The sequence below is a fragment of the Cervus elaphus genome, chromosome 11, assembly GCF_910594005.1.
Source record: "Cervus elaphus chromosome 11, mCerEla1.1, whole genome shotgun sequence".
In the NCBI taxonomy this organism is placed as follows: Eukaryota; Metazoa; Chordata; class Mammalia; order Artiodactyla; family Cervidae; genus Cervus; species Cervus elaphus.
The window spans coordinates 81361924-81434012 of NC_057825.1; the positions used below are offsets into that span (position 1 = coordinate 81361924).

The following is a 72089-nucleotide window of genomic DNA, read 5'->3' on the forward strand; positions in this document are numbered from 1 at the left end:
ACTCCCGGAGTTTACTCAAACTCATGTCCATCCAGTCAGTGATGCCATCCAGCCATCTCATCCTCTCATCCCCTTCTCCTCCTGCCCCCAATCCCTCCCAGCATCAGGGTCTTTTCCAATGAGTCAACTCTTTGCATGAGGTGGCCAAAGTACTGGAGTTTCAGCTTCAGCATCAGTCCTCCCAATGAACACCCAGGACTGATCTCCATTAGGATGGACTGGTTGGATCTCCTTGCAGTCCAAGGGACTCTCAAGAGTCTTCTCCAACACCACAGTTCAGAAGCATCAATTTTTCAGCACTCAGCTTTCTTCACAGTCCAACTCTCACATCCATACATGACCACTGGAAAAACCATAGCTTTAACTAGTCGGACCTTTGTTGACAAAGTGATGTCTCTGCTTTTTAATATGCTGTCTAGATTGGTCATAACTTTCCTTCCAAGGAGTAAGCATCTTTTAATTTCATGGCTGCAGTCACCATCTGCAGTAATTTTGGAGCCCCAAAAATAAAGTCTGACACTGTTTCCACTGTTTCCCCATCTATTTGCCGTGAGGTGATGGGACCAGATGCCATGATCTTAGTTTTCTGAATGTTAAGTTTTAAGCCAACTTTTTCAGTCTCCTCTTTCACTTTCATCAAGAGGCTTTTTAGTTCCTCTTCACTTTCTGCCATAAGGGTGGTGTCATCTGCATATCTGAGGTTACTAATATCTCCCTTAGGAGAGACTAATTCCTAAACCTGTCTCTCTCCCCCTCTTTGCATTTCGGACTGGTGGGGTTTCTCTAGGCATTCACAAAATTGCTCTTATATCAACCAAAGTGAGGTGGCCAGCAGAGAATAACAAGAGTGACACCTGTCACAGATCAGAAAGAAGGCCCACGACTGACTGCATCCCTTCCCTTTTTTCAAACAGAGCAACATGTCGCCATCAGAATGTCCTTCTATGTCCAATCTTATTCCTTTCATTTGTGGCTAGCAAGTATAGATTTTACTAGCCCTCTGCAGAGTTCACATTAGTTACAGTACATACTCAGAAAATGAATCTAGTACTTAAGGTTAATTTCACTCTCTAAAATGATGCTTTTCTCTGAATATTTAAAGGTATATCATGTCAAAAGTAAAAACATTGAGATTTGCCTTCACCTGATTTAAAACTGAAAGCCTTCTCTTTCCTGCTCTCCTAGCCCTTCTTCAGCTGTTCTATTTTTTCATAGCACTTTTCACCTTCACTTTTCATAGCACTTTGAAGGTTGCTTCACCTTCAAAGCAACAGTTAGAACTGGACATGGAACAACAGATTGGTTCCAAATCGGAAAAGGAGTACCTCAAGGCTGTATATTGACAACCTGCTTATTTAAGTGATGTGCAAAGTACATCATGTGAAATGCTGAGCTGGATGAAGCACAAGCTGGAATCAAGATTGCTGGGAGAAATATTAATAACCTCACATATGCAGATGACACCATCCTTATGGCAGAAAGCAAAGAACCAGAGTTTCTTGATGAAAGTGAAAGAGGAGAGTGAAAAAGTTGGCTTAAAACTCAAAATTCAAAAAACTAAAATTATGGCATCTGGTCCCATCACTTCATGGCAAATAGATGGGGAAACAATAGATGGGGAAATAAAGTGACAGACTTTATTTTTCTGGGCTCCAAAATCACTGCAGATGGTGACTGCAGCCATGAAATTAAAAGACGCTTGCTCCTTGGAAGAAAAGCTATGACCACCCTAGACAGCATATTAAAAAGCAGAGACATTACTTTGCCAACAAAGATCTGTCTAGTCAAAGCTATGGTTTTTCCTGTAGTCAAGCATAGATGTGAGAGTTCGACTATAAACCAAGCTGAGCACTGAAGAATTGATACTTTTTGAACTGTGGTGTTGGAAAGACTCTTGAGAGTCCCTTGGACTGCAAGGAGATCCAGCCAGTCCATCCTAAAGGAAATCAGTCCTGAATATTCATTGGAAGGACTGATGCTGAAGCTGAAACTCTTAATACTTTGGCAACCTGATGTGAAGAACTGACTCATTTGAAAAGACCCTGATGCTGGGAAAGATTGAAGGCAGGAGGAGAAGGGATGACAGAGGATGAAATGGTTGGATGGCATCACCGACTTGATGGACATGAGTTTGAGCAAGCTCCCGGAGTTGGTGATGGACAGGGAAGCCTGGTGTGCTGCAGTCTATGGAGTCGCAGAGTCAGACATGACTGAGCAACCGAACTGAACTTTCACCTTCTAACACATCACATATCTTACTTATTATAAAGATGGCTCCTTTGCTTGCCCTCTGCAGCCCCCAGCTAGAATGTAAGCGCCATAGGGATATTTTTAAAAACAAGAGTGATTTGTTTCACTCACTAATGTTTCCTGTATGTTTACCTAAAATTATGCCTGGCAGAGTTTACATTGAGTAAACATTTGTACAATGAATAAATTTTATTTTTTATTTAATACTATTCTACCCTGCTGACATTAATTACTGAAAATATAAAAAACCTAAATGCAAAATTGAGTAAGAATTATACCCAACCGTGGTCTGTTTTTGATAGCCATGTCAGAGAGTGTTTTACAGGAAATATCACAAACCTTTGTAATAACAGTTATACATTTAGGCAAATAGTTTTAGAGTTTTAGATAGTTTTTCTGATAAACATTTCATTCTGGGATTTATCTGCATCCAGTTTGGGTACTGTCTATGATAACCTTTGTTTCAGCTCAGGATACTTTTGTAAGCAGGTAATGACAGAAGAATCCACCTGCAATGCAAGAGACCCTGGTTTGATTCCTGGGTCAGAAAGATCTGCTGGAGAAGGGATAGGCTACCCACTCTGGTATTCTTGGGCTTCCCTGGTGGCTCAGATGGTAAAGAATCTGCCTGCAGTGCAGGAAACCTGGGTTCGATCCCTGGCTTGAGAAGAACCCCTGGAGAAGAGAATGGCTACCCACTCCGGTATTCTGGCCTGGAGAATTCCATAGACAGAGGAGCCTGGCAGGCTATATAGTCCATGGGGTCACAAAGAATCAGACATGACTGAGAGACTTTCACTTCACTTCAATGACAGAAGAGCCACTGTTAGGGAGGTTAAACCATAATGAAATAAGCACCCTCAGAGTTCAACAATGTTATTAAAGACCCAGGTTCTTTCCAACTTTCTGCTTCCCCATTAACTTGGATTTTTTTTTTTTTTTTTTTTTGGAACTTGGATTTTTTTTATCATAATGCTTGTTGCCTCATGGTTGCAAGAGGGCTACCTGCATTCAAGACAGAAAAAAAGGAGGAAAATGCCATACCATTGAGTTCTCTGGTATCTGTCTCTTTTATTAGGAAAGCAAAAGAAGTTCTAGAACGTACAGCAGAGATTCATTGGCCAGAACTAAATCACATGGCCAACCACAGAGATTAAAAAGCCAGGAAAAGCAAAGATTTGGCAAAGAACAGGATTGCCTGACAATGGTTTTCTAAAATAGCAAGAGATTTTTTTAATGCTAATGCCTAGGTCCCATTTCAAACCAGTTAAATTGGAATCATGGAAGGAAAGCAGGAATCATATTTTTATTTTTTAAAGAATTTCTTTTTTTCATGGCATTCTCTCCTGTTCTGTATTTTGTTTGTTTTTATATTATAGTTGAACAATATTATGTTAGTTTCACATATACAGCAAAGTGATTCATTTATACATATTCGGGTATCTATTTTTTTTTTCAAATAGGTATTTTAAAAGCAACATTGGTGATTGTCATGCGCAGCAAGGATGAGAATCACAGACTGGACCATTGAAGAGTTATTGACAGAATCAACCACATCCATGGCCATTGTGAATGAAATAATCTGGCTTTTGTTTAAAAAAAAAAAAAAAGGATTAAGGAAAGGGAATGGGTTGGGAAAGCAAATAGCATCAGTCACATTTGTTAACTTAATGTTGTTATCATACCTCTACTTGAAAGGACTCACTTTGTTGTTCATTCCCTCATTCTTTCAGAAGACATTTATTAAATACCCACTAAATGGAAAAGACCCCGATGCTGGGAGGGATTGGGGGCAGGAGGAGAAGGGGACGACAGAGGATGAGATGGCTGGATGGCATCACCAACTCAATGGACATGAGTTTGAGTGGACTCGGGGAGTTGGTGATAGACAGGGAGGCCTGGCGTGCTGAGATTCATGGGGTCGCAAAGAGTCGGACACGACTGAGCGACTGAACTGAACTGAACTGAAATGTAAGGCACTGGGGACAAAAGATGATTAAGTTCTTAGAGACTAATGAGGGACATAAATATGTAGGGAAAAAAATCCATTAAAATCCAATATCCCTGACTTCTCTAGTGGTCCAGTGCTTAAGACTGTGTGCTTCCACAGCAGTGGGTGTGAGTTCAATCCCTGGCCAGGGCAAGGAGGGACTCAGGAAAAAAAATATCCAATGTGCCAAAGTCTGGGGAGAGGAGGAAAACAGAGGCTGCTCAGTTTTACAAGATGAAAAAGTTCTACAGATTAGTTGTATAACAATATGAATATAGTTACTACCGAAATATGTATTTAAAAATGGTTAAGATGATAAAATTTTATGTTATGCGGTGTTTACCACAATTTTTCAAATGAAAGCAAAACAAAATGAAAAACAATATGGTGGATCCTAATAGAGGAATAAGGCTAAAGAGCTTATGAGAGAACACAGGATTATTTTTTCACTTTCAAAGTTTTTGAAAGTGAATAATCACCTAATTATCCTTTTCAGTAACCATCTGTCTCTACTCACCAGTTTCATCCTTTATGACCTGATCTTGGGATGACCTGTTGTTGTTCAGTCACTAAGTTATGTCCAACTCTTTGCGACCTCATGGATTGATTGCAGCACGCCAGGCTTCCCTGTCTTCCACTATCTCCTGGAGTTTTCTCAAGTTCATGTCCATTGAGTGGGTGACGATATCTAACCATCTCCTCTGCCACCCTCTTCCCCTTCTCCTTGGGACACTTTCTTGCTTAGAATGTGATGAACAAATTATAAGGTAAGGGAGTTAGAGAAGGCGAGGTTCAGAAAAAGAACGAGACCGGCACTTTACAGGAACAGATCACCTTTAATGAGGTGAGAAGGGGCAGCAGTCAGATTAGCGAGCTCCTGCACTTATCCAAGAAAAGAGTTAGATAGGCATGTATGTGGAAAGTTACTGTCTTAAGGGGGCCTGTTCTTCACCAAGGTTGTTCAGAATAGTTACCTCTTAAATGGCTAGGGCAAGGAATTTTGGAGACAGACCTGAGTCTGGACCAGCTGGGAGCTGGTCGTAATCGACCTTAATGTCCATTTTTTTCCTCGGGTAACAGAGTTCTTTGTTTTGCTAGAATGGTGGGGAGGACCTGGAGGGGAGTTTTAACTCCAGGCTATTTTGAGCCATGTAACTTTCCTTCACAAATTGATATAGATTGTGGTCAATTTGGGGTCCACTTTCAGTGTTTAGGCTTGTAAACAGCTAAATTTGGATTAAACTTATATCTAGTCAGTCTTTCCTCATTTTTTTCCTTGCATTTGCCCCCATGAGATTTAGCTTATTATCGAGATTTTTGTCTCAAGTTTTTGAATATCTCTTTGACAGCATCTGGGTAGAGAGCCAATTCTAATTTGAAGAAGAGCAAGGAATTTCCAAATCAAGTTATCACCTAACACTGTTTTCAATAAGTTATGTATATGAATGTTTTAAATTCTATGTATACCCATTCTGAAATAGCAAATAGCATTACTTACCATATATGAGCCATACATTTAAAACATATGAGTGCCAAGTTTACCTGCAATTGTTTGGATTATCAGTGGTCTCCAATATTTGTTATAGGGCCCTGTCTTCCAGTTGCCCTCACTGGGCACTCAGTATCAAAGTCACCTTCAAGGAAATCAAACTCTCAGAACTGTGACTGCTATTCTCAGGCCAAAACAAAGAGCCTCAGGGTTTGTAACAGCATTCCCTCCCTCCCCCAACACACATATACACTCTTTCACAACTTTAGAAACTTGCTTTTTAAAGAACCCAAGTTCATCATCACATCATTAAATTGGAAGGATGTTCCCAATTTAAAGAGCATGTGTACCCCCAAAGTCTTAAAAAGTCTGGAACATCTGCACAGTACTCTACATCCAATGTAGACAGCCAATACAATATCCACTGCAAACTACATACAATACCAGATAGCAAATTTGAGCAATTCTGATTCATGTGATTAATCCATGTTCAAAGCTAGTACTAGTTTAAATAATAATAATAAAACTATAAGAAAGTGACTATCTAAAAATATAAAATTGAGGATGTTGAGCCCAACCTCTGATTCTAATCCCCATTACTTTATCTGCCCTGGGACACTCCCAAATTACAACACCTACACCTGTCAAGAATAAGAAATAAGCACTTAGGGATTAGACACTGGTTTATATAAAATTTATTGCTTCAGGTAAGAGAGAAATTCAGACACAGGTTTTTCCTATGGACTCTACTCTGAGTTCTGACTTCTGCTGAATTTACTCAAAAGATATCCGCAATCCACGTAGAGGGTACCACCCCCTTCCCACATCAAAACACACTACTATATATAAAATAGATAACAAGGACCTACTGTATAGCACAGGGAACAATACTCAATATTTTGTAACAACCTATAAAAAGAATCTTAAAAGCTTATATAAAAACTGCATATATCTGAATCACTTTGTTGTATACCTGAAACTAACACAACATGGTAAATCAACTGTATTTTAATTTAACAAAGACCAATACCATGATAACTTTGAATCTTAAAATACCTGAGGCAAATAGCTATTTCTATTTGTTTTACTAAAAGTTTGGGCTACTTGAGAGGGTCTAACAGGGCAATACCAGAAACAAATTTAATTGAGTATTAAAGATCCTTCTTAGAAGTCCTTCAGCAACCACACCACAGGCAGCCTCTCTCTGGCTACTTTTCCCCTCTGACCTCATCTTCCCCCACTGCTTCCCAAACCTCCTTTCCTTTCCTGAGCTTCCCCCTCACCATATTCCTACCTCCCCTTGACTTTTTAAGCAGCACAGTTTAATTATTAATATCTCTAGATTTCTCTAGTTGAAGCCTCACTGAACTTCATCAAGGAATTTTCTTAAAGACTCATATGTACGTACCTAAGATGAATTCTGAAGCTACTTTTAAGATTATTTTTCTCAGCCTGGCTACATTTAGATTTTGAATTTTGTGAGGCAGAAGATCTGTGTCACCTAAGCTGATCCAAGTGACAGAGAAATAGAGCAACACACATATAGTGATTAAAGATACAAATATCTTTATCTATCTGGGATCTAGAAGTTCACACAGTACCAAATAATTTCCAACATTATGTCCTGTTCTGAAGGTATTTTATGAAAGCCTCAAACGATTGCCTAAGTTAGTGCTACAGGTTGCAGCCTTTATTTTGTATCTGTATTGCTTTTCTGTTAAGCCAAGTAATTAATACTGTAATTAAAAATTATAGCATTAAATGTAAATAGACTATTCCTAGTTATTAAAATTGCAGGTGGCACTAGTGGTAAAACCTGCCTGCCAAAACAGGAGACATAAGAGACTCAGGCTTGATCCCTGGGTTGGGAACATCCCTTGGAGGAGGAGAGATCAACTCGCTGCAGCATTCTTGCCTGGAGACTCCCATGGACACAGGAGCCTGGTGGGCCACGGCCCATGGGGTCGCAAAGAGTCAGACGTGACTGAAGCGACTTAGCACAGGACAGAAATTTTTTACAGAAAATTGTTGGAAGACAAGGTTGATTATGTGTGGATATGTATCAGAAAGAATTTTCCAAGAGTGCTAAAAAAAAAAATCTGTTTTTCAAAGCAGCACAAAATCTCTGTGGGCAGCAAAGAATTATCACCCTTCAACAAAAAGAAAAACAGAAAGATATGAATACATAATAAAGTAAGTTTGCTTGCTACACACTCCACTCTCAACATTTCGTGCCAACAATGGGAGAAAAGTGACTGAATCAAGCCAACATTCTAATAAAATCTCCAGATTCTATTCTGCCAAATACCATTTAAAACAGAGTGTTTTTTCTGTACTTTTGAAGAAATAAAATCTGTCCTTTGGTTGCTTTTGTTTACTTGTAGTTCATGTCTGCTTGAGTTTTAAGGTGATTTTTTTTTTTAATGACCGCTGATAAACCAGGCAAAATAAATGGCCGTCTACTAGAAAGCAGTATGAGGAGAAAATGAAAGGGGGAAAATATAAAAATATGGGTGTCCTAGGTAGTTTGGGAAATTTCTAGGGCTTTCTTTGGACTAGGAAATAGAAAGAGGTAAGAGCAAACCTCTCAAGGAAAACAGTTCACAGTAAACATACACACAAATGCAGCACAAGGAAAGGAATATTAAAACACCAGCCTGAGTAAAGTGAGTATAACTGCAAGAATAAAGTGGCTTTATTTTATCTAGGCAATACAGCCCATTAAAGTAAATTGAAGAAAATTGTATATTCAGTCATTCTTTCAGTCAGCAAATATATCGAAGAAATAATTTCCAAACTCTCTTCTAACTGGGACACTATAAAGGTCTATCAAACATAAATATGGTTTTATGGGCTCAAAATACATTTAAACAAATAAAATCACATCAAATACCCTAGTGTTTTGAAACATGCATTAAACACTCGGCATGCCTTTCGGAAAAAAGCACTGAATATACTAGGCTTTATTTGTACATCAAAAGAATTTCATGTACTGCATAACTAGAGAAAGATAATATCTATAAAAGAATTGTCTCTCTAGATCAAGCATGGCAGTTGCATCTTTTGAATTTTGATGCTACACTAAAACTACAGAGATATAAACACTAATGAATAAATAATGCTTTTAAAGGCAGTATTTACATACATAATGCAATAATTTTCTGCTAAATTTTCTTTTTTTGACTGTACATTCAGGATGATTACTGTGTGCATGTAAATGGTTTAAATGATCAGTATGTGGCCAAGAGCTTTTTTCCAAAGTGCTTTTGCCATTGCAAACATAAAAATATATTTATTCTTTCACAGCTGCATTGACTTGGTTGGAATGCGTGTATCCAGCAGACCTCTGCATCTAAGCTTTTACCACAATGCCACAATTCAACTGAACTCTAAAAATATTTATAAAATACTACTCTTTGTAAGTTACTACACTGGCCTGTGTGAACAAGAGTTCATCATACCTCCACAGTGCCAAACCCCTGCATATCTACGTTAGGGAGGTGGGCTTCCAAAGGCAGAGAATGTCCTGACTTGGCAAAGATGCTCAGAAGTTGCTGAGAAGCCACAAATAGGACAAATGCTCACTCAACTTCAGAATAAGTTCATTCATTCAATCTTATCTACAAAGTGCCTACTATATGTCAGGCCCAGTTGCTTTCCTTTCCTTCCCATATGTCATATTTTATATATCATCCTTTATATGTCTCTCTGGGCAATCCAACACCATCACATTGCTTCCCATTAAACTGACAGGTTCTCAAAGGCTGGGACCTTATCATACCAACTGACACATTGCCATGGAATCAATAAATATTTACAAATGAATAAATAAATGATAAAAACATAATTTTATGTAGTAAAGGCAAGGAAAGAGAGTCATAGAAGATGTGGTATTCTAGCTTAGGCTTAAAGAGAAGAAAAGGAAGCAGGTTCTAGACAAAGGGAACAGTGTAAGTGAAGACCTGAGAAGGGAAAAGAGTGGGCACTTGGGGAAAGTTGGCAGTTGAATTGGTTGGTATATAGCTCTGGTTCCCTCCTGGGGAGAAGAGCTTTGGCTCACCACCAACCCCACTCAACTGTACCAGAATACAGGGGATGACATATTGAAGCCTGATGTATTGAAACAACTCCCTACGTCATTCTGAGGAATATTCCTCGTTAAGAAATGTTACTTATAAAGTGTGTAGAAGGGATGATGAGCAAAGGAGAAATAGTAGGCAAAGTTGCAAATTATCAGGACTTCCCTGGTGGTCCAGTGGTTGGAAATCCATCTGCCAATGCAGGGGACAGGGGTTTGATCTCTAGTCTAGGAAAATCCTACATGCCAAGGAGCAACTGGGCCCATGGGTCACAACTACTGCAGCTCAAACTCCTAGAGCCTGTGCTCTGCAAGTAGAAAAAGCCACCACAATGAGAACCTGGGCATCACAATGAAGAGTAGCCCCTGCTTGCAGCAACTAGAGAAAGCCTGTGAGAAGTCAAAAATTATTATTTTTTTAATGTTTCAAACAGATCATTCAGTTCAGTTCAGTCACTCAGTTGTGTCCCACTCTTTGTGACCCCATGGACTGCAGCACACCAGGCCTCCCTGTCCATCACCAACTCCTGGAGTTTACCTAAACTCATGTCCATCAAATCAGTGATGCCATCCAACCATCTCATCCTCTGTCATCCCCTTCTCCTCCTGCCTTCAATCTTTCCCAGCATCAGGGTCTTTTCAAATGAGCCAGTTCTTTGCATCAGGTGGCCAAAGTATTGGAGTTTCAGCTTCAGCATCAGTCCTTCCAGTGAATATTCAGGACTGATTTCCTTCAGTATGGACTGGTTATATCTCCTTGCAGTCCAAGGGACTCTCAAGAGTCTTCTCCAACACCACAGTGCAAAAGCATCAATTCTTCAGCACTCAGCTTTCTTTGTAGTCCAACTCTCACATCCATACATGACTACTGGAAAAACCGTAGCTTTGACGAGGTGGACATTTGTTGGCAAAGTAATGTCTCTGCTTTTTAATATGCTATCTAGGTTGGTCATAACTTTTCTTCCAAGGAGCAAGTGCCTTTAAATTTCATGGCTGCAGTCACCATCTGCAGTGATTTTGGAGCCCCCCAAAATAAAGTCTCTGTTTCCACTGTTTCCCCATCTATTTGCCATGAAGTGATAGGACCAGATGCCATGATCTTAGTTTTCTGAATGTTGAGTTTTAAGCCAACTTTTTCACTCTCCTTTTCACTTTCATCAAGAGGCTCTTTAGTTCATCTTCACTTTCTGCCATAAGGGTGGTGTCACCTGCATATCTGAGGTTATTAATATTTCTCCCAGCATTCTTGACTCCAGCTTGTGCTTCATCCAGCCCAGAGTTTCTCATGATGTACTCTGCATAGAAGTTAAATAAACAGGGTGACAGTATGCAGCCTTGGTGTACTCCTTCCCCTATTTGCAACTAGTCTGTTGTTCCATGTCCAGTTCTGTTTCTTCCTGACCTGCATATAGATTTCTCAAGAGGCACGTCTGGTGGTCTGGTATTCCCATCACTTTCAGAATTTTCCACAATTCGTGGTGGTCCACACAGTCAAAGGCTTTGGCATAGTCAATAAAGCAGAAATAGATGTTTTACTGGAACTCTCTTGCTTTTTGATGATCCAGCTGATGTTGGAAATTTGATCTCTGGTTCCTCTGCCTTTTCTAAATCCAGCTTGAACATCTGGAGGTTCACGATTCACATATTGCTGAAGCCTGGCTTGAAGAATTTTGAGCATTACATTCCTAGCGTGTGAGATTAGTGCAATTGTGTGGCAGTTTGAGCATTCTTTGGCATTGCCTTTCTTAGGGACTAGAATAAAAACTAACCTTTTCCGGTCCTGTGACCACTGCTAAATTTTTCAAATTTGCTGGCATATTGAGTGTAGCACTTTCACAGCATCATCTTTTAGGATTTGAAATAGCCTCAACTGGAATTCCATCACCTCCACTAGCTTTGTTCCTAGTGATGCTTCCTAAGGCCCACTTGATTTCGCATTCCAAGATGTCTGGCTCTAGGTGAGTGATCACACCATCGTGATTATCTGGCTCGTGAAGATCTTTTTTGTATAGTTCTTCTGTGTATTCTTGCCACCTCTTCTTAATATCTTCTGCTTCTGTTAGGTCCATACCATTTCTGTCCTTTGTTGTGCCCATCTTTGCATGAAATGTTCCCTTGGTATCTCTAATTTTCTTGAAGAGATCTCTAGACTTACCCATTCTATTGTTTTCCTCTATTTCTTTGCACTGATCACTGAGGAAGGCTTTCTTATCTCTTCTTGCTATTCTTTGAAACTCTGCATTCAAATGGGTATATCTTTCCTTTCTTCTTTGCCTTTCGATTCTCTTCTATCACAGCTATTTGTAAGGCCTCCTCAACCATTTAGCCTTTTTGCATTTCTTTTCCTTGGGGATGGTCCTGAAACCTGCTTCCATCCATAGTTTGTGACCTCCATCCATAGTTCTTCAGGCCCTCTGTTTATCAGAACATTAAACATTAAAAAATTGCAAATTATTGGAGCATAAATTATATGCGTTGATATCAAGAGATAGAGAGATCAGTAGGGGCCATGTCATGGTACTGCTGCTCAAGGCAGAAGACACAACTCCTCCAGCCTCAGGCTGGCCAGCAATGTATTCTCCTGGATAGAACCACGGCTGAGCCAAGGCTGCAGAGTTTTAGGACTGAAGTTTGGAAAGCTCATGTAACCTGACTCCATAAGAATTTTCACAATATGTCCTAGTGGACCATGAGCTGGGTAGGGGGCAGGGCAGAGTGGAGGAATATCCATTTACTGAACTTGATATCCTATTATGAAGAACAGGAGACACATTTGATAGAGATTCACATTTAGTAGTTTCTGTATATCTGATTTATATAACTACAGAGCTAATTTGCTGTTTATTAAATAATATGAATTCTAGTCTTCAAGTGATGTATTCATTGTCAATTTAAAATTCAGAGTTTAAAAAAACACCTCTTCAAATACTGTTAAGAGAGTCAATCAAATCAGGTGGCCCAGACTGGATAGTTAATTTAGTGCAGAAATGTTACCTGTTTTATGGATATAAAGACATTTTGTTGGAGCATGGAAATATCTGCTCTCGGGCCTAGGAATTCCCAGTTTTGGCCCAATGCTTGCAGAAGACAGAGCCTGGCTCCTTATTTTAGGAGAGCAGTGGGGAAGGATGGAGATGAGGGGAGGGAGTTGGTAGGAATGGAACAAAGCTCAGTATGTACAGTATAAATCAAGACTTGGGTTCTAGCCTGAGCTGTGTCCCTTACTCAATGTCCCTGAGCCTCTCTAAGCATCAATTTCCTCTATCTGAAAATACGCAGATGAGTGACATGATAGTATATCCCCTTTTTAAAAAATACTTCACACCTTTATTTTTAAAAGTTATGTCAGAGATATAGTTTGTTTTAAAGTTATGCTAATGCGTGCGAGCCTGCTAAGTCACTTCAGTCTGTGTCTGACTCTTTGTGATCCTAAGCACTGTAAGATGCCAGGCTCCTCTGTCCATAGGATTCTCTAGGCAAGAACACTGGAGTGGATTGCCATGCCCTCCTCCAGGGGATCTTTCCCACCCAGGGATCAAACCCACCTCTCTTATGTCTCCTGCATTGGCAGGTGGGTTCTTTACAACTAGTACCACCTGGGAAGCCCACACTAATGCATATCATATTTTTTATTGCCTGTTATATTATTATAGTCAAAGATTAAAAATAAGAGTACACTATTTACACTCTTACTTGCCTTCTTATCCACCTTCCAACTTCTTATCCAAGTTCCCACTTATTGTTTTCGCCAAGGTACAACAAAAGGAGCTATTACTGAGGTATCTTCCTTTGTTACAGTCATTTAAAGAGTAGCAGTTACAGATGTTATAGGGAAATCATTTTTAAGGCTTCCTTTTCCTGCCTTAAAAAATATTCATTTGAAAATATTATTCATTTATTTTATACACCAACAATCAATCAGTTGGAATAGGATGTCTCATCATTAGCACAAACCAGTAATCTTATTCCCTATCTCACTACCGGGGAAGAACTGGGGTAAAATCTAATGGCTATTTTAAGCAACGCCATCAGTTATTCCCTCCAGTCTTTCACATTTTATGTTGCTTTTCTATAGTCATCATTCATTCCTTTAGCACAGCGAAGTCATGATATCAGAGGCAAAGATGTGCCATGATAGCATCTGCTAAGGATCTAACAGATGAATGACAGTCTTTATTATTTCTGAAATGAACTCTGCCACCGTCTATGTACATATAACCCAGTTATATATCCCAATCACATCCCTTCCACCTGTGATTCTAAATAATTCCAGATGTCTAATCAACCAGGTTCCAATCAGTTAACCTAGGAGACCCACAGGGCCCCTCCCAGCCGATCAGACCTTCCTGGGACCTTCGGCCTTCCTGGGACCTCCGGCCTGGCTCGCCCTTGGCAACACGCGGCCCTTCGGCCCCTGCGCGCCGCCTCCGGGACCTTGGGGCCGCGCTGCGCGCACCCGAGGCCACGTGACCCCGAGCTGCCATGGCGGTGGTTCCCGGAGGTCCCCGCTCCGGGCCTGCAGCGGGCGCCCACTTTTTCTGCACCGCGGGCCGCGGCCTGGAGCCCTTCCTGATGCGGGAGGTGCGGGAGCGGCTGGCTGCCACCCAGGTGAGTCGGCCTCGCAGCGAGCCGGGGCGGGAAGCGGGGCGGCCCAGGCCCCGCCCCTGCCCGCGGTCCCTCCCCACTGGGGTCGGTCCTCGACCCGCGAAAGCGACGCGAACGCCGCGTTGTCTGCCCGCGAGCCCACAGAGGCGACGGCCGGGCCCGCGGAGGTCTGCTGGCAGGTCCTTTAATTACTGCCAGAAAGACCCGCCAGCCGTTTCCCCCTGCACATCTGTCACTGTCACAGCTGAAGTTTTTTTTTTAAAAGAGAGACTGCTGCGAGTTACTTCCTAGATTCTTTAAAAGAAAAATGTTTGACAGTGCCTATAATTAGAATTAGACCTGTAAGAATTCTTTCTTCAGCTTTTAAATGCAAATATAATCGTCAGGTTCAGCTATTTCTGTCAGTTTCCTGACACTGTGTTTATCTCATAGGGCTGTTGGGAGGATTCAATGATAAAGGTTTTGTAAAGTACAGCGTAAATCCGCAGTAAATAGTAGCTAGAAAAATAATCTGGGATGCCTCAGAGAAGGAAGTTAGCAGTTGCTGGTATTATTACGCTGTTAATTTCGATGAAATGAAGAAAGTTGTAAACATCAGTTTACGTTCTAGTACATGCTGAGCCTGTTTCTTGAAAACAGGGAAAGGATGTAATAGAAAAAGGTTCCAGTGTCTTGATGGGATTGTATATGACAGTGTGAATGATGTATTTTTGGAAAATGAAAGCTTATTGAAAGAAATTGACCACTCCACTCCCAGGACTCCTGAAGTGTTGAAAGCTCACAAAAGGAGTTTCTGTGATGATGATTGGGGAGAGGAGGATAAGAGAGGATCATGAAGAATGACATCAGTCTTATTAGACTAACTGCCGTTTGTGGTTTTAGTCACCAAACGTCATAGAGTGTTGAATGTAACTAGTCTAAAAAAGCAACAATATAATAGCAACTGCTGACATGGGTTAAGCATTTAATATGTCAGACACTTAATTTTCACAACAACCCTATCTTTTGAGGTAAGCTCCACATTTAACAGAAATGGAAAATGAAGCACAAGTAAGTCCAATAAAATATTCACGTCATGGAACCAGAAAATGGCAGAGCTGGGATTCAAACCCAAGCTATCTGTGAAATCAGGCATGCTATCATGTTCAACCCAGGCAAGCTGGCACCCGGTTCCAGTTCCTTAAACACGGCGAAGTCCTGACATCATGCACTGATTTTTTTTTTTTTTTAATGTTCACTTAGAGTTCTTGGTGTGAAAAACAGAAGGCTTGACCCAATCCGCGTATGCTTCACTATTAGAAAGCTGGTCCTCTCTGCTTGTTCACAGTGTTCGCCATTTGCACCTCCATGGTGTAGTTTCGCATGTTCCTCTATTTTCTGTATTTCCTATAAATTGGAGTCCTATAAGTTATAGCTGGCACTTGGTCACGTTCAGGTTTGATTTTTTTCCTCCGGTGTTGGGTCAAGCCTGTTTATAGGTTCCTGGGTATTTTTAAATATTTAATTTATAGCATATAAATATATACTCTAGTATGCAGTGTATAGCATTCCTTAAAGAAATGTATTGGGTAAAATTAAGCTTTGTAATTCTGTTTAATGTGTTAAATACTGTTATTATAAAAATAAAAGTAGAAACAGTAATTTTGAAGATAAAATTCACTGTAGTAGAAGTGTCTGCAATGCCAGCGAGCCAGGAGGCCCGGTCAGTTGATTAATCAGCCTTTATAAACCCACATAGCAGAACAGTTAGCCCACATAGTAGGGTTAAGCAGATAGTCACGTTATTTCAGTTATTTCATTCGATGGGATGATTGCATAAGGTTCTCCAAAGATTCTGTGCATTCCCTGTAGATTGGATACTTTTTAAAAAATTAAGTAAAATAAATATTTTTAATTCTGTCTTCTAAAATGAAACACAAAAGCTCACACACCACCTCAGTCCTTCACCTAGCACTTTAAAATCAATTCCAAAATTAAATGGCATCTGTAGAATTAGGAAAACTTTGGTATCTCGTTGTTACTGTACCTTACCTTTTTGCCTTGGCAAAAAGATCATTAGATCTGACTCCCTAAATTTTAAAAGAAAGGCAAAAATACTAACTGCTTAGATATTCTAGCTGACAACAGAGCTGTTTTTTCTTTTAATAAAGGCTGTTATTTCATCTTCTGAAGTGTTAGACATAAAACCAGTTGGTTTTAGACACTTTTAATGATTTAATTCCAAATGGAAAAAGCAGATTGGATATATAAATAAATTTTCAAGTAACAAATACTAGTGTGAAATATTCTAAAATGCCACAGTCCTCCCTAATTATTGTAATTGAATATGATCAGTTACAAACAATAAACTAAAGAAAATGAAGGTGGGAGGGGGGATCAGGATGGGGAATACATGTAAATCCATGGCTGATTCATATCAGCGTATGACAAAAACCACTACAATATTGTAAAGTAATTAGCCTCCAACTAATAAAAATAAATGAAAAAAAAAAAGAAAATGAGTAACAGTAGCTTCAGCAGTGTTTGAAAATCATAAACACCAAAACTCATTTTTCTCCTAGTTTGAGATACAGTACTTTACAAAAGGTGAACTATTAAAGCACTTTCATACATGTGATTGATTCTCACAGTGGCTGTTTTACCATTTCATAAACTACTTCTGATTACATGCTCATTTCTTATAAAAGGAATGTAGGCCTAATGTAAATTTTTTTAAATAAACAGAATAAACCAGTGTTGGTGTTGATTTTTAGAATGTATTTAACATTTTAAGTGGCTAAACACATATTATTCTTATGATTGAGCACCCCAGTAGATTAAAGGACCTTTTAGGTCCTCTTAATTAACTTGATTTTTCAGTCAAAAAATTTTTTTTGTTCTCCACACCCCCTCCAATAAAATATTTTTAGAAGTTCATTATATAAATTGTCTCCCTTGGTACTCAAGTAAATGAGAAAAGATAAGATCTTTGTACTATTAAATAACTAATTTAATGTCTAGACTACTTAGGTTAAAATCACTGGTCTAGATGTTTGTATCAGTTTGTTTATAAGACTTGAATCTTAGAACTATACATTTACAGTAAAATATTTATTTCAGTTCCCCCAGAATCTTAACCTGCTATTTCATGTGATGGCTTAATATCAACTATACTTTTAGATCAAGTAACAAAATTTAAACTTCAAAAAAATTTACCTTTTAAAACTTTGTTTCCAAGTTCTAAGCATTTTGAGGTATATATTCAATTTTAACTTTAGTGGGAAAATGTCACCTTTGTAATGAGAAAGAAGTAAACTGTAAAAACCAGAAGTCCTTGTTTTAGTTACTTCATTGTCCCCTTAAATATTGATTCCTAAACATTCTTTTCATTCCTTACTTCTCCGTCTGTCTTAGGTACATTACTAGTACCTAACGTCTTTGGGAGTTTTTTAATTTATTTGTTTTTCCAGCTCTATTTAGATATAATAGACATAATACGACTTCCCTTAGTGGCTCAGATGGTAAAGCATCTGCCTACAATGCGGGAGACCCAGGTTCAATCCCTGGGTTGGGAAGATCTCCTGGAGAAGGAAATGGCAAACCACTCCAGTATTCTTGCCTGGAAAATCCCATGGAAGGAGGAGCCTGGTAGGCTACAGTCCAGGGGGTCACAAAGAGTCAGACAGGACTGAGGGACTTCACACTCACACTCAGACATAATACATAATAGCATTATGTAAGTTTAAGGTGATTTGGTACATTTATATGTTGCAAAATGATGACCACCATACCATTAGCTGACACCTCCATCCCATCATGTAATCAGCATTACTTTTTTGATGTGAACATTTAAGATCTACTCTTTTAGCAACTTTCAGCTAGATAATACAGAATCATTAGCCAAAATCACCGTGCTATACATCAGAATCCCAGAACTTGTTAATCTTGTAACTATAGAAGTATTGGGATTTTAATTGTCATCAACTTAGGGCTTCCCCAGCAGAGATTCTTCTCCATCAAGCTAGCATGTAACTTTAGAAATTACCATCCTAAAAGCTTAATTAGAACAGGTCAGATCAAACATACCATCCACTTGGAGTTCAAGTTCCCACTGAGTGGGAGCTGCCTATACACATGGAACACCCCTGATTCCATGGTTGCCTCAGTCCTAGGAGATGACTTAAAACCATGTTGGTTAGCTTGTGGCCAGTGCTAAAAGGAGAATGCTAGGATCATCCACACCCATCCTGAGCTTGAGGGGGGTGGGCTGACCCAAAAGGTTTAGGATTCCATTGGCATTGAGCATCATGTGCTGTACCTCATTTGACGGTCTCTGAATCAGTGCTCTTTTCATTTTCCTTTCTTCTCTGACTTTGTCCACATATCTATCCTGTCCTCAAAGCCTCTTTCAGTTTGATGTATACTCTTGCTTCTATCCATTGTCCGGTTCCCACAGCCAAGTGGTTCATTATTTCTTCCTCAGTAATCTAATTCTCCCTCCAGCATCACACTCAGCACTCAGTCCTTTATGCCCCGTCCACAGAAATCTTTCTTCCAGCTAATTTAGTGCTGTCATAGTTTTCATCAAAAGTCTATAATGGTGAACCATTACCATCTGGAGTAAAACCGTGACCGTTTTTCAAGCTGGGCCTGAGCTACACCACATCCATCTACCTGACACCATCAGTCAGCATCACACAGCAAAGGTTGCCTTGCTGTCTTACAGTTCACTTCCGCCAGGTTGTCACGCCCACCTCTGCATTTCCCCTTCATTCTTTTGTGAGAATCCCTCTTACCAAATCGTATAGGATTTTTTCCCAAGACTTTTCCTAATGATGGCTTCCATCGTTAGTAATGCTTATTGTACCTGCAACTTATTAGAACATTTATTAACATTGTACTTTTCTCCTGGGTTTAATGCAAACTATTGTCTTATACATTTTACATTTTAATTGTATGTTAAGGCAATGGCACCCCACTCCAGTACTCCTGCCTGGAAAATCCCATGGACGGAGGAGCCTGGTAGGCTGCAGTCCATGGGGTCGCTAAGAGTCGGACACGACTGAGCAACTTCACTTTCACTTTTCACTTTCATGCATTCGAGAAGGAAATGGCAACCCACTCCAGTGTTCTTGCCTGGAGAATCCCAGGGACGGGGGAGCCTGGTGGGCTGCCGTCTGTGGGGTCACACAGAGTCGGACACGACTGAAGTGACTTAGCAGCAGCATATGCCTGTTACATTATTATTCATCTTTAGGATTTATACTGTATGCGTCTTTGTAGACCACGAGGTAGATGTTTAATAAATACCTACTGATTAGGTTAAATTTGGTCTAGACACCTAATTTGTCCTATCCATTTTGCCTTTCCTTTGCCCACTTTTAGTAGTTATGTGAGATTTGATAATTAATCAGTGTTTTGTGTTCTATTTTTTTAGTAGTGTGCACACACACACTTTCCAAAAGGTAACACAGAAAGTTATGGTCTTGGTCACTGACTATGTGACTTCATACAAATTAGTTAACCACTCTAAGCCTCAATTTCCTAATCTATAAAATGGAGATGATAAAATCTATCTTAGAGGGTTGTTACAGGATGAGGGGGAAAAACATATTCAGAGTGCCTGCTGCAGCTAAGTCACTTCAGTCGTGGCTGACTCTGTGTGACCCCATAGACGGCAGCCCACCAGCCTCCCCCGTCCCTGGGATTCTCCAGGCAAGAGCACTGGAGTGGGCTGCCATTTCTTTTTCCAATGCATGAAAGTGGAAAATGAAAGTGAAGTCGCTCAGTCGTGTCCAACTTTTCGAGACCCCACGGACTGCAGCCTACCAGGCTCCTCTGTCCATGGGATTTTCCAAGCAGGAGTACTGGAGTGGGGTGCCATTGCCTTCTCCGATAGATAGTAGATACTTCAGAAATAGGCATTTTTATTATTGTTAGTCTAGATGCTATGTTTTAAGGCATTAAGGGGGAGGGAAGGGAAACGATTCTTACTCTGACATTGAACTACATTAATATGTATTTTTTTCTATCTCTAGGTTGAATATATTTCAGGAAAAGTTTTTTTCACCACCTGTTCTGACTTGAATATGCTGAAACAATTGAAATCTGCAGAAAGGTTATTTTTGCTGATTAAAAAGCAGCTTCCATTTCCTGTTTCTTCTGTAAATAAAGGTAAGTGTATGCCTGTTGCTTTTACCTACATGATATAGTGCACTCCCAAAGTCTTTTGCTTGGCAATTACTATGAGTCATTTCACATTTTTAAGAATCATTCATATCCCCTGAGATCATTAATTAGTTATTTTTCTGTATTTCCTGCATATTATCACCTAATTGTGTCTCTTTTACAAGTTTTTACCAATGTGCTGCCTTCCTTCTGAGATTTTAGTGTCCTAAGTCACATTTCCTCGTTGAGAATTATGATCAGACACCTTCTCTAAGGCTATATATGGTTGGTGCATTTATTTAGATTTAGGAGCATGTAATAACCCCAAATGCATTGATTTAAATAATTGGTCAGAACTTGTAAATTTTACCTGATGAGTGATATAATTGGAAAATACTACATAGTAAAATTTCCTGTTTTGGGAACTTTAAATTGATAAAGCATTAGAGTTAAAGAGGGCGCAAGAGATTTCTTGTCCACTCCCTACTTTTATAAATATGCTGCTGAAATAATGTAAAGATATTGACAAAAGCAAAAAAAGGATCAGCTGCAGCTGGATGAAACATTGCCTTAAACCTTATTTTGATTGCTGCTTGTGCACAAGAAACCATGTCATCACATAGTCTATAATAAACTGTGTCAAGAGCAATTCAAATGGCGAGAAATCAAGATGCGGCAGAAAAATTGTTTTAAAACAAATCCTAAGGTATTATTTGTAAGGTCAGTATAATCTCATCCCAACATTCCACACAATTTTTTTTTTTTAATTTTTTTTTTTCAGTGGCTCATTCGTGTCCAACTCTTTGCAGCCCTGTGAACTGTAGCCCCCAAGATCCTCTATACATGGAATTTTTCAGGCAAGAATACTGAAATGGGTTGCCAGTTCCTCCTCCAGGGGATCCTCCCGACCCAGGGATTGAACCCAGGTCTCCTGCATCTCCTACATTGGCTGGCGAGTTCTTTTTTTTTTTTTTTTTTAATTTTTTCAGTGGGTTTTGTCATACATTGACATGAATCAGCAGTAGATTTACACGTATTCCCCATCCCGATCCCCCCCCCACCTCCCTCTCCACCCGATTCCTCTGGGTCTTCCCAGTGCACCAGGCCCGAGCACTTGTCTCATGCATCCCACCTGGGCTGGTGACCTGTTTCACCACAGATAATATACATGCTGTTCTTTCGCAACATCCCACCCTCACCTTCTCCCACAGAGTTCAAAAGTCTGTTCTGTACTTCTGTGTCTCTTTTTCTGTTTTGCATATAGGGTTGTCCACACACTTTTGTCTTTAAAGAACTGCAGTAATTGCTCTTTGATCATCTTGATGGCTTTTGTTTATCAAGAAAAGATTACATCTCACTAAGCATGACTGCCAGTTCCTAAATTAGGAATGAGTTGTGTATCTGAAATGTTACTTTATGGAAGCTCATTTTATGATCTGTGCTAATATTTTGTGATCTAAAATAGTCTCAAGATTCAGTTGCTCTGTTTTTAAGCTCTGTTTTGCAATTTACTCTCTTTTTTTAAACTTAATTTTTTATAGGCATTACTTTAGAGGTCAACACACATTGTATGTCTCTGTGTATATCGAAGAGATACATATGTTATCATAGGACAAATGATCTTGCTAAAGTAAAGGTAACTTTATAGGAATTTTAAAACAGGTTTGATGTTAAGTATGGAATACGTGAATGAACTTTATTCTGCACAATATTCTTAAATTATATAAGTTCCAGATAAAAGGGAAATCAGTATTCATGTAACAATTTAATAACATTTCTTATTTTAAAGAAATAAAGGTAATGGGATTTGAGGGTGTGAATAGCTTCAGTAAAGGATAAACTGAGATTTTACTTATTTAGGAAAAATATTTAATGAACTGCAAAGACTTATAAATGATGATCCTGAAAGTTGGTTGAATGTCATTTCAATTTGGAAGAATCTTCTTGAACTTGATGCAAAAAAGGAAAACCTTTTTCACAAAAATGCTAACCCACTCAAAAGAAAAGTGGGAGAAGATGATATCACTGCTAAGAAATTGAAAACGGAACGAATCCAAGAGATACAAGAGACTAAGGAATGCCAGCTGGAAAAACAAATAGAAGAAAAAATATTGGAGCAAGGACATTTTATCACTGAAGGAGAAAAATGTCAAGAACTTCAGAATGATATAACGGAAGCTGTTGATACTCGTAACCAGAGCAACTTAACTTTTAGAGTTTCCTGTCGCTGCAGTGGCGCCATTTCAAAGATCATTACTGCACAGGTACCCTTGCCCCCCAGAGTGGGTTCCCATTTTCTAAAAGAATTAATTATTTTTTAGATCAAAATTGAGGTGAAAACCTTTCACAGAATACATAACCAGGCCCAGACAGATCGCTCAGCCTAATCACACATAACTAAATCTCTTCTAAAAATGCATTTTCCTTCTCAACTTTACCTCAGGTGCTTAAGAGGAATACTATGCCAGTCTACATAAAGACTTCCTTTTACTTTCTCTCTAAAAGTTTCCTTAAACTCATATATACTGTTTACATTTGGAAATTGTAATATCATGGCCCTAAGCTTTTTGGCTTTCTCTTCAGTTCGGTTCTGTGTTGATCGAGTGGTTGCTCTGCACCAGGTCTTACATGTGGGATCTTCCCAGGACCCAGACTGAGATACAGAGGTGTACTTAAAAGGAGAGCAAACACCAAACGGACCCTGCAGAGTTTAGTGATATAGAGGGCATAGGTGTGGGTCCTTGGGCCCAGTCTTAAAAACAGACAGACTCTGGTCTGAATCCAATGCTACTAAACGGGTAATTTTTAAACATACAGGATTGCCATAGCTAAAACAGTTCATCTTTCAGTTTGCATCTATTAACCCAGAATGACCATATTTATCAGGCCACAATCTGGTTATTTCATGTGTCTGAAATTACAAGGAGAGAGATTATACACAAGTAAACATCAATACTGTAAAATTTGTTGGGGTGGAAGAGGTACAATGCACCCTCATTGCCTTGAATAGAAAATGCTTTCATGTAGTATTTTAATATTGTAACCTTAAATTACCATCAGATAGTATGATTGATTTCCCTGCAAGCTTTGTTAGTTTTTTGCTTACATTTAAACTTAAAATTTTCATTTTTAGTATTCTTATCTTTTTTTTAACCTGTTGCCTTTTCAGGAGGTAGGAAGAGTAATTGGAATTGCTCTTATGAAACAGTTTGGATGGAAAGCAGATTTGAGGAATCCAAATTTGGAGGTAATGAATGTTCATTTTATTTTAATGCTCATAACCTAATTCTTTAAAGACAATGCCAACTATTCTTTTTTTTTTAACTGAATTGTAGTTGACATAAAATATTATGATTCACGTGAATTACACAGTTATTCAACATTTGCATACATTATAAAATCATCACAAGTCTAATAGCCATCTGTCTCCATTCAAAGTCATTACAATACAGCTGCAATGTCAACAACTTTTACTGTGCTTTTTAACTTTGCCTTAAAGTTTTAAGTCATGTCTACATGGATCCAGCAGTCTGATTCCTCCTTAGCAACAGAATACTGCAGATTCTTTTGCTGGTAGTTTTCTCTGTGAAAACGTCTCATTCAAATTGAACTTTTGCAATGGAATTGTTTAGTCGAAGTTAAACTAAACACTAGAGATGCTCTCTATAATCACTATGCTGCTGCTACTGCTGATGCTAAGTCACTTCAGTCGTGTCCAACTCTGTGCGACCCCTTAGACAGAAGCCCACCAGGCTCCCCCGTCCCTGGGATTCTCCAGGCAAGAACACTGGAGTGGGTTGCCATTTCCTTCTCCAATGCGTGAAAGTGAAGTCGCTCAGTCGTGTCCGACTCTTAGCGACCCCGTGGACTGCAGCCCACCAGGCTCCTCTGTCCATGGGATTTTCCAGGCTAGAGTACTGGAGTGGGGTGCCATTGCCTTCTCCTATAATCACTATAATACATAATAAATGTCTATAATAAGAAATTCTAGTTAATGTAAAAAATAAAATTGGATAACAAAAAGACCTGTATTAATAGTGGCTTTGTTAGGCTTGTGGGATTATTTTTCTTTCCCTTTTCTCTATTTTCAAAATTAATTTAATGATGTTATACCATTTTTAATTGGAACAAAGTAAACACATGGGAAAATGAATTCTAACTATAACAAATGTTCTTCAGTGTTTTTTGAAAACCATAAGTTTGACCAGTAGTCATTTTTATGATTCATTAACTGGTAGATTATTTTTATATAGCTTTAAATGGAGTAATTGCCAGTCAAATCAGAAGACTTTGTGTTGTTTTCTATTTTGTTATTTGATATTTTTTGCTTTTAAAAAGTCATGCGGAGTGTATATCCTTTACTGCTGTTTTGCAAAATACTTTGACGCTGAGAATGTTTTCATATAAGCATGTCTTCCTTCATCTCCCCGTTTCTAGTTTTCTTATCTTCTGTCTGGTTTCCTCCTCTCATCTCTCCCTGACTCCATCTCACTGTCTCAGAACTATAGTTTTCTCATAGTTTAGCTCATAAACAAATATATCTAATTTAATTCCTATCATCCATTTAATGCAAGTAATAGCTATTGGTAGAAATAATCAACATGAAACAAAATCGACAACAGAATCACACACAGTAAAATCTGTGTGACCAAAACTGACAGAAGAATCAAATCTTAGCAAATTTTGTTCTGTATAATTAAAATGGAAAACTTCATAGTACAAAAAGCTGTACCTGATAACATTTATATATAAAAATATCAGTATATCATAACTTTAACTGTTAAATAGAAAAGAATCAATATCAATCAATAGCTTTGCTAACATGAATAAGATAAAAATATTGGAAAGTTTAGCTTCAGTGATCAAAGAATTAAACTAAATGGAATTCATTCCAGATTATTATTTTCTTAGTAAAAGCTTATCAATATTGGAATAATTCTGATTAAACTATATTAAAATACCTCTGGGGTAAAAGTATCAGGAGTCAAATGTTGTTGAAGTCAAAGAGCAGAGTTAGAATATTCCATAAACTTCATCAGGCTAAAGGAGTACGATTCTTTTAAAATTTGTGTGGGCTACTAGTTAAATGTGAGGCATTTAAATCCTCATCATGACCTAACATGAGGACTATAGTAACACTGCTGTGTGGTATAGGAAGGTTGTGAAGAGTAAATCCTAAGAGTCCTCATGGTGAGAAAATTTTTTTTTCCCTTTTTTGCTTTTCTTTTTATCTACATGAGAAGATGGATGTTAGTTGAACCTATTGTGATAATCATTTCACAATATACATGAATCAAACCTTCATGCTATATGCTTTAAACACAGACAATGATGTATGTCAATTACTTCTCAATAAAACTGGGGGGAAAATAACAGAAAAAGACGATAGAAAGGAATAGACCCTTCATATAACTGATGCACTTTGTTGTACACCTGAAAGTTGCCCAGCTTGTGGATTAACTGTACCCCAATAAAAATTTAAAAAAGAAAAAAAAGACACTGCCTATAAATAATAGAGAGTGAAAGGTCACTCTTGCTCCAGTATATTTGGCTTAAGCAGGTTTTCTGTTAACCATGGTATCAAGTCTTACTTGAGGCTAGAATTAGGGTGGATTTAGGTAGTTGTCTCTAACCTAAAATGCTTAAAAATCTAATTTAGTTCGGGTAATTCAAAGAATAGCTGTAAAGAAAAGTGATCTTGAGTTCTTCATAATGTGATTCTCAATATAAGTTGTTTACCAGATTGACTTCAGAATTTTTCTATGAGATGTACTTAAAATTACTTTGCCTCTGCTCAATAAAAAATATTATGGAATGTTTTTTCAGATATGAAGAGGCCTTGGAATGTCTTATTAAAATATAGGTTGTATAGGTTCAAAATGGAAGCTTTCAAATTGTCACTCATTGGGTAATGAATTACTTGGTCCATTCTAACTTCAGTATTTGTTCTTTCAGATCTTTATACATCTAAGTGACATTTACTCTGTGCTGGGAATTCCTGTGTTCAGGTAGGTATTATTTCTAAGCTTCAGGTTTGTGTCTTAGGAGAGTTTGTAAAACTAAACACTTTGTGTTTTTATTCATAGTATGAAACACTGATATATCAGAGGGAACTTAAATCAAAGCCTTTTGAGTTCTTTGCTTGAACCAGTAAAGTATTTGCATGGAACTTACTGGATCCTGATCGGACTGGTTAGAGTTGTGAAAGATTTGATCACAATAATCGACTGATTACATGTTTCATACTGAAAATTATTTCTATTTTTTAATTAAATTATTTTCACAGGCCCACATTTAAACTAAATTTTAGTCCATTGGCCTCTTGGATTTTTTCATTAAAATAGAAAATACATCACAGTTCTTAAAATTCATCTTGAACATACTTCACATTTTACTAAGGTTTTTTTTTTTTTTTTGTGGGAGAATAATTCCAGTTTTTAAAATCTTCAGGTTTTCTCCCTAGTTATGTTGGGTACTATACAGTAATAAATGCAGTTGATTCACTTTCTTATTCAGAAATACTGATTGAATGCTTACCATACAGCAGTGCTTTCTTAGATGCTTTGGGAAGGAATGGATGGTTGGTTGACGGAAATAGTGATTTGCAGTTTCTTGGGAGCATGTAAATATTGTTAGCATCTTCAAAACATTTTATATGCATAGCCATGTTTACATAGTATAAAGTGATTTAGATATCTTTTCTCTAGGTGATTCTAGGTATGGAATATTTTTAAAATCATAAAAATATCCCATTGACCCTCAGCTCACATTTTTGCATGTGTAAGCCCGAATCAGGATGTAAAAAAGAACGCTTGAGGTCATTGTAACAGTTTTATCAAACGGTGCACCATTGCAGTTGATTAGCACAGTGCTGAGGACATTGTGGATGTTCAAGAAATGCTGAATGACTGAGTTCTCGCTGTGTGCTAGTTATAGGGTAGGCCCCACTAGCTTCAAGATTACAAAATTCATGCGCCAGTAGTCACTTTAACACACACGAGGTCATCACATGTCTCAAGGGCCTGTTGGCTTCCCTTGGCCCCCACCTACTCCAGTATCCTCCCAACTGTCCCAGACCAAACCTAACCCACTATTTTACACCTACACCTACGAGGTGTCCAGGCTTCCCTACCTCAGTGCCTTTTGGAGTGCCAGGCCCTAACCCCTGCAGATGTAGATGGGGATACCCTATATATTGTAGATAGGAAATGGCCTAAGAAAATGAAGAAATGTATGGAGATATGAAATACAGGGATGGGAGAGGATGCTTAGTTTATATCTGTAAGTTTTGCAGTACTTCCAGGTGAAAGGTGTCCACACACATTTGAAGGTAAAGATCTGGGATTCAGGGGACTGATCTAGGCTAGAGATGGAGATGAGAATGTCTTCAACTTGGTGATAGATGGTGTGTAAGAGAATAAAGAAGAGATTCATATATGAGGACAAGAGGATCAAAAGCCATATTTATTTTTGTATTGGGGTAAAAGCCAGCTAAAACTGCAAATAAACACATTAGTCAGCTACTATGAAAGTAGAGAATTATTTTTATTTTTAAAGAGTTTATTTCTGACCAGTTCTTTGCCCTGAATAATTTTATTTTACTGATATAATGAGGCCCTTTTGTTGAAGTAATAGCAGATTAGTTTTGTCCAAGCAAAATAAGAATCGGTTCCCTTTTGTCACATATTAATAGAGTTGGCTCCCATAAAATAAAACTCTATTAGCAAAAGTATGCACACAATAGTCAAAAATTTCAAAGATTCTATATAAATCCCCTATGCGTAGAAAAGGACTTTGTAATGTGTATGGACAAAGACAGTTTTCCATACCAATTCTATTTGTGTGTGTGTGTGTGTGTGTCTAGAGTGAAAGTAATTTCTCAGTTTTGGTTTTACCTAATGTGTTTTGGGAGTTGGTGATGGACAGGGAGACCTGGCGTGCTGCGATTCATGGGGTTGCAAAGAGTCGGACACGACTGAGCAAGTGAACTGAACTGAATGTGTTTTGTAGTGAGATAATTGCTGCACTTGGCCTGCTGAAGCAAGATTCATTGATCAAATTATTTTATAATTCTTCTACCCACAAAGTTTATATCCCAGATTCCAAATCTCTGGATATAGTACTATTTACAGTATGAAATTTTATTTCCTGAAAAACCTTTTTAACATAAACAACCTCTCATAGTTTTATCATGCAGGCTTCTTTATCGTAGTAAATACACAATTACACTGTTTTATTTAAAAGACATACCTCATCTAATTCTAAGATCTTAAGAAGCTTGCAATAAATACAGACAAAACAAGATAGCTTAAAGAGCAGAAAGAAAATGATGAAAGGAAATAGGGTTTGGAAAACTCCGTGGCTTTGTGTAGTGTTGGTAGAAGAGCCCTCTTAGTGGCTTTGAAACAGGCCTAACCACAAAACAACCAAGCATTGATTTTTGAAATCATACATCATGTCTTACCAATAAATTGTATACATAAGATAAGTGCATTGAAATTTGCAAGGAAATGTTGTTCACTGCACCAGAAACATAGAAATAATATTTTTAAAATCTGTACCAAATCAAATATCGGAAACACCAATATTAGCAATAATGGGGTAGAAGATCAAGTATGAAGTGATACATAATGGAGACCAGTGAACTCATTGGGGAGTCCTCTGCTTCAGCATTTCACTCAATAAATTATTTTAGACAATGCAGTGTCAAGCTTTATTCCATCTTAAGAGAAAGGTGCAAATGAGCAAAAGGCAAACTTACAAAAGGGACCTTTTAGAAATTCTTTAAGGGTTAGCATCCATTCAGCTGTGCGTCCTATGCTGCATCCGTACCACAGTGCAGTTTACTTCTCTTGATGACTCTGGATCAGTGAGAAAAGGTCTATTCTACATGGGAAGTCAGGGAAGCATATAATTAGAAAGACTTCCCTCATGTGATTAAATTTTTTTAAGTTAAACACATAAGGGTTTAAATTTCAGTTATCTAAAAAATTTTCCATTCTAAAATACCACACTGGCTGGTTAGATAAGGTGCCGGTTAGAGAAGGTAATTTTGTATTAATGAAAATGTTATCTACTCTCTAACTTAGGGAAAACTTCAGTGCATGATGTACAGGTATGAATGGGTTAATTATTTTTGTTTGTATCCTGTTAACATACAGTAACATTGGGTGGTGTTTTACTTTAGGGTTCCTTTAGCCTGCAGAGCTTATATCAAGACACCAGGGTTGAGATCTACCATAGCCTGGGCAATGGCCTCCCTCGCAGAAATTAAGGTAAGGAACCTGTTCTCGTCCCTTTTAATTGAATACCAAGGTCCTTTCTGTAATTAATTTACACAGCCTCTTACTGATGGTTGCTTTCTTTTTTCTTTGGTTCTTTTAACCTTTTTAAATCTGTTTTTCTTTTTCTTTTCTTGCCATTATACTTACAAACTGCAGAGATAGGCTTTTGTCAAACTTCTGGGAGTATTTTGGCTATGAAAATGCTGAGTCAAAAGATAACTACATTTTATTATTTCTAATTTTTTGTCACAGTCATGTGGCCTGTACAACTTCTACTTCTTAAAATTTAACCAAGATCTTGATCAATTTTTGTAAATGCTCCATGAACATAAGAAAATAATTTTATTTTCTAGTCAAGAGATGGCCTCTGTATCTTTTACTTGCTATTTTACTGTCTGCTCAGTACTGAAAGAGATATTTTGAAATTTATTAGATTGTATTTTTCAAGATTTTGCATTTTTACTCATTGTTACCTCATTCTGTAGTTTGTTTGTCCTGTAGTTTGGTTTATACTCATTTATGACTGTTACTGCCTTATGGTGAAGTGTTCCTTTTTATTGTTATTAAAGTTTTCATTATGTTGATTTGTAAGTTTAAACTTAAATTTCACCATGTCTTATTAGTATTTCCACTCTTTTTTTCTTTGCATTTTCCTTTGTAGTTCTGCTTTGTTCTCAACTTTGTTTTCAGTGTATATTTCTTATAAACACAGAACTCTGTCTTTATCCCACAATGACAGGCTTTTTCAGTGAGAGAATTCAGTACAGTATTATGATAGATACACCAGTTATGATAGATATACTTAGCAACTTCTTGCAGTTTACTCTATTTTTGCTAGTTTCATCAAGTGAATCATCTCATTGTTTCCCTGAGGTTAGATTTTACTCTGTGTTCTATTCTATTCATGGCTCCCTCTCTCAGCTCTCTTAATTAAACACATGGGACTTTGACTTTTACTTTAAAACAAGACATTAACTCTTCTTTGCCAGCACACTGTTTTTACCACCTACACTCTGAACTTCCTCCTCTGTCTGCTCCTCCTTGTCGTGAGATGAGACCTCCAGGGTACTTTTTCTCTTCTTCTGTCCCACCTTTGTTCCTCCCTACAGTGAGACCTTTGAAATATGTTTACCCTCTTCCCACTCCCAACTACCAGCTTAAACTAAATTATTTATTATGCATCAGCATTTCCAAGTATATCCCTCCTGTTTTCAGAAGTTCTTATACTGCACTTACATTACACAACCCATCCGTAGTCATTAAGATGCAATGTGTGTAACATGTATTTCTGTATAAACACACAGAAGTATAGTGTGAAGTGCATTGCTTCTCACCTTTCTTCTTCACTTTATCTTTCTCCCTTTGAGGTCTCTGCTCTGCTTTATTTGTTGCTTGGATAGTCTTTTCTTGGTACTTTTCTCAAACTTGGTGTTTGAATAATATACTCTCTGGATTCCTGTATCTCCTTACACTTCATCCTGTCAGCTGGGTATCCCCCTTTGGCTTGGTATGAGATTCTTGAGTTGCAGTCCTTTTCTCTCAGAGGTCTGTAGATGCTGTTCCATTATCCTTTCACTTCCAGTGTTTCAGGGGAGCAATTCCTGCCAGTGTGATTTTTCTTTTCCTTGACAGCTATCTTGTTCTTTTTGTTTGCAAGCTTGTAGAGTTTTCTGTTTAATCCTCTAATCTCAGGGATATTACCAGATGTACTTGGGTATCTTTTCTATTCAGCCCAGAACTAGCTGAGTCCGACTCCCCGAGTTCCCGTTCCAACTCTACCACTTACAGGCTGGGAAACTTTATGTAAGATACTGAACATCTCTGTGCCTCCGTTTCTCACTCCAAGATGAAAATAGTCATCTCATAGGACTGTGTGAGGACGAAGTGAATTAGCGTTTATCAAGGGATTAGAACAACACCTAGCGTATAGAAAATACCTAAGTGTTAACTTCTGCTATGGTAATGTCAGAGGGAGAGGTTACCTCGCTATCCCCCCTTGAGTTCTTTTGACTGACCTCATAATTAAATTGACACAAGACAGATTAACAGGAGAAAAAAAATTTAATTTGTATGCATGAAAGTCTCATAGAAGTGGGACCCCTGAAGTGATGGAAGCAGGCTATTTATATATTATTTTTAGACAAATGCTTGTGAAGATTTAACAAAACAAAGGGGTTTGTGCTTGGGGTAGCAGACTAGTGAAGAAGTAACAGTTTGTTTATCCAGCTTTCTCATGCATACAGCCTTGAATTCCCTAACTCTGGTGATAAAGATGCTTTCTATCCTCCTGGTAGAGGGAAGATGCCTTCACTTGGGAGATTAAGTTCCTGCTTTCAGGGGGAGAGAAGTGGGTCAGAGTGTATTTTCTTTTTAACATCATTTATTTTTACCTGCTGTTTCTTAAGTAACTTTTAATTCAAAATAATCAATATGCCAGTAAAGCACATTTTGGGGCATCCTGCCCTGGACCTAAACAGTAATAATAATTATAATAACTATTATTTAGGATATATAATAATTATAGAAATCATTTTTTTTCCTCCAGCTCAGGTACTCTTTCATCCATTATTTACTTATTATTTCCTCAACTATTTTGCTTTAGTGTTTTTTACCTTAAACAACTTCCTTTTTTTTGCTTCTGGAGTTCCTGTGTTAAACATGTTAAGCTTCCTTTCTCACATGTTTTCCATCTCTTTATATTTTGCCTGTGTATTTTGAGTTTTCCTTGGACATTATCTTCCAAGGTATAACCAGAGTCACCAAAATGTGCTGCACTTTATTGAAATGTTTAGTTTAGTTTTAAAATCATGGATTTTTTTAGCTTTGGAAAATTGTGTATGTGTATGCCTAGAGAATTCCATGGACAGAGGAGCCTGGTGCATTAGAGGAGCATGCATGCAGAGGAGCATGCATGTATTAGAGAAGGAAATGGCAACCTGCTCCAGTATTTTTGTCTGGAGAATCTCAGGGTCAGAGGAGCCTGGTGGGCTGCCGTCTGTGAGGTTGCACAGAGTCGGACACGACTGACGCGACTTAGCAGCAGCAGCATGCTATATTTGGTAAAGAACTGTCTGCCAGTGCAGGAGACGGAACAAACCTGGATTCAGTCCCTAAGTTGGGAAGATCCCTTGGAGAAGGGCATGGCAACCCACTTCAGTATTCTTTCCTGGAAAATCCCATGGACAGAGGAGCCTAGAGGGCTACAGTCCATGGGGTCACACAGAGTCTGAGGCAACTTAGCCAGCCTCACATGCTATATTTGATATCTCTAGAGGCTTTAACTTTTCTCACATATTTATCTGTTCCCTCCAGAAGTTCCATCTCACTAGATGTGTGTTGCTTGTTCTGCCTGTTTTCTCTCTAGCTTTTGAGGGGCTTCCTCCCCTTAGATGTGCGCAGCACGGTTCTTTTTGAGGGAACACAGTGTGACCCCCCATATAAATGATCCCAGTATCCAGCCTGGACCCAGGCGGCCTCTCTTTGGAGCTTGGTACCTAAACCTCTGCACAAGCAGCTCAACCTTGAGTAGGCCAGTGCCATGGAAACTGAAATTTAAGCCTGGGGGTGTTAGGTATTTCTCATGTTCAATGTAAACCATTCTCCATCATACAGATCGTAAAAGCAAGGAAAATCAAATTCTATGTAAATCTTGGTTATTACTTTAAGCATTTGGAAATACGTCTCTGCTACTGTCTGTGTCCCCAGGTGTCATGACTAGAAAAGTCCTGCGGTAAAATAAGGACATTGAAAAATATTTAAGGGCAGATCACATCATCAAAGAGGGACCATGGGGAAAAAGAGCATGGCATTTGGTACATTTTAAGTCCTTAATAAAAATTAGTTCTCATACTGCTATTAATCTTAAAATTGTCATTTAAATCATTATTCTTTTTGTTATTTTTCTGCCCCTTTATGGGGGGATCCATATGACACTCTGGTAGAATTTAGCGTCAGGGAGAAGTTTCTGAAGGACATTTTGTTTCTTTTCATCAGGTATCCCCTGGCTCTGGCTGAACCCCGCTGTCTTCTGAGCACTCTGCCTCCTCTGTAGACAGACCAAGGGACCTCTGGGCCTGGAGCTGGGGTAGGTGTCCTGCTTGCACCTTGCTGCCCTGTCTGCCCAGGACCTCTCACTGCCTTAGAAGCACATGCCATCCAGTGATCCTCGTCACCTACGGCTCTCCTGTTGTCACTGGTGTACTAGCAAACACCATTATTCCTGTCCGAAATCCTTATCAACTCAGTGTCTGCGCCGTCTGATCCCTTAGTGTCTTGCTCTGCCTGCCTCTCATGGTCTGCTATAGTCACATGCTAGAGTTTATCATAGCCAGAAAAGCATACCTTCCCCAAATCTCAAAGATGCTGCTCTTATCCTCCTTCCCACTCACTCCATCTCGTGCCCTGCCATAGTTTTTAACGCCGCGAGGCCTCCAGTCACTGGTGGCCCTGTGCTGTTCTTAGTCCAGCCATGTCCGACTCTTTGCAGCCACGTGGGCTTAGCCTGCCAGGTGCCTATGCCCATGGGATTCTCCAGGCGAGAATACTGGAATGGGTTGCCATGCCCTTCTCCAGGGATCTTCCCGACCCAGGAATTGAACCCGGGTCTCCGGCCTTGCAGGCAGATTCTTTAGCAGCTGGGCTACCCAGGAAGCCCAGTAGGTGGCCCTATTCACCGCCTGTACGCAGCCCTCCTTCACCACTTGGATTTTAGGTTCTATCACTACAGTCATTCCCTTGAGCATACTTGTAATTCTCCTGCTTCTTAAGTGACATAAATATTGGCGTCAAAAGAGAACTTTAACATGTTCTCCTCACGAGGTCTACCAACACACTGGAATTATAATGGATTATAATTGTTATAATCATTATAATAAATGAACTGTCCTTGTCTCACTCCATTACTTGTGTTCTGGGTTCCATCCCCTCTTGCCTCCTTAAGGACTTTTTTCTCTACTGGCTCATTCCCATCAGCTTGTGTACATGCTGTACTATCCTGCAACTTAAAATGAATTGACCTTCTCCCGAACCCACATGATCCATCAGCTCTCACCCCCTTCTCTGCTTCCCTTTAGAGAAAAACTTAGGAGCAGTCAGCCCTCCATATTTGGCGTCTACTTCTTCCTTCCCACACTCTCTTGTGTCCCCGTCCCCTCAGGCTCTTCTCACTAGCACTCCGCTGAAACCACTCATCTTGCTTCTCGTGCTAGCACGTGGACACCCATCACTCCTGCTTGTTGGATGTTCCCCTTTCAGGACCAGTCTAGGTTCTGTGTCAGGGTACTCTACACTCATGTACACGGCTGAACCTTCATCTACCAAACATTGGTACTTAGGGGATCACCAGCATCCAGACGATAGACTTATTTTCTTTTTTATCATCTCTTAAAAACTTGAGTCACGTCAGACCATTGTCATTTTGTAATATGCCACATTGCCATCCATCCTGTTGGTTCTTCCTTTAAAATATACCCAGAATCCAACCACTTCTCCGCCACCTCCACCAATGTCACTCTTGATTCAGGCCACCATTATCTCTGCTTGGATTCCCTAACTCGCCTCCTTGTAACTCTCTTACTTTTCTGTGGTCCTTTCTCAACAGGGCAGCCAGAATGATCCCTTTGAAATGCTACATCATGTTTCTCCTCTGCTCAGAACCCTGCCGTAGTTTCCCATCCTTCAGAATCGAATCAGAATCCTTGTAACACCTACAAGATCAGACATGATGTGACACCCTCTGTCCCCCAGAGGGGAGAGTCATTAGTTTTTTTCCTCCAGATTTCCTGCTCCCCTCTCAGGTACAGAGAGGGTGGCCCCATTCCTAACCTCTTCACATTGTGTGTGTCACGCAACTGACATGCTTTCGCCAATTAAATGTTGGTGGAAATGATGTACGTAGCTTCCAGATGGCACTTTAAAAGCTAGTGCCTGATTAACTGTGTTTTCTTTGCCTCTGCTGGTGACCCCTTCACTGTTTCACTTTCCGGGTAAGAAGCAGAAGCCCCAGGTGTCATACTGTAGGCTTGTCCCATGCGCTGCAGTGTTTTGAACCTGCAGGACGTGCTGGTTGTAAATCTACACAGCCCATCTTGGTGGAGCTGCCTGGCCCCCTCTCTGATGGCATCACCATTCCCCGCCCACCCACTGTGCTTTGGCCACACTGGTCTCCTGCCTAATCTTTAAACGTGCCGAGCAGACGCCTGCACTAGGGCTTTAACTACCTGAAATTCCTCATAAAGTTTAGAAAGGAATCTTTACCCTGAAATGATTGATGCCTCAAGTTTTAGGCTTCTTGTATAATGCCTGTTATAGTAGATTTAACAGTAGCAAATCAACATTTCTATCTATAGGCTGGTGCAGTTGTTTTAGATCCGATGTGTGGACTTGGAACAATACTTTTGGAAGCTGCTAAGGAATGGCCAGTAAGTTCTAAAGTTTGGTAAACCAAGCAGTGTTTTACTTTAATCGTGTGTTGTGTATACACTTACCAATTATTTACAGGTAGATTGTCTATTTAGGGATTATTATTTTTTAATTATATGAGTTACTATTTGATTGTAGTCAAAGTAGACTATGAAAGGTTAATTAAATTACTGTGTTATTTCTTTAAATACTGTGATAAATTTAGGAAATTATGACAGAATTCCAATAACCAGTCATGACCTACATTATATGAATCCCTCAATTCCTTAGACATTTGAATTGTAAAATATTAATTGTAAAATGTTAAAAATTAATGTTTTAACATTTTACCAAAAACTTCTCAGGTTTTGGTCCTTGAAAGTTATTTTAAAGAAATATCCTAAATTTGTTTTAATCTGAATTAACAAATCTATTGATTTCATTTCTATCATTTGAAAAAATGCAGGTAGATTTTCTTAGCTACATAAAATATGGTTTTATTTGTAATTTGAATTTCTCCCCTCATAGGATGTGTATTATGTGGGCGCTGATGTCAGTGACTCACAGTTATCGGGTGCGTATGACAATCTGAAAGCTGCAGGCCTCAAGGATAAAATTGAGTTACTTAAAGTCTCTGTTATAGGTAAGATATTAAAAATGCAAACATTTGGGGGAAATAAACACATTTAGAATCATAATACAGAACAACACTCACTTTTCATATGTTCATATAAAGGTTGAATTATTTATACCTTGGAATATATCTGTAGGGCCAATACTCAGTTTACTTCTAATATTATAATTGTAACTTTTTTATTTTTCAAAAGATTCGTTATCCAGAACTGTATGTAGTTTCCCTAAGCATGTAAGTAAAAGCATGTCTTCTTAAGATGTGTTTGTTGCATCTGAACCATTTCTCATATGATAACCAGGAATCATTCAGTATAGGCATAAAATAAACAAAAATAATAATAATAGCAACAATAATTTGTTGAGAATCTGTGAATTCTTTGTGATAAACTATATGAAATGTCTTGAATTATCTTACCTTCTGCTTGCTTCAGTTGGATAGTATTCCTATGTTATGGGGAATGAGGTAACAAGCCATCCCAGTTTGCTACACCAGTACTACTCCCAGTGCTAAAACAGAAATCCTAGGGCAAACCAGGATTCATCACCCTGTGAGGCAGACGAGAGCCATCACTCCCTGTTTACTGATGAGGAGTCAGCAGCAAGAAACATGATGAGCAATCAAGTCTATGGAGTCCAAAATAATATTTCCCTAACACCCATGGTATTCAGACCGAGAGAAGCCTCACATTCCTCCTTTCTTTCCCTTGGCATGCCTTTCTCCCTTAAAAGTGACCACATGTAATTCTCAGTGAAGAAAATCCTGTTCTCTTGGCACAGTGAAAATAGGTGATAGATAAGTCTCTGTAATATAGAGAAACAGTATATTGTTAAAAATTTATTCTACTGTAGTAGGAAAGTAGTAGAAATGCATTATTAACAAAATATTAGGATAATTTTTCTATAAATGCATAATAAAGCAGCCTCAAAGAAGAAATTATATTGTTGGTTGAAGTTTCACAATTGTTTGCTGCCAGTGACTGTCTTTTCAATCTTTCTGTCGAGGTTTTTAATTGGACTCTGTGCAACATAAGTTTCTAGAGGAAGCTGAGGGATGATTGGATTAAATCAAGTTTTCATATACCCTAATTTAAGAAAGCTTTTTTTTTTTTTTTTTGAGATCTTCAAGAAAAATGGGATAGCTTTATAAGTTGTTCCAGAGCAATGGTTTTTCAAACCCTTCACAGTCTCCAAAGTGCCTTGGTAGCGTGAGAAAGGAAGTACTGATTTGCCCATCAGAACATCGCTGCTGTACCAGCTCCACTTTCATCAGTTCTCGTGGGCATTTCCCATAAGATTTCACTTTAAAAACAAGCATTAAGTGCTCAACTGTTAATTAAAAAAAAAGTTTTCTGTTATACCTAGTAGCCAAATAATCTAGCTTTTTAAAAGATTAATCTAACTGCCATGTTAAGAAAAGATTAATCTAACTGCCATGTTAAGAACAAACAGTAGAGCAAGGACGGAAACAAAGAGACTAGTCGCAAAACCATTGCAATAATCCAGGTAAATGGTGGTGGCTTAGGGCAAAGTGGTATTGGTGGAGGTGTTGAAAAGAGGTCAGACACACAGACAGACAGACATATATATATATGTATATACATTGAAGGTAGAGCCAACAGGATTTGTTAGTGGATTAAATGTGAGAAAAAGAACAAGGATGACTAAGCTTTCTGACTTGAACAGCTCGAGGGTGGCACTGCCATTTATGGAGTTGCGGAAAACTGCAAGAGGAACAAGTTACGAGTGGGGGCCTGTTCAGTTCCACATGATGATTGAGAACCACTAAGATCTCAGGGTAGTGGTCAACATACAGATCTGGAGTTCAGGGGAGACGGTGCACTTCACTAGTCCAGATAACATTTACATCCATGAGATCACCTAGGAAATGAGCACAAATTGAGAAGAGAGAGGCTTTCTCTGAGGATGAGATGCTTAGAGTCCTGGAGGGTGAGAATCTAGTAAAGGAACAACCAGGGATGAGAAAGTAAGAGAGAATCTGAGCAAGCATGAGCAGCTGTGTCAGATGCTGCTGGTTGGTGAAGCAAAACTCAGGCTTGTCCAGTTCCCTGGAGCAAAACTCAGGCCTGACTGGTTCCGTGGAGCAGCAGGAACAAAGGCCGGCCTGCCTGAGTGGGATCTGGAGAGAATGGGAAAAGGTAACTTGAAGACAGCTAGTTCTCATCATTCTTTTGGGTAGTTTGGCTGGTAAGGGGAGCAGAACACTTGGCGTTCTACCAGGTGTGTTGTGGTTCACACCATATTCTGCACAATTCATGAAGCTGCCAGGCTGCCCTGGCATCTGGGGAGTCGGGAAATGTTGAGAAGTGATAGGTTGGGTGTCATGAAATATATGTGGGAAATAGCGGGTGAGAAGCCCACCTTAGAGAATATGAGTGTTTTTGCTCCAGTGGCTTTATCATATATCATATGCTATAAATCCCTTTGTTTTGTAACACTGTTCTGTAACAAACCCTTTCAGCAGCAATAAGATTTTAAAAGTGCATATTTAATGAAAAATTATATACTGAGTTTCTATTTCTCAAGAAAGCTGTTGATGAACATACAACTGGAGTAAAATGTTTATTTACTTTTATCATGCACTGTGAGGGCCATGGTGATAGCAGTAACCAAATGAAATAAACTTGTTTATAGAGGCACCTAGCAGTTACTTCAAAACTTAGTCATTATTTTAAGGAGACCAAGCCAAAATAGTGTTTATCAGATGCAACAGAAAGAAATGCATTTAACTGTCACTCTGTGAAGCATGACTTTTCATTTAGATCAAATGGCCACTCTTCTAAATTAATTTTGTTCGTTTTCAATTCCAAATTTTCTAATGTATATGAACAAAATGAAGCTATGGCTATTAATTCATTGGCTCCATTAGCAGAAGACCTCTGCAGGAAGTGAAATGTTACCAGTTTTGTATTAGTGTTACCAGATCCTTCAAGAAGAAAATTAGCTAAGTCAATTCCAGTAATGGTTTAGTATTCCTCCCCGCTCCCAATTCTGGAAATTTAGGAATTTTTTTCTGTCAGAGATAAAACATCTTTCATTATTGTGAACGCTGCTGTTGATTCAGCTCAGCACTAAACCTGTGTCTGTTTATGCATTGTTTGGTAGACCACAGCATCCTGGTGAAGATTAATGTTCTTATTAAATAAAGAAATCTATGACGCAGAAATGTACTTAGAATTTGACATGGTACTTACATAATTCATAATTACCTCCAAACAAGCTGTGATGTTCTGAATTGAAATAGTAACTTAAGTTATCAAAATAATAGACTTAAAAAATTTTTTTAATATACACAGAGTAACTGAACTGTAGGCTATCTGTAAAGATGGTTGAATGCAAAAAAAGCAGTTCAGCCTGACAATACATGCTTTTTTGTTTTCCCATCATTTGTTGGGTTTTAAAATGTTTAATCCGAGTTTAAAATGGAAAAAAGACAGTCTCTTTAGCAAATGGTACTGGAAAAGTTGGACAGCTGCGTGTAAATCAGTGAAGTTAAAACACATCCTCATACTGTGCACAAAAATAAACTCAGAATGGCTTAAAGACAAACGTAACCCTGGAGGTGGGAGAGAGGCTTAAGAGGGATGAGATATATGTATAATTGTGACTGATTCGTAGTGTTGTATGGCAGAAACCAACACAACATTGTAAAGCAATTATCCTCCAATTAAAAAAAAAAAAGATATAATACCATAAAACTGCTATCCTAGGAGAGAGCGTAGGCAAAGCATTCCCCGACATAAATTGTTATCAATGTTTTCTTAGGTCAGTCTCCCAAGTAGTAGAAATAAAAATAAACAAAGGGACCTAACCAAACTTGTAAGCTTTTGCACAAAGGAAAAAAACACAAAAAGACAACCTACAGAACGAGAGAAATAATTATAAATGATGCATCCAACAAGTGCTTTATCTCCAAAATAAACAGCTCATACAACTCAACAACAACCACCAAAAAAAAAAAAAAAAAACCAATCCAAGGAAAGAAAAAAAATGAACAGAATACCTTAATAGACATTTCTCCAGAGGATAGATGGCCAATAGGCACATGAAAAGATGCTCAACATCACTAAGTATTAAAGAAATACAAATCAAAACTACAATTAGGCACCACCTCACACTGGTCAGAACGGTCTTCATTAAAAAGTCTACAAATAACAAGCGTTAGAGAAGATGTGGAGAAAAGGGAACCCTCCTACACCATTGGCGGGAATGTGAGTTGGTGCAGTCACCATGGAAAACAGTAGGGAGGTTCCTCAGAAAACTAAAAATAGAATTATCGTATGATCCACCAATCCCACTACGGGGCATATATACTCGGACAAAAGTATAATTCAAAGAGATACATGCACCCGAATGTTCATAGCAGCACTATTCACAACAGGCAAAACTTGGAAAGAACCTAAATGTCCATCGACAGATGAATAGGTAAAGAAGATGTGGTATATACGTGTGTGTGTGTGTGTGTGTGTGTGAGATGAAATACTGCTTAGCCATAAAAAAGATGAAATAATGTCATTTGCAGCAACATGGATGCAACTAGAGATGATCATACTAAGTGAAATAAGTTAGAAAAAGACAAATAATATCACTTACATGAGGAATCTTAAAATATGGCACAAATGAACACAACAGAAAACAATTTTTCTATCCACAAAACAAAAACAGACTCATAGACGGGGAGATCAGACTTGTGATTGTCAAGGGGAAGAGATGAGGGAGCAGGACGGACTGGGAGTTTGGAGTTGGTAGATGCAAACTGTTACATTTAGAATGGATAAACAACGAGGTCCTACTGTATGCCACAGGGAGCTGTATTCAGTCTCCTGGGATAAACCATAATGGAAAAGAATATAAGCAAAGAACTGTATGTGTATAACTGAGTTACTTTGGTCTACAGCAGAGATTGACACAACATTGTAAATCAGCTATACTTCACTTTTCTTAAAAATGTTTAAACTTTTGAAAAATTACTTTGTATATCAGCCAGAGTATCTTATAAACATGCTATAAACTTTTTAAAATAAACTAGTTGCCTAATTGTAGTTGCATTTTTTTTCAGAATTCATTGGAAAGTTGTAATCGAAGAATTCAACAAATGGAGTGCAAAAAAAACTTTTAAGTTTTAAAAATTTTTGATAAATTGCAGTCATTAAAAACAAAACTGGCAACAGCACTTTAAAATCATCTCCCAGATGCCAAACTATATTTTGCATATTCAAGACTAATTATAGACTTCTGAATTAGAAATACACGTTGAAATTTCAACTTCATTGAAGTATTTGTATTCTCTATTTTATGAAATCAAAAAGAATAGTATAAATAGAAAAATTTCACCAGCAGCAATCAAATAAAGAAAAGGCATAATCTAATGCGGTAAACTTCAAAATCTGCCCGTGATGGAAACAAAGTTATAGCGCAATAGCCAATGAAATAGTGGCTACTTAGAAGGTTACTAAGGCAAAGTGGGACCCAGAAATATCATGCTCAACCAAGGTGTCATTTTACTACAAAGATATTTTCAAATATAACAAGTTCAGGCAACGTTTCACTAACAAGCATGTCAGAGGGGGAAAATTATTAAAAATTAATAAAACCCAGACATTTAAGAGATGAACCAACTGAGGAATAGAGAAAGCCAAAGTGAAATGACTGGTCACGAGGATTGAATCAAATATACAACTATTTGAGCAACTGAGAATTACAAGACAGAATGCCATTGTTACAAACCTAGATGATGGAAAGAATAACAAAGTACAGTGAAAGAAAATATAAAAAAGGGTGTGCTCAACCTTGTAAAAGTTTACCCAGTCTTTTGTATATGTATATACATGAAAGTTATTTTAAAGGCTCTTAAAACTTTTGGGGAGAAACTATCTTAGGGCTATATCCTGGTTTTAAGCAGTTCTTACTCAAACTTATCCCAAGAGGAGGGAGTAAATAGAGTTTTATTCAAGACATACCAGTCCTTTACCTTTTTTTTCATCCTGCAGAGATGATTTTTTTACTTGTTTGTTTTAAGTTATGTTTCTATTTCAGAATTTTATCTCCTTAGTTACAAACTCTTTATTCACAGGCAATTCAAACATTTAATAATTTAAAAGATTATACTGTGTGTTGACTCTTACGGGTCAGGTGCTCGTGATTTTAGGAGTTTTATGCATCAGCATCTCTGGAAGTGGGGCCAGCAGTTTGCATTCTACCAGGCCCTTCAGTTGATTCTGATCCACAGTAAATATCAAGGTTGGTTGTAGGGCCCAAGATTTTGGGCCCTAGTTCCAGGTGATACTGATGGTGCTTCTTTGGGGACCGCACATTGAGAAACACTGCTAAGGGAAAGGCAAGTTCGAAAGAGACCCATCTGGAAGTAGCCCCACTAGGTCTTTGAGGAGCCGTGAGAAGGAATTGCTAAGTTCTGCAGAGCTTCCTGGAAGGATCCTGACCCGCTGGCTCCACCTGGCGGTCATCTCCTTATACACACTAGACAGGGCGTTGTAAAGACTAACAGCTGACAATCAGACTGCTCATTGTGTGCCAGGCAATGTCTGTTGATCTTTCTGTAGGTTCCTCACATGTTAACTTCTGAGATAGGTACTTATCCCATTTTACAGATGAGAGAAGTAAAGCAATAATTTCCCAAAGTCGCACAGCTGGTAAGTGGCAGAGCCAAATGCAAGCTGACACCAGAGCCTGCACAAAAGCTCAGATTATTTTCTGTTCTATTACTGGAAGATGGCACTGGTTCTATGTAAAAGATTAGTCTCTTCTGTCTCAGTGATGTTTATTCCTTCATCTTCTAAAACGATTTAAAGCGGTTCGGTAAATTATAATACAGAGTAGAAAAGTTGCAAATGAAAATAGACTAACCAGAAGGGGAAAAAATCCAAACCTGGAGATGGGCAACTCATGTTTGTTGTGTGTTTATGTAAGCCAAAGACTTGGGCTCCATCTCAAGAGTAAATTACTGCCTGGTTCCTCATGTGTAAACATTTGATAACCATGTTTCCTCATTGTCTTTAGTAGTTTTCAAGTATAGTTATAGTGTTCAAATGGGTGTGTCCTATATCAGTGTGTGTGTGTGTGTGTGTGTGTGTGTGTGTGTGTGTTCAGTTTGCTCAATCATATCTGACTCTTTGCAGTCCCATGGACTGTAGCCCACTAGGCTCTTCTGTCCATGGGATTTCCCAGGCAAGAATACTGGATTGGGTTGTCATTTCCTCCTCCAGGGAACCTTTTAGACCCAGGGATAGAACTCACATCTCTTGTGTCAGCAAGCAGATTGTTTACCACTGAGCCACCTGGGAAGCCCCATTCTATATCAATACCCTAAAACTAAATGAACAAAGAAAGTGATAGTCACTCAGTCGTGTCCGAATCTTTGCCACCCCATAGACTGTAGCCCACCAGGTTCCTCTCTCCATGGGGTTTCTCCAGGCAAGAATACTGGAGTGGGTTGCCATTCCCTTCTCCAGGGATCTTCCGGACCCAGGTATCGAACCCAGGTCTCCTGCACTGCAGGCGAATTCTTTACCGTCTGAGCCACCATGACATTAAAACGTGACTTGGAACAAAAGATTTCCTGCCTAGTTTTAACAAAATACTACCCCATTACTTGTCTTCTAACAACCCACTCTTTCTTCTATTAGCAAGTGTTCATTCATTAGACTTTGCCCGATAACAGGATTTTTGTTTTGTTTTTAAATTTCCTGCCAACAAAAATTTGTATTCAGAATAGTAAAGACTATTTAAATTCTATTGTATTTCTATAGAATTAGGTGCTGTCTGAAATTAAAATAATTATTTAAATTTAGATGATGGTAGAAGTATAAGAAGTACAGAGTGAAAAGTATATTCAGAAAATGTGGAAGTTAAGATTGGGTGTATTACCTTAAGTTAATTTCTGAGAATAAAATGTAAAGTTGAGAAAGAAATTTAGATTTGATAATAAAACACTATATTTTGCTTTAGTGATGTCATTTGCTTGATTTTTGATTGTTTAACTTTTTCTCTAGTCTTAGGACTTCAGTGGATGTTCTTAACCTTTGGGGTTGCCATTAAAAATACAATGAAAAAAAAAATGAAAAAAAAATACAATGAAACCTATCGGTCACTTCTCTTAAAAACAAATAGATCTAAAAATAGATTTTATATATGATTGTGAAAAGAAAAATGAAAGTTATAGGATATAATTTTGTAAAAGGCTTTTTTAGGCATCCTAATATATTTCTTCTTGGATCCAGCAATTTTCTTTTCATGTAATATTTTTAAAGAGTTTAACTTTCTGGTTAATTTAAAATTCTGCTTAACTTATGTCACATTTTATTACACTTGAAAAACCACTTTTCAAGAACAGAATACAACAAATGCGCCGTCTATTTTTAGTGATTCTGAAAGCCTTCAAGATCTTGTCATTCCTTAGAAACAATATTAGACGCCTTAAACTTTATTTGGTATGCAAAAATAATCCTGCGTACTTCAGTTTTCTCATATTTAGGTTGTAAATGTTTGAACTTACTGTGATAGAATTTTCTCATTTTTGTATTTCAGAATTGCCATTACCTTCAGAAAGTGTCGATATTATTATTTCTGATATTCCATTTGGAAAAAAGTTTAAGTTAGGAAAAGGCATCAAAAGGACTGTGCAGGAGATGGAAAGGTAAGTTGTTAAGTGTCTTTCCAAAACCTTTGAGCCATGGGGCATTTAACCAAAATGTACTGTAGCTCTTCAGTTAAGATTTGATTACATTTTAGTAATTTCCTAGAGTTCTTATAGCTTAATTTTCTAAGGTTTCAAAACAGAAGTTTATATAGTTATAAACTTGATATAGTTATTCTGTATCATCATACTATAAATTTTATTCAGGAAAAGATAATAATTTTTCATTATAGCCAAAAATTTGAAAGTCTAAAATAATGACATATATTTCAGTCACTGAGCTAGTTAATTTACATATTTACTTCTAATTCTCCCCCCAGCCCTGCCTCCTCTGTGTTAATCCCCCACATTTTACAGGAGAGAAACCAGGACCCAGAAATATTATCCTTCTCAAGATCACAGAGCTACTGAGCTACTGAGAACTTACATACGAAACATTTAGTCATGTAGAATGGATGCCTTCATTGTTGGTTTGAAATGAAAATGCAGAAGTGCTAGTCATGTAATGTTTCTAAGGTCAACCTCAGGGAATATAATGCAGTGGAGTGAAAGTGTTTCTGTGAGAGGTTCCAACAGTGAGACCTGAATATGAATTTTCCTGATCATTTCAGTTGATAAAGGAGAGAACCTAGAACACTCAGAGGGATGAAGGGACATGGATCAGGGGTCAGTTTGTATAAATTGTCTCAACTGAGTGTTTGATGGTGCAGGACGACATAGTACACGGTCAGGAGCCTGTGCGCAACCCTCTTCCGCAGTTACCTGACTTGTAACTCGGACACTTGCTGAGCTCCTGTATCCCCTTCTGCTTAATGGAGCATTCCCCTCGAGATTTTGCAATGCTGATTTCATATTAACATCATTTCAGGAGCTTCTGAAAAACACTGATACCCATTCTCCACTCCTCCTCACTGAGGCTTTGATTTAATCAGTCCAGGGTAGAGCCTGGGCATCCAGTATTTCTTAGTATCTCCCAAGGCGATTCTGTGGTGCCGCCAGGATTAATAACCACAGCCTTTGTGCCTAGCGAGGTAACTTACCAGTTGTACTATTAAGCTAGCCCATGGTGAGATACTACTGTCAGAGCATGTTACACTTAATAGGAAACTTTCCACCCAACCTGGAACTTTCCACTAGTGGTGGTGGCCTAGCCTACCTGATGGTCTAGTGCTGTGTGTTTTAAACATCTTCACAAGTCACTGGAGGGCAGTCCAATTGCCCTCCATTTCAATGTCCAAAGGACATTGAAAATGTCCTTTCATTGCTAGTAAAATTAGACCAGCCTGACTTTCTCTCGGTCAGTTTTGATTTTTATTCTAAGTAACTGAAAATGAAACTAATAGATATGACCACCCTCACATTGTTTCGGGAAATTTAAATATTTTCGCGAGAATCAGGAAGACATTCAAGATTTCCCATGTAATTCAGCTGCCTCCCAGAAAGCAAAATGGTACTGATGAACCTATTTGCAAGGAAGGAATGGAGATGAAAATGTAGAGAATGGACTTATGGACACTGTCACAGAGGGAGAGAGTAGGATAAATAGAAAAAGTAGTGACAACGTATATGCACTATCGTGTGTAACATGGATAGCTGGTGAGAAGATGCTCTGTGACACAGGGAGCCCTGTCTGGTGCTCTGTGGTGGGATGGGGAGGGATGGGATGGGGGAGAGGGGGGTAGCTCTAGAGGGAAAGGATGTATATATAATTACAGCTGATTTGAACTGTATGGTAGAAACCAACACAACATTGTAAAAATTAAAAAAGCAAAATTTTTAAAAATAAATAAAATTTAGAATAAAAAAAGTATGCTTTTGGACATAAGGAACATTCCTGGATCCTATGACCAAGCTTCCTTTGCCACATGCCCTCAGCCTTCATGGTTTGGCCTGTGACTTTTTCTGGTTTGAGGTTTTATACAGGCCATATATTGTAACACAATGGTGAAGAGCATAGTCTCTGGAGTCAGAATACTCAATAGTTCTTCTGTCATTTCTGTCATAGGCACATTGCTCAGTCACCCTGTGCCTCATCTTTAAATAATAGTACCTACTTGACAGCACTGGCCTGAGGAGTCAGTAGATTTAAAGCTCTTAGGACAGTGCTGATTTTCCAGGCCAGAATACTGGAGTGAATAGCTGTTCCCTTCTCCAGGGGATCTTCTCAAGCCAGGGATCAAACCCAGGTCTCCCACATTGCAGGCGGATTCTTTACCAGCTGAGCCACAAGGGAAGCAAGGACAGTGCTAGGTGCCTAGAAAGCTCTCAGTAATTGTTAGCTCAGGCCTGATTTTTCAGTGTAGAACACTTCCAGTGCTTTTGAGAAATAGGTGGGGATATATATAAATATATCTAAAGTACATATAACTTTTTTTCCCAATGATTTACCAGTAGTTTAGGCTCTAGATATAAAGTGGAAGGGAATGGAGGGCAATTATATTAAAAATAAGAAAAAATACAAAATAAACATGTTTATAATAGGCAATGGAAATATTTGGTCCTGAGTGTTACAGAGCACTGGATTCTTCAAGAAAGAACAGGCAATCAGAATTTTAACTTGTAGGACAGATGATTGCTCTGGTGGTGTGAGCACTGCACTCTCAGCTCAATTATTTCCTCCTTTAATTTACTTCAGCAATAACAGTTTCATGTATGCAGAGGAGAAATACAGAGAAGTATAATATTTGAGCTTTCTTCTCAACCAGATGAGCAAAATTAGAGAGTTAACTTGTTCGGCTTAAAGGAAGAAGTCACTAAATGCCCAGATTTGAGGTGGATTCATGGAAGAAGCATGATCTCAGTGAAATTTAGAAATTTGCAAAGAATGAAAAAGGAGACCACACCATGTTTTATACATGCAGATATTCAGCAAGTATTTCTTGGGTAATAATGAAGCAAAAAGCATGTTCAAAAAACAATGAATATACCAGACTGCTTGGAATTGAGATGAGTGGTAGAAGGTTAAGGCCTAATGCCATCCAAGTTCAAATAAGTTGGGTATTTGTGTCATCTACCCCTAGTCTTGCAGGTTCACATGTAAAAGAGAAATCTCTTTTATGTTTTTTGATACAGAGCTTCCCCAACTTATTGACCACATAATTCTAGTTGGTTTCTTTTTTATATATACAAGAAATAATCTCTCATACTATCCTAGTGTTTAGAGGAATACAGTTTGGGACATATTGCTTTATAATTTCTGAATAGCTTTCTTAGTAAGAAATTTATGTGTATATGAATGTGGAAAGATGCTTAGAAGGACATTTTATCAAAAATGGTCATCTCTGAGTAGATTCCGGGTGATTTTTACTTTCTTATTTTCTTCCATTATGTGAAATAAGTTACAATGAATTAATTGGTGAATGTCCTGTTAGACACCATTCCATGTACACATACACAAATAGATGTTTTCAATTTTATATTAATAGGATCATCCTTAATTTACCTCACTGTATAATCTGATTTCTTTTTTCCACTCAGAAATATCTCATAAATCTTTCTGATCAGTTGTTATAATGTACATAATAATTTTCAGTGGTTGCCACAGTGGTTGCATTATATATATATATATATATATATATATACCATTATGTAGCCTATAGAACTTAGGGATGGGTATTTAGGTAACGTCCACCATTTCATTTTAATAAAGAATAACATTCTGAGCCATCTTTGCACAAACAGTTTTTCAAACTGACTATAATGATCAAGTTATTTAAAACCACAGTGCCTCTGTTTCTTCATCTGCAAAATGGATATGGCAACAGAATATACTTGAATTCTAAGGATTAAATGATATACAAAGCATTTAAAACAATATTCATCACATAATACATGCGTGCGTGCTAAATTGCTTCTGTCACGTCTGACTCTCTGCAACCCTATGGATTGTAGCCCGCCAGGCCCCTCTGTCCATGGGATTCTCCAGGCAAGAATACTGGAGTCAGTTGCCATGCCTCCTCCAGGAGATCTTCCTGACCCGGGGATCGAACTCGCATCTCTTACATCTCCTGCATTAGCAAGCAGGTTCTTTAACACTAGTGCCACCTAGGAAGCCCTTGGTACCAATAAATATTAGCCGTCTTTGTCATTAATTGTCACTGTTATTCTACTACTGCTACAGCTTCTGCTCTTTTATCTTAGAATAATCTCCTAGATGTGAGATTGCTGGGTCAAAGGTTATGTACATTTCATATCTTTGATACTGTCAAAAAAGTTATATCAATTTTTTTGTCTTTAGAAATACTCATTTTTTCCCCCTAATCTTGCCATCTTGAGAGTGGTAGTCTTTTTATTTTTGATAATATGGTAGGTAAAAAATTGTATCTCATTTATTATCTTAATTGTATTTTTTCCTATGTGTTCAGAGATACTGTTTTTTGTTTCTGTCCCCTGGCGTCCAGCCACACCTGTCATCTCGCCTCCTCCTCTCCCAATAGCAAGAGTTTATCCCCTTGGTTCCTGCCTCCTCAGGAACTGTTCTCTGCCTACTTCCTTCTTACCTTCAACCTGTCCACCTCCTCCTTCTCTCCAGATCCAGCTATCCCTTCCCCAGACATCTTTGTAGCCTTTCATACCCACACACTGTACTAGGCAGTGGGGATCTGGCTGTGAATGGGATAGAGGTTTTGCCCATGCGGGGCTGGCACTCCAGCGTGGGAATATAGATAATGAATAAATCCGCCAAATAATTTCAGATCATGATGGATATGATGAACACTCAAGACGGCATTTTTGCCAGAGAGTGACTAAGAGAGCCGCAGTGGCTTCCTTCAATAGGTGCTCAGGGAAAGGCCTCTCCAAGGAGGCGTTTGAACCCTGAGACCTGAGTGATGAGAAGCACACAGGGGGTGGGTGTCAGTGCCCCAGAAGAGCAGAGCTGGGTGTCCTGGGGCAAGAAGGGAGGTCAGTTTGTGGGACACGCTGTGAGCAAAGGGAAGCAGGCAAGTGGGAGTCAAGAGTCTATTTGAAGTTTAATGGTCGAGAGATTCACAGGGATGTACAATTGTGTCTGGTGTGGAAACTCGGAAGGGGAGGTTGGGGGATGATGACAGATTTGGAAATAAGACCTGTCAGGCTGCGATAGTGTGGGCAGAGGAGAGCATAGAATGAAGTGGATGAATCTGTGATGTCGTCTGCAGACAGACTCGTTTAGATTGGCAGACCGTTGAGATGAGAGAAAGCTACTTCAGCTCCTGACCTCTTTGCTGGGTGTGGTGGGGGCAGGGCTTCCTTTAAGTCTTCATCCTCCAGCTGTCACCTGGTTTCTTAACCTCTACGACCAGGTTTCTTCAGAGAAAAGTCTACACTTGCCATCCTCACCTTCCAACCCCCTGCCTTGCCTCTGCAGGCCAGCGCTGGCTCCTGCCCCCAACTAGGAGTGCTGCCCCAGGGTCACTAATATCCTTATCACTTGTTAGTCCTGTGGCATTTGACACCATTCATTCCCGTCTTGAAACTCTGCTCCTCTGGTTTCCGTGATATCACCATAGTTCAGACCTTCTCCTTGGCTGTTTCATGGGCTCTTCCTTCTCCATCCTTCCTTGAATGTTAAGTCCCTGTTCCTTGACCCCTTTTCTCTCCTCTGTCTCTTCTTCCGGCCTAGGTGATCTCATGACCCATTGTTGCTTTGTGTTTGTTAAGCTCCTTTAGTTGTGTTGGACTCTTTGTGACCCCATGGATTGTAGCCCACCTGGCTCCTCTGTCCATGAGATTTCTCAGGCAAGTGTACTGGAGTGGGTTGCCATTTCCTCCTTCAGGGGATCTTTACCACCCAGGGATCGAACCTGCCTCTCATGTCTCCTGCATTGGCAGGTGGGTTCTTTGTCACTAGCACCACCTGGCTTTATCTACCATTTATTATGGGAAACTCAAATCTCCACCTTCAACCCTGGTCTCTCTGACAACCTCCAGGCCCTACGCCCGGCTGTCTGTTGGCCCCACGCTCAGCATGTTCCAGACAGAGCTCCTCCATCCCCTCATCCCGCCCGCTCTGGTTCCCCCTCCAGTGGACTACCTTCAGTACCTCCTCCTCTCCACAACTTCCTGTCTTTGCCCCCTCCCCTGCCTCGCGCACCCCTTGCCCCAGTCCCCCGGTCCCTCGGCCCAGCTCACTCCTGCTTGTCCGTCACACCCACTGTAGCTCTTCTCACCCACGCTGAGTGCCCAGGTCTGGGTCCCACCTAAGGTGTTTCCGGAGCCCCTCACACTCGCCTTGATAGTGGCGTTGGCCACACGTGCTCTGTAGCTCTTGCTTGCCTCCCTTTCCCACTGCTCAGTCATCTTTTTAGGAACTCGGGACTGTTTGCCATTATCCATCACTGTTTCCACATAAGTGCTGTGTAGACTTGGGTCAGACGATTGAGAAAGTGAGTCCTCCTCCACAGGCTGACATTTCCAGATCTTCCCTGTTGCCTTTTCTTTGTATTTGTCCTCACTCCTTCCTGGGGACTTTGTTCTGCTGTTGTTCAGCCTGCTGCCTTTCATGTACTCAGATTCCTCAGGATCCTTTCATTTGCCTTTTCCTTTGTACAATCACTTATTAAACTGTGACTACAAATTACTTTGAGGCTTGCCTTTTAAATAGAGTAAAAATAGATAATTAAAGCAGATTTGTACTAGTGATTTCATAATTACTATAATGAATATGCATTATGGAAGATACTACCTAATTATCAAAATCCTCGCATTTAAATGGCTAAAATTAAATTTCAAATTAAGAACACCAAATATTTTAAACAAAGTGGGATTGTTTGTTGTCTACAAAGAAATACTCATACTAATTACCTTTTTTTTTTTTTTTTTGGCCCAGAGTGCTTCGTGTTGGTGGGATCATCGTGCTGTTACTCAGCGAAGATCACCACAGGCACCTTAAGGGTGGTGAGGCGAGTAGCAGCCCTTTGGATTCCCAGGGCGGCCGCACAGAGGATCCTGGAGGCGAAGAGCGCTTGACTGGTGCAGAAAAAGCGGCTGGATCAGAGCCAGCGCCATCCTCATCCGCAGCCAGCAGCCAGGAGCGCTTGGACAGAATGCCACCGCTTGGCTCTTTGGTGCCAGTGGACTGCTACAGAGTGAGCCTTGGGAAAACAGACGCACTCATCTCCAAGTATAAGAAGTCGTACTCCCCTGGGCGATCGCCGGCTTGCTGCTTCTGAGTCCTTACATGTCAGCTGAACAGAGTAGAAAAGGCAGTCGTCTCAGGGATCTTAACAGTGCCAGAGGGTTCCAAGTCAACAGATTCCCCTAAAACAGGGTTGTGGCTCCTGGACACCTGTTCTTCCATAAGAACTTCCATCTAACACTCTGAAGAGTGTTTCTGACAGAGGATAATTAACAGATACTTGAACTAAAGGACTCTCAAACTTGCCCTTCTGTCAAAATGTGAACAGGTCTGCTCTGCCCACACTGTTTCTAAGCAGAAGCTTCAGCTTCAAAGCCAAGGTTCTCAGAGGCTCACCGTAAAGTGTATCTCAATCATCACAAATTTGATAATATCTTCACTGTCAGGTTTTTTGAAACATAGAAATTTTATTTTTTGATATCAACTTCTTTTGATATTTAACTTGATTTTTTTTGAACCTATAATTTTCTTCTCCATTTGAATGAAAAGAACTTTTATTGGCAGTACATTTTTTATGTCCCATATTATGTAAAGCATCAGTGGGAATAATAATATGAATTAAACCAATAGGCTCCAACATGATGGAAAGTAAAGTTTTGGTTTTTTCCTAAAAGCATTATCACTTCATTCCTATTTAAATTAAATGCATCCTTTGTGTTCACTTCTTAAAGAAACAGGAAGTTGATGAAAAATATGATTTTTTTTCCCATAGCCTAACATAGCTTCATGGCTGCTTTAGTACCATTTGAACAATGTTTCCATTTTGGGGAAAATTCTCACCTTGTGAATCCCACCTCTCCAAAATAGAAGCAAAAACTTGTTTTCTGCCCAGGGTGCAACGTGTAGCCTCAGCTCAGTTATCAAGGTCCACTGTCAGTGTGGGGCGAGTGGGGTACAGGTGATACGTGGGGTTTTTACCTGAGAGCACTTCATAGCAGGCCCAGTGGGACGGTAACCTGTCGTGTATTCATACAGTAAATATTCACTGCAAACCTACTATCTGCCAAGGCACTTTCTCAGCCCTTGGAGCTATCAGTAAACCAAGCAAATCCCTGCCCTCATAGGATTTAAATCTAGTGGGGGAGACAGATAAGAAATGATAGACATTTATTTACTAGGTTAAAAGGTAACCTAGCAAAGATAACCTAGATAAGTGGAGGGACCTTGCAGGGAGAAAATAAAGCACAGTAGTGACGGGAACACAGGAGGATGGGGGCACATGTTTTGCATTCTTCTTACAACAGCTCCAGCTTCACTGAAAATGTGAGATTTGAGCAAATATTTAAAGGACATGGAAGAGTGTTCCAGGCATATGGAACAGCCATTGCAAAGGCCCTGTGGCGAGAGAGTGCCTGGTGTGTTTGAGGAACAGCAGAAAAGCACATGTGGCTGGAGGAGAGTGAGTAACGGGGGAGAATGAGAAGTTAAAGAGAAAGTGAGGGGCAGGTGAGGGTGGGAGGGGTTGGTGGGTGGGTTAAATCACATAGGACCTTGAAGACTACAGGAAGACTTTGACTCAACAGCAGTGTAGAGTTTTTAAAAAGTCACAATCTAACATACATTGTAGGCTCACTGTGACTACTGTATGGCACATCGATTGTAGGGAGGCAAGGGTGGAAGTAGAGAGGCCAGTTGGGAAGTTTTGCAATAATCCAGGCAAGAGAAGATGGTAGCTTGCCCCAGGATGGAGGCAGCATAGGTAGTAAGAAGCAGCTAGATTCTGGATGTATTTTGTAAGTAGAACCAGCAGGATCTGCTGATGGAGAAGACGCAGGAATGACCACAAGATTTTTGGCCAAGCACCTGGAACAGTGGAGTTTTCCAGAGAACTGTCCAGGGAACAACAACATGGGAAGAGCAGGCTTGGTATGAGATATCAGAAGTTCAGGTTAAGACTTGCTTGCTTTGAGATATATATTAAACATTCAAGTGGAGGAGCTGAGTAGGCAATTGAATAAATAATCTGCAGTTTAAGCTGAAGGTCTGTTCTGGAGATGGAAATTTGGGAATTTGCAGCATAAAGTTGCCATGAAACTGAATGGGGTCACCAAAGGATGGAGTGGAGGGAGGAAAGGAAGAGGAGCAGGGCTGAGCCCTGGGTTCCTTCAACAGAAGAGGGATCTGCAAGGGAGACAGAAGGAACAAGCCGTGAGGGAGGAGGGAAACAAGAGCAGTTGCCTGGAAGGCAGATAGAGTATGGTGGAGGGAGTGACCAACTACTGAATACCGCTAACCAGTCTAGAAAGAGGACTGGAAATTGACCATTGGATTTAACAATGAAGAGGTCATGTGGGACCTTGATAATGGGAGTTTTGGTGTTGTAGAGAAGGAGAAAAACCACACTGGATTGGGCTTCAGAGAAAACAGGAAAAGAACCAGAGGTAGTGTGTATAGGCAACTCCTTCAACTAGTTTTGCTGAAAAGAGAGCAAAAACTGGAGATAATAGTTGGTAGGGGACATGGTGTTGAAACAATGATTTTTTTTTTTAAGATGAGAGAAGTAGCAGCATTTTTTTTATGTTGATGAGACTGTTCCAAGAAAGGTAAAAAACTGATGAGCCAGGAAGAGGGGGCCAAATGGTAGAACGTCCTTGAATAAGGAGGTGGCATGAGTCCATACATAGAGGAATAAGCTTTCGATAAGAGCGTGAATGATTTCTCCATGGTTACAAGTGGGAAGAAACATACAGGCATGTCTGCTATAATATGATAAATGTGTTCCTGAACACTTTTTCAGTCCAAAATCCATGCACTAAAAATAACAATTTATGGAAAAATAGGGTTGGGGCAGACCATTCCAACCTATCCAACTTTGCGAACTGCACGCTAGCAAAAACTGACATAGTTGTTTTTTTTTAAGCCTTATATTTCATATAAATAAATCAGAAAATAAAGGACTCCACCTTCCCAAGAAAAGGGCAAAGACAGCCTGCTAGAATTTAGGAAAAGGAAGGATAGAAGCTGCTGAGTCACACCAACGGGTGGCCATTTCCTTCTCCAGGGGATGTTCCTAACCCAGGGATCAAATGCACATCTCCTGTGTCTCCTGCATTGCAGGCAGATTCTTTACCCACTGAGCCACCAGGGAAGCCCCCTCCAAGACAGAACCTGTGGCCAAACCACCACGACCAGGAAGGACCAGGAAGGAGCGGCGTTACGTCAAGTACCTTATTCTGCAGCTCGTCCATTCAGCTCACCCCATTGGCGTCCTTCCCATTCGGCAGCTTTTATCTGGTGGAACAAAATATTAATGTGCTGGGGAAAAAAATCACTTGTGATCCAACCCAATTTCCATATTACAGTGACATCATCCCCCTACTTAGCAATAATATTTAATGCCTGTCACAGAAACACGCAGTGTAGGAGAACAGACTGTAAGTGGGAGCAGATGCTGGAAGGTGGGCGGGTGTGGTAATGAAAGACTGTGGAAGTCTTCCGACCACTTCCATTTTCTCAGTGAAAAAGCATGTGGTTATTTCCCCAGTTTCTGAGTCTGTGGTTGGAACAGCTTCCCTGTGCAGTCAAAGAATCCACACATTGAGTTCCAAACCAGGGGCTTGGGGTGTCTATTATTGAAGGACTAAGGTTACATACTCCCTAGGCTCTCCCTTCCTATCAAAATGACCAAACAGAAGCTACACTATGGGTCTGTAGGAACTGCAGATCTTGCTACCACCAAGAAGAATGAGGCACAGATGCTCGATGGCACAGATCCCATCACTTGGCATCTGAATGCAACCTGCGTCAGCTTTGGGTCTGCTGCTCTGACTCATTTACTTCTCCTGGAGGCCTGGGTAGGAGACAACTCTCTAGCTGGTCCAGGCACACTGGAAGCAGCTCTGCATTTTGCCCTTAGGACCCAGGAGAGTGAATGATGCCCAGACCGTCTGGGATCAGCCTGGATGCTGTGTGGAGTCTGCCACGGGTCCTAAAAGGGAAAGTGCAGCTGCAGCCTCTTGGCTTTTGGAGCAAAGCCAAGCTTTCTTACGCAAGTAGTTATTCTCCTTTTAGAAATAATTCCTGCTGCTAAGGGCTTGACCATAGGATTTTAGGTGACCATGTGCCCTAAACTATCCATCCCGAGATTCGATCCACCAAGCCAAGAGTTGAGAGGGCTCAGTCTGACAGCATGCCTTCATCAGAGGGCAGTGACATAGACCAGCGCTGAGTGTATGTGACCGACAGTCCTCATCTGGCGAGGCGCCTCCTGCCTGCCACTCCCCTCCCTCATCATCATGGTCCCACAGGGAATTCCCAATGAGCAGATCACCAAGGAGGAAAAAAATGCCAAATCTGGTTTGCAGATGGCTCTGCCAGTTTAGCTGTTGTCTGCTGGCATTTAACTCCCAGAGCATTTCAGCCCCACTTGGGGTCAAAGGATGATGGGGAAAGGAAACATTCCCAGGGAGTACCACCTGAAGTGGTCTGCAATGTCCACTTTAGGTAGAGATGGCCTGGGAGGAGGAGGATGCCCACCATGTCATGGGCAGTGACTACCAGTTTGAAAGAATGGTGAGCAACATGAAAGGAAGTGTGGGAAGAGGAATGTGGATGGACATCTCAGGATGGGCCCCCATATGGGAGAATCACTGGGTCTCAATCACTGGAATGGTCAAGAACTCCCACTGTGCATGAGGCTCTTAAGTGTGTGAGCAGCAGATTGCCTGGCCTATGCCTTCCCCATTTTTCACTCAACAGCCTCATGGACAAAGTGGGCATGGTTTCAGACACAGAGATGAGGCACTGGCCCAACAAGGACCTCTCACCAAGGCTGATTGCCTACTGCCCCTGCTGATGAATTATGAACAGCAGTGACCAGCCCTAAGACTTCGATATAATGCCACATGGAGGAGGGGAATTAGAGTGGAGACCCTTCCCAGGTAGGAAGGGCAAGAATCTGTCCTCCCTAGACTAACTGCTCACTCTGGACTCCAACTCTCCAGACCAGGCAACGCCTTTCGTGGACCTTGTTTCCCTGCAACAATACTTCTCATCAGAGTTCATTTACAGTGCTGTGTGAGACACACCGCTACGAGATCTGTGAGACCAGTGTTCATTGAATTTCTAGTCTTGTACCATCTGCCCCCTCACCTGAAACAGAAGTCCTGATGGCAGGGTGGAGGGGCTACTCGACACTCAATGACTGAGCCAGCACAGAGCAGTCCTTGAGAGGCCGAGATACCTCCTGGCAGAATGCTATGTGCACTATGAACCAGAGACCAATAGATGGTGCTCTTTCTCCCGAAGTCAGAAAAAGGGACCCCGGCGGGGGGAGGGGGGGGTGGTGAAAGTGGAAGGCAAGCCTGTTACCATACCCCATTCTAAGCAGGCCCCATAATGGAATCCACTCTCTGGGAGGGTGTCAGCAGAAGGGTCTGGCCTCAGGAATCAGAAGGCGCAGAGGGCAGCATTCAGGGCCCAAAAGCAATGGTACCGGCTGCGGTGTGGGTGCCCAGCAGAGGCTGCAGTGGGTCACTGTGACGGCAGTCCTGTCGTGGCAGCTGGATGATGCTTCTCGCTGTAGCCACACAAACTAATTTCCTGCCCTCCTGAACACCATAATATATATATATATTTTTAATGACATCTCTTCTGCTAAACTGCCTAGAGTAGATTCTGTCAGTTGCAGCTAGGAACCCTGTCCCACACACCTGCGTTACTGAAGCCCACTCCTATCCTCCGGGCACTGCCCTCTCCTCTGTGGGGTGCTCCCATCTGTTCTGCATTTCTCGTTTTGCCAGGTGTGCATCTGTCCTTTTGCCACAGGTCTTAATTTTATATAATTTCCATCCTCCCACCCCTTCTACAAAATTACTTTTAATGTTTTGGCCTCTTAAAGACGTTGAACAATAATACAGTCTTTTTCATTCTGTGCCTAAACCTTACTTGAATATTTAGAAGAGAAAAAAGAAACATGCAAAGTTGGACATCTTTGTGTGTGTAACCAAGATGCAGCAAATGGCAGGTAGAAAATGTGTTTCCTCATGGACTTGAATAACAGTTGGTGGACATCCTCAAAGGCAGTGGTTCTAACAATCTACATACTTGGCAGAATTAAATCATGGTTTCAGTGTCTGTTAAAACAGCTTTAATAATCAAATGCACAAAACGATACAGCTTTTTTAAATAAGTTTCCAAAATTTGAGGATATCTTTTAGTGGGAGTATTCTATAGTATTTTCCCTGACCCTTGGCACAGGGTGTGGCCCCCAAGAACAGTTAATATTACTTGAACGAAATTGAACTGGCTCCTGTTGGAAGGGAACAAATAGATGTGTGTGGATCTGAGGACAGTTAATTAAAGAGACACCCAGAAAGCCATGTGAGAGACAGACAGCTGTCTGGGGAGACGCCTACTTTCTATATAACCTAGAAAACTAAACCTCTTCAGGGATTCTAAATATATTGATTTTTCAAGTGGAGCCGCTCACTTGGATATTGGGTAAATACAAGCGTTCAAGGAGCCATGCAAGAAAGCTTTGGGGCAAAAATTAGGTGAGATGAGGGGTCTTCACAGAAAAATCCTGGTAATAAAGAAATCTTGAGTATTTTCATGCATGTTATACAAACACTACACATTTTTACATAGTGTTTATAGCATTTTCAGTTCTCTTATTCTTTCACTCATTCATTTGCTCCTTCATTCATTGGACTGCCAAGCATCTCTTGAGTACCTGCTGTGTGTCAGGTTCTGGGACGCTCATTGGTGAAGTGAAAAGGTGGGCAGGGAGCAGGAAAACAGCAGCTAAAGGTCTCCACATATGACAGGGCTATCCCCAACCTCCGGACATAGAGGGACAAAATCACCCTCTGCAAGAGCTTGACAGAGAAAGATGGACAGAGTCCAGGACTGAGAGCAAAAAACAATGGATTTGTGGGGAGTTAAAAAAAATTGAACACATGCCTAGGTATGGCTAGCTTCATCTTTTAGTTACATCATCTTTTAATGACGTCTCTTCTGCTAAACTACCCAGAGTAGAATCTGTCAGTTGCAGCTGGGAACCCTGTTCTGCACTGAAGCCCACTCCTCTCCCCTGGGCACTGCCCTCTCACTCATATAAATGCTGAGAATTTATGATGCTCAAGAGATGCAAGAATTTGAAGTTATCATTTTGCATCCGACTGCCACAATCATTTAATACTGTCAGTTTTCATCAAGTTCCTTCAGCAAGTAACGGCCTTCTCAAATGTGTAATAAATGAGAACAATTATACCAGGTCCTCTCCTCTTACACATTCCTTCTCACCACTGAGTGGCTCTCCTCCTAGCTGCCCTTCTGTGGCTCCTGCCCTTGACATGTCTACACTATTTAGATTGAATTCACCTCGGAAGAGTGGGCATATTAACCATGTGTTCTGCCAGGGGCCCCCAAATGCCCAGTCCCGGACTCCGGGTATTAACACGATTCACTGGGCCTGAGGTTTTTTGGTCTTGTTTTTATGTAAGTCAGATAGTTCATCTTTCAGTGTCATATCTTTTTGCCTTTTCATACTGTTCATGGGGTTCTCAAGGCAAGAATACTGAAGTGGTTTGCCATTCCCTTCTCCAGTGGCCCATGGTTTGTCAGAACTCTCCACCATGACCCGTCCATCTTGGGTGGCCCTACACAGCATGGCTCATAGTTTCATTGAGTTAGAAAAGGCTGTGGTCCATGTGATCAATTTGATTAGTTTTCTGTGATTGTGGTTTTCATTCTGTCTGTCCTCTGACAGATAAGGATCAGAGGCTTATGGAAGCATTCTGTTGGGAGAGACTGACCCAGGGGTAAACTGGGTCTTGTTCTGATGGGTGGGGCCATGCTCAGTAAATCTTTTGTCCAATTTTCTGTTGATGGGTGGGACTATGTTCCCTCCCTGTTTGACCTGAGACCAAACTATGGTGGCCTAAAGGAAATCAGTCCTGAATATTCATTGAAAGGACTGATGCTAAAGCTGAAACTCCAATACTTTGGCCACTTGATGTGAAGAACTGACTCCTTGGAAAAGACCCTGATGCTGGGAAAGGTTGAAGGCAGGAGGAGAAGGGGACAACAGATGATGAGATGGTTGGATGGCATCACCGAGTCAACGGACATGAGTTTGAGCAAGTTCCAGGAACTGGTGATGGACAGGGAAGCCTGGTGTGTTGCAGTTCATGGGATCGTAAAGAGTCAGACATGACTGAGCAACTGAACTGAAGTCAGATAGTATGTATGACTCTCTTGCTCAAAGCCCTCCAGTGATTTTCCCATTTTCCTTAGAATAAAGACTAAGGTCTTGATCTGGCCCCTGGTACCCATCTAACTTCATCTCTGACACATCCTCTCTCATTCTGAGCCCTTGCCAACCCGGGAATGTGCAAAGTTCTGCCCCATCTCAGGCCTTTGGACTTGCTGGCCCTCTCTCTCCCTGGGCATCTCCCCTGATGCCTGCGCTGCTCAGGCTCTCAGTTGAGCAAGGCCATCCACGGCCTCCTTACCTAAGCCGGCCACCACCTCAGCCTTCACACCTAGTCTCAGAGCTCTTTTTCCATTTCTCTTTATATGTATGACATGCTTGTCTGTTGGCTGTCTCCCCACCAGTACAGTGGCAGGTCCTTGAAGGCAGTGGCCTTATTGGTTTGCTCAGTTTCTCTCCTGTCCTGAAGTCAGTCTCTGACACATACTAGGCACTCAATATAGATTTGGTAAATAAAAAGACCACATGAAGATTCCATTCCATGGTCATCTGCCAACCAAATAACAGAGCCAGAACGGCCTGGTGGACCAAGTTCCTGCTAGACCAAGTTCCCCCTCACCCTGAACAAATAAATACACTCCAAAAAAGAAAAAATGTTCAACTGTTATTCCCTGAAGGGAAATTCCCCCCACCTCCTTTCTTTTCCTTTGTGACATTAGAATGTATGGAATCACGCAGCGCAGAACCAGCTGCTCAATCGTTACTAGGTAAAAGCTTGACATTTTCTGTGACACCCTTCTTGATTATGTAGGCGTATCACAGCCCCACAGGCTGACTGCTTTTAAAAATAATAAAGTTGTACTAAATTTCACTTTAACCCATTGCATTCTTCACTCCTCTGGCTCCCCGCAGTCACTGGTATTTTTTTGGACAAGGTTGTGAAAAGTGGGCATCCATGCATCCGGCCCTGTCCAGCTCCACAAAACTCTTAGCCCCTTAATCCATCTCTCTCCAGCTCACCCTCATTACTCCCTCTTCACCTCAGTTCCCTTGAAAACCATTCCTTACTCCTATGAACAGTCTTTAAACTGTTACTTGATTTGGAAAATTCTTTAAGAACTGGCTCGTCCTTTGAATCAATACTGCATTAATCACTTGTGTTATCTCCCCCAGATTACCTTTCACACTTGGTTTAGTTTCCATCCCCCAGTCCACTTTATCTGAGAAATGTGTTGGCACAATAGTGATTTACTGTAGTCACAGCAGAGGCATATAAAGCAGACACAGATGCCCCATTGACATGTTTGCAGGAATACAGATACTTACTTTGTTCAACCTCAAAATCTACTTAGTTCTTCCATTTAGGGTGTTAGACGCCTCCCCAGAGACTGGCCGAGAGATCTTAGGTTAATACTCAGCCTCAGTCTCCTCTCTTGTCAACAGGGATGACGATGAGGGCCTCCGTGGACCTTCCAAGGCTGCCTGGAGGTTTGGTTTGGTTTGGTTTGGTTTGGTTTGGTTTTGAACTCACCACTCAGTGATCAACCTCTCCAAGAGAAAACATAAAATGAAGTACTCTCCTTGATTCATTAAAAAAAAAATAGAATCTGGAGGCTATCCTTTTTTGACTCAACATCAGATGGTTTTACTTTACTGTTTGTGTAATTGCCATGCTCTATTTTCAAAGTCAATTTGCATTCAACTTGGATAAATAAAAGTTTACAGAAGTATTCAAAGTATTTCAGGGGCTTCTCAAAAGTATGGTGATTGCCAACATCCCTGGAAATCATAATAAGCTCATGGACGTGTCTAGAGGCTCAGGAGAGGTGATTAGTTTTCAATACTGTACATCAAGACAATCACAAAACAAGGACTAAAATCCATGAGTCTCTGAGATCTGATACTATCTCTAACCATATAGCCTCCTTTCTGAGTAACTGCTCTCATTTAATAATTTTTTAAAAGCCAACAGGAATGCTTTCTCAGGACAAAAGAAGGCAGACCCACCCACTTAAATATTAATCTTTGAGCCACCCTGGTGACATGGGAATTTCTCAAAACGTTCAGTGGGGGAAGTGCCAAGAAGGTAATTAAAATTGCTGTCATACCTTTAGGCTGCTGAAGGTCACTCATGTAAGAAGAGGTTCTGTGCTTGTAAAAATAGGTCTGGCATTCTTTAGAGAATTACAAAGGTCAGTGTGTGCTCTGGTTTAGAAATGCAGTACCTTGATTAAAAACTGCAGAGCAATAACTTCCAAGGGGAACCATAAAAAAATGTGGGGGAGTATGAACGCATCTAGATGTATACAACTTTGAAAAATAAAATCAAATATAGTTAAAAGTGTACTGGCAGTGTTTGTCCTGGGGCTCAGGTAGGTGGTGTGGATGTCATGTGGAAAAGTGGAAAAAGTAATGACTTTGGAGTCAGCAGGCCAGAATCTAAACCTTGGCTCTGCTATTTGATACCTTAGAGAATGTGATTTAACCACAAGGAGCCTTAGTTTCTCCATTTAGAAAGGAGCTATAGAACCTAAAATGGACTGGAATGGGTGGATTTAACTCAGATGGCCATTATATCTATTACTGTGGGCAAGAATCCCATCTGGATTTAACTCAGATGGCCATTATATCTATTACTGTGGGCAAGAAATGGATTAGCCATCATAGTCAACAAAAGAGTCTGAAATGCAGTACTTGGATGCAATCTCAAAAACGACAGAATGATCTCCATTCGTTTCCAAGGCAAACCATTCAATATCACAGTAATCCAAGTCTATGCCCCGACCAGTAATGCCGAAGAAGCTGAAGTTGAACGGTTCTATGAAGACCTACAAGATCTTCTATAACTAACACCCAAAAGAGATGTCCTTTTCATCATAGGGGACTAGAATGCAAAAGTAGGAAGTCAAGAGATACCTGGAGTAACAGGCAAATTTGGCCTTGGAGTTCAAAACAAAGCTGGTCAAAGGCTAACAGAGTTTTGTGCCAAGAGAACACACTGGTCAAAGCAAACACCCTCTTCCAACAACACAAGACAAGACTCTACACATGGACATCACCAGATGATCAATACCCAAATCAGACTGATTACATTCTTTGCTGGAGAAGGAAATGGCAACCCACTCCAGTATTCTTACCTAGAGAAACCCGTGGACAGAGGAGCCTGGTGGGCTGCTGTCCATAGGGTCGCCCAGAGTCAGACACGACTGCAGTGACTTAGCAGCAGCAGCATATTCTTTGCAGCCAAAGATGGAGAAGCTCTATACAGTCAGCAAAAACAAGACCAAGAGCTGACTGTGGCTCAGATCATGCACTCTTTATTGGCAAATTCAGACTTAAATTGAAGAAAGTAGCGAAAACCACCAGACCATTCAGGTATGACCTAAATCAAATCCCTTATGATTATACAGTGGAAGTGAGAAATAGATTCAAGGGATTTGATCTGATAGACAGAGTGGCTGAAGAACTATGGATGGAGGTTTGTGACATTGTACAGGAGGCAGGGATCAGAACCATCCCCAAGAAAAAGAAATGCAAACAGGAAAAATGGTTGTCTGAGGAGGCCTTACAAATAGCTGAGAAAAGAAGAGAAGTGAAAGGCAAAGGAGAAAAGGAAAGATACTCCCATTTGAATTCAGAGTTCCAAAGAATAGTGAGGAGAAATAAGAAAGCCCTCCTCAGTGATCGATGCAAAGAAATAGAGGAAAACGATAGAATGGGAAAGACTAGAGATCTCTTCAAGAAAATTAGAGATGTCAAGGGAACATTTCATGCAAAGATGGGCACAATAAAGGGCAGAAATGGTATGGACCTAACAGAAGCAGAAGATATTATGAAGAGGTGGCATGAACACACAGAAGAACTATACAAAAAAGATCATGACCCAGATAACCACGATGGTGTGATCACTCACCTAGAGCCAGACATCCTGGAATTCAAAGTCAAGTGGGCCTTAGGAAGCATCACTACAAACAAAGCTAGTGGAGGTTATGGACTTCAACTTTCAAATCCTAAAAGATGATGCTGTGAAAGTGCTGCACTCAATATGCCAGCAAATTTGGAAAACTCAGCAGTGGCCACAGGACTGGAAAAGGTCAGTTTTCATTCCAATCCCAAAGAAAGACAATGCCAAAGAATGCTCAAACTACTGCACAATTGCACTCATCTCACAAGCTAGTAAAGTAATGCTCAAAATTCTCCAAGCCAGGTTTCAACAGTATGTGAATCGTGAACTTCCAGATGTTCAAGTTGGATTTAGAAAAGGCAGAGGAATCGGAGATCAAATTGCCAACATCTGTTGGATCATCAAAAAAGCAAGAGAATTCCAGAAAAACATCTACTTCTGCTTCACTGACTATGCCTAAGCCTTTGACTGTGTGGATCATGACAAACTGAAAAATTCTTCAAGAGATGGGAAAACCAGACCACCTGACCTGCCTCCTGAGAAATCTGAATGCATGTCAAAAAGCAACAGTTAGAACTGGACATGGAACAACAGACTGGTTCCAAATCAGGAAAGGAGTATGTCAAGGCTGCAAATGTCACCCCGCTTATTTAACTTATATGTCAGAGTACATCATGAGAAATGCTGGGCTGGATGAAGCACAAGCTGGAATCAAGATTGCTGGGAGAAATATCAATAACCTCTGATATGCATGTGACCCCACCCTTATGGCAGAAAGTGAAGAACTTATGAAACTAATGAAAGTAAAAGAGGAGAGTGAAAAAGTTGCTTAAAACTCAACATTCAGAAAACTAAGATCATAGTATCTGATCCCATCACTTCATGGCAAATAGATGGGGAAACAATGGAAACAGTGACAGACTTTATTTTTGGGGCTCCAAAATCACTGCAGATGGTGATTGCAGCCATGAAATTAAAAGACGCTTGCTCCTTGGAAGAAAAGCTATGACAAACCCAGACAGCATATTAAAAAGCAGAGACATTACTTTGCCAACAAAGGTTTGTCTAGTCAAAGCTATGGTTTTTCCAGTAGTCATGTATGGATGTGAGAGTTGGACTGTAAAGAAAGCTGAGCGCTGAAGAATTGCTGCTTTTGAACTGTGGTGTTGGAGAAGACTCTTGAGAGTCCCTTGGACTGCAAGGAGATCCAACCAGTCCATCCTAAAGGAAATCAGTCCTGAATATTCATTGAAAGGACTGACGTTGAAGCTGAAACTCCAATACTTTGGCCACTTGATGTGAAGAGTTGACTCATTGTAAAAGACCCTGATGCTGGGAAAGACTGAAGTCAGGAGGAGAAGGGGACAACAGATGATGAGATGGTTGAATGGCATCACCGACTCAATGGACATGAGTTTGAGCAAGCTCCGGGAGTTGGTGATGGACAGGGAAGCCTGGCATGCCTCAGTCCATCGGGTCGCAAAGAGTTGGACATGACTGAGCAACTGAACTGAACTGAATGTTTATAAGGAACATGGCCTGGAACAGTCCCTAAGAAAACTCAATCCATCCCTTCAGCATCTAATCAATGTCAAGAGACAGAACTGGAGAGGACTTAAAAATCAGAGCTTTCTTTTCCACTTCTCATTTATATCTAACATTTACAAGAATGAAGGAGACCTGGAAATTGACAGGAATAAAACTCCAGCACCAGCCTCTTAAATTCAAGTGCTTTGAAAATGGGAAGTGTTTTTCTTTGAGCACCCAAGAGAGTCCAGAACTAACAAATGGAAACCAGGGCTTAGGGAGAGATGAGAAAACCTCAACAATTGATGCAGCTGTCTGGGTCCCTTTTGCAGCCCAATGCTTAACAGCTTCCACCGGTGTGGTGAGCTGTGATGTGTTTCATGTGTGGGGAATGAGTCTGAAGCCCACTGATGCCACAGCCAGTGAAGTTAGGTTCCAGCATGGCCCAATTCCCGAAGCAAGTATTGAGGTCTCATCACGGTCAACTTGATTGACAGGCAAAGCCAGGAGGATAAAAATAAATGGTGTTTTATAATTCAAGAACTAAACATCCAGAGCCTGACATCTGTCTATGATTTTTGAGGGATCTCTTGTGTTCTGGGGGCACTGTCAGTGGGGTCCCAGGCCCTCCTTGCCAGGATCTAGTGGAGCCTTCATGAACCCCTGCTCCAGCAAAGCCTCCATGCACTTTCCAGAATTCCCAGAGGATGTCATTCCACATCTACGCAGTATTGAGGGGATTTACCTCTAGGGGCCTGTGTAGATTTAGAATGTTTCCTAAATAGCTTGAGAGTACAGTTCTCTATACTCACAACCCACGCTCTCAAAGTGGTGGCATCATCCAAGACTTGGCCATCCAGAACGAGCAGATGATGGGGTAGTGGTCTGTGCATTTGGTGAATGTCAGTAATGCCAGCCCTCAGACATGATGGAGACTTGATGAAAGCAGGCCAGTAGTCTGTCAGGTAGAATTTAAGCTGGGGTGGCGAGGGCGTGACATCTGCCTTCCCCATTCACTTACAATCACTACATCCTTTCCTCTCTTGCTGGACTGTAATCTTCCCAATCACCAGTAATTGATGAAGTTCACACTCAGACTGAATCCTATTTGCCAACACTGGTATAGCAGCTTCTGGAGAACAACTATAAACCAAAGAGGACGAGGCTAGCCATTGGATCAATTAGAGAGAAGGCACGTTGCAGTCACTAGAACACATTGTCAACTACAGCTTTTCAATCCTGGGCTCCACTCAGTTAAGGATTTATCTTAACCCAGGTGCCATCCTAGGTGACACTGTGTTTGCCATAAAACTTTGTATTTTTTTTTTCAAATTACTATATGACTTTTTTATATAAGAACCATCATTTCCTTAGTAAATAACCTATTTTCTTGGGCTCCAAAATTGCTGTGGATGGTGACTGCAGCCACAAAATTAAAAGATGCTTGCTCCTTGGAAGAAAGGCTATGACAATCCTAGACAGTGTATTAAAAAGCAGAGACATCACTTTGCCGACAAAGGTTCATAATAGTCTAAGCTATGGTTTTTCCAGTAGTCATGTACGGATGTGTGAGTTGGACCATAAAGAAGGCTGAGTGCCAAAGAATTGATGCTTTTGAACTGTGGTGCTAGAGAAGACTCTTCAGAGTCCTTTGGACAGTAAGGAGATCAAACCAGTCAATCCTAAAGGAAATCAACCCTGAATATTCATTGGAAGCGCTGAAGCTGAAGCTCCAATACTTTGGCCACCTGAGGTGAAGAGCTGACTCACTGGAAAAGACCCTGATGCTGGGAAAGATTGAGGGCAAGAGGAGAAGGGGATAACAGAGAATGAGATGGTTGGATGGCATCACTGACTCATTGGACATAGTTTGAGCAAACTCCGGGAGATAGTGAAGGATGGGGAAGCCTGGTGTGCTGCAGTTCATGGGGTCACAAAGAGTCAGACACAACTTAGCAACTGAACAACCAAAAATTACTTAGTTGTCATCCTTGATCATGTCCCCTCTTTTCCCCCTCTCCATCTACCTTACCAGTGTGCCTTGGCAATTCCATCTACAAAGTATATCTCCCCACTTCTATCTTCCTCATCATATTCGTACCCACCATCACATCTCCAGGGCTCCAGCAACAACCCCCCTTCTCAGTGGGCTTCTCCACTTCGAGTCTTGCCTCCTTCCAATCCATTCTCCATCCAGCAACAACACTGACATCGTGAAACAGAAATCAGATCCCATTGTTGTCCTTCATTAAAGACTTGCATTGCTTTTCAAGGCCAGAATAAAACCTAGTCTCCTTATGGTGACCAGGAAGGCCCTGCCCATCTTGGAAGTCTCGCCCACACCACTGCCCCTTGCTCTCACTCTTCCAGTCAATGGTCCTCCATTTCTTGCCTGCAGACAGACCCTGACAAAAGTCCATGTGTAGCCCAAGGCCTGGCACATAGCAGACAGTATTCTACAGTACAGTACATGCTGACAGAGGAAAAAATAGGAAATAAGACAGAAAAGTATCTTATTTTATGGCCAACCAATTTGTTTTCCTCTTACAGATGCTATAAGAAGACATATTCTATTAGGTTTTGGAACAATTAGAAATCTTGCTTTTGAAGGATGGCAAAATATAGGTTGCATATAAAGAGGAAATATACTGGATAGCCATGTTCCCAGTACGCAGTGGGGTGACCTGAGCATCTTCAGGCATTTGTGGTTGTCCTATATACAGCAAGGAGAACTTCCAGTCAAACAACAGGGCCCCAGGGAAATTCAAATAATGCAATTTAAAAGGGTTCTTGGTCCATATAGCTATTTACATTCAAAGGAAATCATTTTTGAAGCATTCCTTTCAGCATTCCAATTAGAGATTTGAAACGTATCAGCACATAAATGGACAAACTTTAAAATGAGGTGTAGAACTATACTGAGGTTACTAATGTAGTACTGCTTGAACCATCAAATAAATGTCCCATGGTACTTAGTTCATAACACATTTCAAGTTATATCTGGGCTAGTTTAGGTTAATAGTCTTTTAATTATTCTAATGAGACTTCCTTGCTTGCCAAGCTATATTCTCATTCCATTTAGCCTATTATACCACTGTTTATTTTTTATGGGTTCCCTAAAATTGGTGCTAACAGAGTCAATTCTGTCCAGGGAAGAGGAGAGTTTGTTTTTATGACTGAACTCATACATTTATTCCACAAAGGTTTATAAGCACCTGTTGAGTTCCAGAGCTAAACACTGGAGACAAAACTCAAACAAGACACAGTTTACACCTTGCAAGAGTCTATCATCCAGTTAGGCTGGGAAGTCTTCAAGAGGCAAACTCATCCCCCCCCCCAAAAAAAAATTAATAATGTACTTTTCATGTTACTGAGGATAGATTCAAATAAGAATGATATGAAGTGAAGTACATAGCCAATGAAAACATAATTCAAAAGAAACTTACTTAATAACTGGATTGAATTACTTTAATCCTGGATTTATGGAATCATGTGGGGCCTGAAGGGACTTCCTAGGTGGTGCTAGTGGTAAAGAATCCACCAGCCAATGCAGGAGATCCAAGAGATGCAGGCTTGATTCCTGGGTCGGGAAGATCCCCTGGAGGAGAAAATGGCAACCCACTCCAGTATTCTCATCTAGAGAATCCCATAGACAGAGGAACGTGGCAAGTTACAGTATATAGTGTTGAAGTTACAGTATACGGTATAAGAGTTGTGTATGACTGAAGTGACTTAGCATGAACATGGGGCTCGAAAGGGTAACAGATTTTTTGTTTGTACTTTAGTGCATTTTACTAGAAAAAGCTTCACAGGGGCAATAATTTTGGTCTGTTTTGCTTCATTGGTGCTCTCCAAGTGCCTAGAAAACCACTTAGAATTCAACAAATATTTGAAGTGTACCAGGACTCTTGCTTATTAAGGGTCCATGGTGCTTCAAAGAAGGAGGGGATAGGGTTTCCTCTGAGTGGGCAGCAATGTTCTAACATTGCAAATAAACCAAAAATGATACTGATAAAAGGAGGGGCCCATGGGGCCTATGATTATCTCATCAAGGCTTTGGGTAGAGCTCTCTTTTTTGGTAAATGTTATCTATATATGGCAGATGGACTTGAATCTTAGTCTACAATCTTGGGTGTTCTGTAAATTTATTTACTTTTTATTCAAAGCCCTTCCTTGCAGGTTTAGGGGGTATTTGCCCTCAGTCATTACTGGGGACACACGCAAACTGTACCAACATCCCCAGACCTTCCAAGGGTCAGACTGGCCACCACGGAGAAGTCCATTATTCCAAGGATTGGTCCCTCCCAGCGCATTGAGTCTGTTGCTCTGAAACCATGGTTGGGGCATGAGAGCCATTATACTAAGGGCCCCAATATTTCTGGACACCCACACAGCCATCCTTCCCAAGGTCCTGATAACCTCAAGAAATTCATGTGCTTCTGCTTAGTCACTCAGTTGTGTCTGACTCTTTGTGACCCTCTGGACTATATTCCACCAGGCTCCTCCATCCATGGGAATTTTCAGGCAAGAATACTGGAGCGGGTTGCCATTTCCTTCTCCAGGGGATCTTCCCGACCCCGGGATCAAACCTGGTCTTCTGCATTGCAGGTGGATTCTTTCACAGAGCCATTGGTGAAATCCTTCCAAGAAATGCACAGACCCAGCTAATCACAGGCCTGCCACCCTTTTCTCTCTCCAGTCTCCGGGATGCCCTTGAGCACTTCTCGCCCACAAAGTCAGTCCTCTGGTCTGTCCTCCCTTCTGGACTTCTGCATCCCCTCTTCAAGGAGATCAGCTACCTCTGCCTTCTGGTCTGCAAAAATACCCGAGGCAAAGAAAGAAAAAAATACACACACACACACACACACAGCCTAGCTACAGGCATGCAACTCCAAGTGGGAGAGAGAGAACATGAGAACAACAAATTATCTCAATTAATTCTTCTGCCCATGCAGTACTGTGTGGCCATTTCAATCACTCCTCATTTGTAAGACAATTAAGAAAACACCTCTATGAGAAGCCTAAGGACTGGAAGCCAAATGCCCGTCTTTGGCAACATTTACTCACACTCTGAGACAGTAAATAGAAAGCAAGAAACCTTGCTCTGAGCTCACTTTGGCTGAAAGGCAGGGAAGCTCTGTTCTTGCCAACACACGTTTGAATCCTAAGTGTACTCCCCTGGCTTCTGGGCAAATCTTTCTAGTATGTGAACCCTTCAACCTTCTGTCACTCTGAGGCTCTCTTCCACTCACACCTCAAGCCCCTGGGAAGCCTCTCAGAAACTTCAAAAATCACTTACTCAGACGCTGCTCTGGTGGTTGGAATATAAATGCTCAAGAGTCCTGACATCTTCTATGGAGCTCTTTAAAGAAAACTTCAAAGAAACAGCTCTCCGGCTTTGAAAATTTCCCACATAAGTAATAAATGAAAATAATTGTCCCTTTCTATACATGTCTGATCTCATCCAGAGGGATGGGTTTATTAAATGGGCCTAAGAGATTGTCGGGGAATATAGCCATGGGCCTCAGCAAGATCTTATGAGGTCACCCGGATCATCTAATCTCTTCTGAAAGGCTCACATGACAATATGTGGACACCATCACTTGGAAATCAAGTTTGATTTTGGGGCAGGGGTAGGTAGATTATCACTGTCCTTTTACAATCACCAAATCAGGTTTTATCATGAAGAGAGAAAAATTTTCTTATAAAATTAAAATCTGAAACACTGTTGTATTTCTGGTATAACATCTTTTCTCTTTTATAGACCATCTTTCTCACATGTTGTGTGTAGAATACCAGATAATGCCAAAGTTAAAAGGAAAAGCATAGAAGTTAGCTAG

The 72089-nt window shown here is 40.3% G+C and overlaps 1 protein-coding gene across 4 annotated transcripts; it reads left to right on the forward strand.

Moving 5' to 3' along the window:
- The first annotated feature begins 14262 nt into the window (after positions 1-14262).
- Positions 14263-53276, forward strand: THUMPD2 (THUMP domain containing 2). Of its 4 annotated transcripts, XM_043918171.1 has the most exons (10): positions 14263-14415; positions 20430-20565; positions 22420-22823; positions 23729-23806; positions 26515-26567; positions 29747-29834; positions 36191-36262; positions 36771-36885; positions 45438-45546; positions 52355-53276. In XM_043918171.1, the coding sequence occupies exons 1-10, from the start codon at positions 14290-14292 to the stop codon at positions 52695-52697; spliced, it is 1524 nt and encodes a 507-aa protein (XP_043774106.1). In that variant the 5' UTR covers positions 14263-14289; the 3' UTR covers positions 52698-53276. The 4 variants fall into 4 exon arrangements, with proteins under 4 accessions (XP_043774106.1, XP_043774109.1, XP_043774108.1 ...); XM_043918172.1 differs by lacking the exon at positions 14263-14415 and having other exon boundaries at positions 20452-20565; positions 22101-22823; XM_043918174.1 differs by lacking the exons at positions 36771-36885; positions 52355-53276 and having other exon boundaries at positions 14270-14415; positions 45438-45509.
- The last annotated feature ends 18813 nt before the right edge of the window (positions 53277-72089 follow it).

Coding starts and splice junctions, on each gene's coding strand:
- THUMPD2 (XM_043918171.1), top strand. CDS start 14,290: ATGGCGGTGGTTCCCGGAGGTCCCCGCTCCGGGCCTGCAGCGGGCGCC. Junction 26,568..29,746: donor CTGGGAATTCCTGTGTTCAG/GTAGGTATTATT, acceptor GTTTTACTTTAG/GGTTCCTTTAGCCTGCAGAG. Junction 36,886..45,437: donor ACTTAAAGTCTCTGTTATAG/GTAAGATATTAA, acceptor TTTGTATTTCAG/AATTGCCATTACCTTCAGAA.